This window comes from Vanacampus margaritifer, chromosome 6 (assembly GCF_051991255.1).
Source record: "Vanacampus margaritifer isolate UIUO_Vmar chromosome 6, RoL_Vmar_1.0, whole genome shotgun sequence".
Lineage (NCBI taxonomy): Eukaryota > Metazoa > Chordata > Actinopteri > Syngnathiformes > Syngnathidae > Vanacampus > Vanacampus margaritifer.
Genome location: NC_135437.1, coordinates 19,385,357 through 19,446,304, shown reverse-complemented (window position 1 = coordinate 19,446,304; position 60,948 = coordinate 19,385,357). Strand labels below are relative to the sequence as shown.

The 60,948-nt window shown below is 39.3% G+C and overlaps 3 protein-coding genes across 9 annotated transcripts; all 3 read right to left on the bottom strand.

Annotated features, from left to right (window-relative positions):
- Positions 1-2,778: 2,778 nt before the first annotated feature.
- On the bottom strand, positions 2,779-12,294 carry morf4l1 (mortality factor 4 like 1). The gene is made up of 12 exons (XM_077569287.1): positions 12,150-12,294; positions 11,589-11,635; positions 11,439-11,506; positions 11,273-11,359; positions 10,507-10,584; positions 10,399-10,424; positions 9,064-9,155; positions 8,830-8,931; positions 6,300-6,388; positions 6,037-6,209; positions 3,334-3,418; positions 2,779-3,117 (listed from the first exon to the last, which is right to left on the bottom strand). Exons 1-12 carry the CDS (start codon positions 12,187-12,189, stop codon positions 3,033-3,035), a joined length of 972 nt encoding a protein of 323 aa, XP_077425413.1. The 5' UTR covers positions 12,190-12,294; the 3' UTR covers positions 2,779-3,032.
- Positions 12,295-12,817: 523 nt separating this feature from the next.
- Positions 12,818-25,329, bottom strand: pias1b (protein inhibitor of activated STAT, 1b). 5 transcript variants are annotated; one of them, XM_077567863.1, is made up of 15 exons: positions 24,734-25,329; positions 23,033-23,210; positions 21,534-21,954; positions 21,364-21,448; positions 21,209-21,256; positions 19,657-19,747; positions 19,404-19,538; positions 19,208-19,313; positions 17,372-17,445; positions 17,120-17,280; positions 15,986-16,119; positions 15,722-15,899; positions 15,499-15,638; positions 14,639-14,676; positions 12,818-14,555 (listed from the first exon to the last, which is right to left on the bottom strand). In XM_077567863.1, the coding sequence occupies exons 3-15, from the start codon at positions 21,949-21,951 to the stop codon at positions 14,235-14,237; spliced, it is 1,929 nt and encodes a 642-aa protein (XP_077423989.1). In that variant the 5' UTR covers positions 21,952-21,954; positions 23,033-23,210; positions 24,734-25,329; the 3' UTR covers positions 12,818-14,234. The 5 variants fall into 5 exon arrangements, with proteins under 5 accessions (XP_077423989.1, XP_077423992.1, XP_077423990.1 ...); XM_077567866.1 differs by lacking the exons at positions 23,033-23,210; positions 24,734-25,329 and adding an exon at positions 23,465-23,534 and having other exon boundaries at positions 21,534-21,620; positions 21,696-21,954; XM_077567864.1 differs by lacking the exon at positions 24,734-25,329 and adding an exon at positions 23,465-23,489.
- Positions 25,330-25,391: 62 nt separating this feature from the next.
- skor1b (SKI family transcriptional corepressor 1b) lies at positions 25,392-30,569 on the bottom strand. Of its 3 annotated transcripts, XM_077567861.1 has the most exons (8): positions 30,465-30,569; positions 28,612-30,342; positions 28,383-28,473; positions 28,192-28,296; positions 28,007-28,063; positions 27,544-27,618; positions 26,009-26,083; positions 25,392-25,580 (listed from the first exon to the last, which is right to left on the bottom strand). In XM_077567861.1, exons 2-8 carry the CDS (start codon positions 30,322-30,324, stop codon positions 25,483-25,485), a joined length of 2,214 nt encoding a protein of 737 aa, XP_077423987.1. In that variant the 5' UTR covers positions 30,325-30,342; positions 30,465-30,569; the 3' UTR covers positions 25,392-25,482. The 3 variants fall into 3 exon arrangements, with proteins under 3 accessions (XP_077423987.1, XP_077423985.1, XP_077423986.1); XM_077567859.1 differs by having other exon boundaries at positions 28,612-30,562; XM_077567860.1 differs by having other exon boundaries at positions 25,392-25,577; positions 28,612-30,562.
- Positions 30,570-60,948: the final 30,379 nt, after the last annotated feature.

Sequence of the window (60,948 nt, the reverse complement as noted above, 5' to 3'; positions counted from 1 at the left end):
ATAGATAATAACAGTTTAGCTTAACCCTGGAGAACCCAAGAACCCTTTTCTTCTTTGGAAAATTATGAATTATACACTAAATGACTGCTATAAGTTCACTGAACACCAAAATGTTTTTTTCAATTTTAACCCTTTTTTTTAAACTAGCTCAGAGTTGCTAATTGATCAAAATATATATATAAAACATACTCCTAGGCATTCTGCAACATGATATGAAATAGATTAAAAAAACAACAACACAATTTTACCATCTGATGGTTTGCTGAGATGGTTTTGTTTGGATTGATTTCCAGGTCAACAAAACAGCATGTTGCCAGCCATCTTGTCACCACCACTCTGGCTCATGTAAGTGCAATATTCATCCACTAGATGGCCCCATGCAGGGGTCAGAAGTGGCACTATGGACTTTTGAAGTTAAATTTGTAAAAAAAAAAAAAAAAAAAAAAGGTCTTTGTTATTTGACTAGCAGAATTTATAGGGGCCAAATTTGACCATGTGGGTTCTCCAGGGTTAAGAGCTTATATCTTGCCATTTTGCACGGTGTAGTAGCAGTAGTATCACACATTAACAAATCGGCGTGGCAGTAATATCTGCATGTGCCCTGAGAGACAAGCAGCAGACACATGCTCATTAAGCACGCAATGTCAAAGCTAATTGGGAAAAGGCCTCGACGCATTCTGAAGCCTTTAATGAATTCGCCTCCCACCGAGCGAGAATCCCGAGCTCTAAAAGCGCTTCCACGCCGCACCGCTTGCATTGGAAACAGATGGATCAAACAGCCCTTTCCTTTATTTGGACTGCGCTGTTATTGGAAGGACTTTCGGCAAGAACTGCCAACGCTGGCCGCCGTTCAGCAAAACAAATAGACACAGATGTAGTTTTCCATTTTACAGGCTGTTTATGTTGTGCAAATTCCTTCCCCCAGAAGAGCGGGATGTGTTCTTTCATGTTTTAGTGGCTCCGACTGACCGCAGCCCTTTGTGGAGAGTGTACTTTTCCAATACTAATGACATGCAGTCACACAAAGCTCTGGCAGCCGCGCGCTAGTAAGACTCACCGCCCAATATCTAATTAGTCCACCACTAACTCCCAGTCTGGGGAAACATTCAGTACCACATTAAACGCTGGCGGTTTTTCACCTCAAAAACAGTCCAGAGCAGATGGATTTGCTGTTGAGGAATCATACCAGGCACAAATCGCCTCCATCAGTCAGTTAAAGTGACAACATTCTGGGGCTGCGGTTGTCACTGATCCCTCTCACTTGAATTGATGCAGCTTGGAGGGAGCCGAGGATTTGGATGACAGTTTTATGTGTTGCAATGACTCCATGGCGGTTTGTGTGCATGCATGTGGATCGCCACTAAAACATGATGGCAATATTTAGACGAGAGGGGAGTTCATTAGTGAAAAAGAGTTTTGGGGAAATGCTGACATCTAGTGGCTACTTCTCGTCACAACATCTCAAACATTACGACACTGATTCCAAAGAAGTCCTTTTCTACAGCACTTGGACTGGCCGCCAGGTAAAACCCAAAACACTGAGTGGGAACTGATCTCTTGCAGTCAACTTTGTGAATCAACATGACTACTAGTGCTATGAATACATTTATAAACAACAATGGTAATATGGTGTTCTTGTGGTTTTCCCTTCTGACTTGTTTTAAGCTGCAGGGTTGACATTTCAGCTCGTGTTTCCTGTGTGAATTTTGCTCGTTCTTCCGGTTTCCTGTTCGTGTTTGTGCTGGGGGTTTTCACGGCATTCCAGCTTCCTTTAACATTACACAAACATGCATGTAAGGTTCACTCAAGACTCTCAATTGCTCATGGCTGTTTGTAACAACTTGCCCAAAAATGTCTTTACGATCGTCTTTTTAGTTGACTATTTGTGACTGAAACGTCGTCTAATTAAGATTAACGCCTTAGCTGTTCATAATGGGAACTCCTGGAAGCCTCTGGACAATAGTTTTCAGACAGTATTAAGTACCAAAATTACTAGTGGTAATGGCGACTACTAAAGAGCGTGTCAACCATCCCTAACAATAAACTATTTAATACTAATATGGTAACACAATTTCTCTTCATAACAGTAAATAAAGTTAATTCTGTTTAAAAGACAAAATTGTTTAGTACATTTCTTGTGTCAAGACCAAGGTTATTTTAGTTAACTAAAACTAACGAAAAACCAAAAAACTAAAATCCCCCCCCAAAAAACTGACACTACATTTTATGTTTACAAAACTAACTTGTGGTATTAAATAAATCCCAACCATCCACTCCAACGGTGCTTTGGACCATTTTGACAGTGCAAGTGAGCCAGAGTCGATGAAACCACAAATCAGTCTTAAAAAAAACAACATTCGGCATCTCACTTTTTTTTTTTTTCATGTCAACTACGTCACTGCAGTAGAGGGGAAGGCTGGTGGTTGCCAAACATCCTATTTCTCTCTGCAGTGTCACATGCTTCTCATCATGTCTGCTGGCAGCAACGACACTCTTGTGACACGGCCAATGCAAACCGTCAGAAATCAATCCATGTCCTGTGATGATCATCACATTTGGGCCATTTCCAGTTGGAGAATTCAATTGATTGCCCGGTCAGGAGATGTTTGCGCAGTTAACCGCTTGACAGAACAAACAAAAAAACGCACGCCTTTGACATTTTGTTTTTCCGAACAACTTCCAGATCACACAAGTGTGAAACACAGTCCAGTTTCTCTCGTTCTCCTTCAAATGTTACAGCCAACAAGCCATGAAGCAAAGCAAAGACACATGAAGAAATGATGTCTTTTTTTTTTATTAGAAAATGATGACAGTACGTGAACAAAAATAAAGAACCAAAAAGGTGAAATGTTGAAGTTCCTTGTCAAAAGACGGGTCGTAGAAACTAAAAGGGTGGTATTAAAAAAACATACCAATACAGGGAGAGCGTACTTAGCAGCTTTCCAAACGAAAGAAACTTGACAAGTTGGTCCGAGACTTCCTTGATGATGCACGTAATCCTGATCCATGATCCTCCATGTTGATCACGAAGCTCAAACGGCCTTACGGTGGTACTCGGGCGGGGCCACCTCGTAGTCGCTGGCGCTGAAGAGCGTCGCAGAGTTCTTGACGAGGTACCTGCAACCAAGAGATGTGCGTCACGCGTCTGATTTGTTGTACACAGACAGCTGATGTGATGACTTGGCCAAAAAAAATATATATATATATATATATATATATATATATATATATATATATATATATATATATATATATATATATATATATATATATATATATATATATATATATATATATATATATATATATATATATATATAAATATTCACTCACTTGAGGAAGTCTTGCAGGTAGGTGAGCAGCAGTGCCAGGCTCTTCTCATCCAGGGGAGTGTAAGCCAGCATGGCTCCGATTCGCACTTGCAAGACCAAAGGGGAAGATATTACCAAGGGGCAGCGGAGCGCCAAGAGTGACCGTTCCTCCGATATCATCAAAAATACTGATGCAAATTTCATGTTCCGGCACATTCCAAAAGGTGCTCTCTTGGAATCGGTTGACTATGTAGGACAATCGAGTACAATGGACTCATTGTCGCGTTCAAGGAACCGATTGGAGAAGGTTACAGGGTAGAGATGTGTCCCCCAAAAATAAAAAAATCTATTCTCATTTAGTACGATTCAGAATCGATTTTAAATGTCCCAAAAACGATTTTATTTAAATTATTTTATACTGTCTTGCCTTTGTTTGTGTGTGTCTTTATTGGGAACGCTGTTCATATTGTACTCGATTTGGCCACTTAGTGGCAGTGTGGTTCCACACGGTCTGATACACTGTTAAGTTGTAGCCACTTTAGAGCGTAGAAGGAAAAAGTCCCGAGCAAGTTATTCCAATAAAAGTTGTTTTTTTTTGCAGCGTGGAGCCGTTCTTTCGAGTGATAAAAGTGCTACGAGTAGCGCGCTAATTAGCATTAGCTAGTCAGACTGGAGTAGATGATTACGATTCTTCGCACATTTATAAATTGAAGCAAAAATCATTGTCAATCAAATCATTTTGAATCAGAAATCATTCTCAACCAAAAATCGATTCTGAATCGGGAGACATTCAAAGATTCCCACCCCTAAATAAAAGTATATCGTATCGTATCGTATCGTATTACATGGACTTTGTAATCTCACCATGACATCATCGCTGCTAAAATGTTGATGGATGGATGGATTTTTTAAAAACCTAATTCAGTTCTAACTGTTCAGATGTTGCAGCAGAAATTGACACAAGACATTTTTCAACCTTCTTTTGTGCAATGTTCTGTGCATACCCAGTTGAAGGTTTTTTTTTTGTTTTTTTTAGGTAGTTTTATGCATATACCTCATTCTCTCAAATAACTGACACTCACTGTGTATTTTCCCTTTTGGGAAGTGTGCCACTAACCTCAGAAAAAAATGATTGCAATACATTATAGGACTTTGTAACCTTTTGAAAAGAAAATCATTCAACCAGAATATTGTAGTGAAGCCTAAATGTTTCATTCAACAACATGAGGAACATTTGATAATTCATTTGTCATTGTTATAACTACATTTCCTAGCAGAGTGTCAGAAAGAAATCACATTCCAACTGCCTTATAAGGAAAAGAACATTGTGCCAACTGTGGCTAATTCCAAAATATAAATGTGGTTTCTTGCTCTATGAAAAGAGTGTTTCTGAGGAAAAACTCACGTCATTATCAGATCATCCCAACCTTGTTTACACACCCCAATACATTTAATTGCCGTCATGTGATTGGATAACTCGATATTCCCATTACCACAAGTTGGATGGGTGTGACTAAGGAAGTGACTGGTGGGTGTACTTTAGAATCATGCACTTAAGACATGCTCTGATGTCATGGGATACCAGAAGCACATTTCTTCATCTCAGTCAATCGGTTTGCAAATTCACCTATCAGAATTTAATATAGACACCAAACATTTAATTGAACTACTGAAATGTTTTTCACGATATTCAAATCGACTGTCATGCCCCTATATACACATATGCTATGCTAGTTTGCTAGCAGGTAGGTATTAAAGTGGACGTCACTCCCAAAACATGTCTTTACAATAATATGTTGTATAAGCCCCCACTAGTCTAAATGGCATTTGAATTATTTTTTTGCGTTTGTGGAATATGAGTAAAGAGCAAAATGTACCTGTTTTTATCCATCTCAGGAGGCGGCCATTTTGTGACTTGCTGTCGATTGAAAATGACATCCGTTGCACAGGTAACAACCAATCATGGCTCAGCTTCAGAAAACAGGTGAGCTGTGATTGGTCATTACCTTGGCCCTGAGCAACTGTGATTTTCAGTCGATAGCAAGTGGCAAAATGGCCGCCCTGTGAGTTGGCTAAAAATGGGTGAACTTTGCCGTTTGACTCGCATTCCACAAAAACAATATTAATCAGAATGCCGTGTTGCTGTTTAGACATGCTGAGGGGCTTCATAGAATATATTATTATTAAGATAATTTTGGGGTTGACTTCCCCTTTAACTCATTTACTGCCATAAATTAATTTAGAAAAAAAAAAGATTATTAAAAATTAAAGGCAGGAGGTAATTACATTTTTTAATTGTAATTAATCGCATGACTTCACTAGTTAACTCATGATTAATCACAAATTTTACACATTTTAAATTTTGTTCTAAATGTACAATAAAAAAATTCTAGGTTTTAATTATCTTGTTAACAAAAGTGGGAAAAATGTTAAACTAATAGAAAGAGTTCAAATGAATTTTTGACGTTTATAGCCGCCAATGGCAGTGAATGAATAAAAAAAGTAAAAGATAAGATTATTAAGAATTTGGGGTGTCAGGCAATTACGTTTTTAATCGTAATTTTATATCTGTTCTAAATGTACAATAAAAAAAATTATAGGTTTCATACAATTGTTAACAAAAGTGGATTCTTTTTTTTTAACTAATAGAAATAGCTAAATTTTTTGACTTTTATAGCCGTCAATGGCAGTGAATGAGTTAACAGTGTTATATAAAATGCTTTACCAAAGAGCCTTAACAGGTGCGGCGCGCCGTAGATCTGCGACATGGACGTATCAGGGTGGTTGGCCAAGATGTCTGCGTACTGTGGCCTCTCAAATTTGTAGAGCAGCTGCGTGCCCAGCATCACGTTGAAATACTCCCGCACGCCGGCAACAACCTCGCTCACGGCAAACTCCCTGGAGCGAGGAATAGCAAAGAATCTTTAGCCTCCAGATTGTTCTTCGGAAAACAAGCAAATCTCTGGGACGATTACAAACAAGTGTTACTTGCTATCTGAGGTTCCTCTCGATTTCTTGTAGTTTGCGTAATCTTCCAGCACCGCGTCGACGTTCTTCTTAGCGGGCAGATGGAAAAGCTGAAGACGGACAAGAAAAAGGTCACCGCACACCAGGCGACATAACCGATTGTGGAATTGAAGTGTAAAAAAAAAATAATAACAATAATAATTGTTTGGAAGTGCGTTGGAGTCTCCTGATGGATTTTCAACATTTTTGACAAACAAATCGAACAGACAAATGGAAGCTGCAATTAATTCTGTTCTTGCACAATTACTCACCGTTTCCTTTTTGAATAGCGAGAGGTGCTTCCTGCATTTTTATCTCGTAAAGACGTTTGAAATTTTTTTTATTGTAAATTTAGAACAGATATGAAATTAATTCATCGTTAGTCAACTAGTGAAGTCATGTGATTAATTACAATTTAAAAAAAATAATCGCCTGACGGGCTTAATTTAAAAAATACATAACTCTTTTACTGTCAAAAACGTTAAATGACGTTTAGTAAAAACCTACGGAGGGCCGCCAAGGACATTAAAAGACGTTCTCCAATTTTTTTATTTGTGGGGGGGGGAAACGGGTGGAGGAAAGCCTTGGCCAGCTGTGGTGAAAGTTTCAAGCAGATCTAGTTAGCCTAATGACTATTTTTGGCCCCTAGATGGCAGCGATGACTCTTTTGGCAAGATTGGGTAGGCGTCAGTAGATGATGTGAGGCGGAGCTAGAGGGGACAATGGCTGGGGAAGGGAAGAGAACATGGCGACCGGTTGCAAGCAGCTCACGCTTGAGCATTTTTTTCAAAGACGAAAAGCAACGACCAGTGCTAAAGAGCACATTGATGACGACGATGATCATCATCGATGATGATGATGGTGACTCCGAGGTTGGAAGCGTTGACGCGGCAGTAGAAGATGTGAGGCGGAGCTAGATGGCTGAGGAAGCGAACAATGGCGACCGGTTGCAAGCAGCTCATCGACCAATGCTAAAGAGCACAGTGATGACGACGATGATGATGATGGTGGCTCCGAGGTTGACGCCGAAGTGGGAAGCGTTGACGCCGAAGTTGGAAGCGTTGACGCGGCGGCTATGACCACGTCATAAAGCCTCACCGGCTAGTGATGCTAACACTGGAAAACGAGGAGCACAACCGAGCACGCTCAGGCGGACGACGTAGAGTGCCCCGAGTCCAATGCATATTCATCGGAGGAGTGGGTACAGTCTGCTACTTGCTATTCCCCAGAAAAAAAGGCCGTCAAGAAAGTGTAATGTCTGCACGCGAAAGGGGCAATCGCAGTGAAACAAATCTGTTGTGCAAATCCTGCTCCCTCTCCCTGCACGCAGGGGAGTGTTACAAAAAGAAAAAATGTATTTGAAACATCCACATAATTGTAAATAGTACCACAGTTGCACACATTTGTAAATAGTTAGCGAAATTGTTTTGTCAAATTGTTACACTGTTGAATGGAAATAAACGTATTTTGCAAACTAAAAACACTTTTTCATTGTTGGTGGTGGTGTTTTACAGAAGTAAAGCACTATTTAGGTGTTTGTGGCATCATTCATGGACAAAAAGAAGTGTAGAATTCACTAGAGTGCATGAAATAACATCGTTTCACAAAAAGCTCTTTTTCTCCGCTTTTTGTTTCAAAACAGAGCATTTCGGTGAAACTAACCATTTTCTATTGTTGATTACTGAAGAACGGAATAAGGTAGAAACAAACTTTTTTTTCTGATGAAAGATGAGAGTTCAATCTTTCATTTGGTAGGATGTGTGTTTGGACTATGGAAACACACATAGTCCAAACACAACATTTTCTGTGGACCTTGAAAGATCAGTTAAAATGCTTAAATGGGCTGGCACTGGCGATATCCCGTTTCTGAAAACGTCTGGCAGTCAAAGAGTTAAAAATAATGGGCGTTTAATCGTAATTAAATCGCAAGATAATTTTATATATTTTAAAAATGTACAATAAAAAAAATTCTAGGTTTTCATAAAAAATGAAATGAAACGAAAAAAAAAAGTTAAATTAATAGAAATAGTTCAAATGAATTTTGGACGTCTATAGTCGTCAATGGCAGTGAATGAGTTAATATGTGTCAAATTGGACAATGTTAGCTGTTTATGTGAATCACAAAAGGTCATTAAGCTTTTCATATTTTGGGTGATAGTGCTCTCCTTTGAGCTCATGTGCCTATCCAAGTATACTTTTTTTTTTTGTATTCCCTGTGACAAGATGATACGCATATTAACACAATTGGAGCATCTATTTTTATTTTTTTTTTTAAATGACCCCCCTTCCTGAAAAAGTTTCCAGCGCTAAGTTCGCGTCAAATATGTTTAGTCATTTGTGAACCTCAAAAATAAAATACTTTCAAACCTTTGTCTCCAAGATTTGGTAAAGAGACCTACAGGCTGATCCTCTACAAACAGTACAGTAAATGTGAAGCAACATTGTTGCCCAAAAAGCAACACCAAGGGGCAGTGTTTTTCCATTGCCAGGTGCCACTGATTGTCTTACCAACCTGTTTTTGTCGCGTAATCAGATCCCAGTCATCTACAAGCCAAGGTTTAAGCTCCTCAGGGATTTTGACTTTAACTTCCACTCTGTTTATGAAGGTCTCCTCCTGCCCAAACGAGATCAAGTTTCATGATGTTAAACGAGACAGCGAACAATGGCTACCAAGCCCCCTCCCCCGCAAAGAACAAACACTGCATCATGTGATCCAACACCCTACGTAGGAGAGTGGCGAACATACACTTTCAACAGTGGGGTCAACTCGAGCCCTCTTCTTTCGTGGAGGGTGGGTGGGATCACTTCCTGAACTCGGACCTTCTCCTGGACCAGGAGCTAGAACAGACAAACACACTTAACTCTCCCTCCATAATATCAAATACAGTTTGTTGGTGGTGTTTTTCTTTTTCTCTTTTTAGTAACAATCAATCTATTTTAATAGCATTCTTTTATGTGACTTAATGAATAAAAGACCAACTGATAATATGTGCGTTGAACTAAAAGACAGACATTATGTGTTGCATTTTGAATAAAAATCCATCCATACATTTTTCCTACATGCAAAAAAAAAAAAAAAAAAATCAACAACATATTAACAAGTCAGATAGAACCAGCTTATTTTGAAAACAAAATCTGAAGCATACAGTTTATAGGTGAAAACTTATGTCAACATGTCATGGCCTTACTTTTATTATTTTTCTAAACATAATCCACAGTAAGTGACAAATATTTTAACTCATTCACTGCCATTGACGGTTATAGACGTCAAAAATTCATTTGAACTATTTCTGTTAGTTTAACATTTAATTTAGTATGTAGTAGTATGAAAACCTAGAATTTTACATTTAGAACAGATATAAAAATGTGATTAATCATGAGTTAACTATTGAAGTCATGACATTAATTACGAATAAAAAATGTAATCGCCCGATGCCCCTAATTTTTAATCATCTACTGCCGTTGACAGCTATAGACGTCCAAAATATATTTGAAATATTTCTATTAGTTTAAAATTCCCCCCCCCCACACTTTTCTTAAAAGTATGAAAACCTAGTGTTTTTTTATTGTACATTTAGAACAGATATAAAATTTGCAATTAATCAAGATTTTACTAGTGAAGTCATGCGATTAATTATGATTTTAAAAATTAATCGCTTGATGCCCCTAATTAAAAAAAAAAGAAAAGGAAAGATTATTAACTCATTTACTGCCATTGACGGCTATAGACGTCCAAAATTTATTTGAAATATTTCTATTAGTTTAAAATTTCCCCCCCCCCCCACACTTTTCTTAAAAGTATGAAAACCTAGTGTTTTTTTATTGTACATTTAGAACAGATATAAAATTTGCAATTAATCAAGATTTTACTAGTGAAGTCATGCGATTAATTATGATTAATGTGTTGAAATGAATTTTTGACGTCTATAGCCGTCAATAGCGGTGAATAAGTTAAAAACAGATGCAGTAAATAAAAATAGAGCTTTTGTAACAATTTAAAAAAAAATGTCAGTCTACAATAAAAGCGATCAACACATGACATAATTGAATCCAATATACACAGACAAAGGCACATACTCACTTTTTTGTTTGTTCTTTTTTGTTTTCCTGAAATGGAAACGTGATATTCAAAACTATGATCCAGTATTACAAAGCAGGATTTGCAATAAACACAGAATGTTGCACTCACACGTCGTTTTTCTGTGAAGTAGCGGGTATCTTCTTATTCGGTGCAGCACCCCTCATTCTTCCTTCAACATAATGGTCTCTACGGTTGGAAAAGAAGCAACAAAAAAAGTCAAAATAAACACCACAGCTATTATAGGTAACCAATTATCGGGTGCAATCTTAGATATGCAAGACTCATGTACTGTACATGTTTATGTAAAATAGGCATAAACAGTGGATATAAAAAGTCTACACACCCCAGTTTGAATGCTGCTTTTTGTGATGCAATAAAATGACCAAGAAAAATCAGTTCAAAATGTCTTCTTTTTTTTTTTACATCATTAATGTGACCTATAACCTGTACAACTCATTTTGTTTTGTTTTCAAGAGGAGAATTAAAAATAAGCAACTGAAGTGTGGTTGCCAAGATGTGCACACCCTTTAAACTGAAATGTGTGTTCAGAATGAACCAATGCCATTCAAAGTCAAGTTAAATGGGAGTCAGCCTACACCTGCTATCATTAGTCAGTTAATTCTGAACTCAGCCACATCAATGTTGCACCAAATTATTTCAATTTAATTCCTCTCAAGATTTTTTTTTTAAAATGTGTTGGCCATGTTATAGATCACATTACTGGTGGAAAAAAAGTTTTTTAATTATTCAATATTTGCCTTTTTTTTTTAATATATATAAAAACATGGCATTTGGACAGAAATGTGTTGACATTTTTGTAACCACTGTATGCTTTCTGAACGTGTTAAGCTGCAGAATCGGCAAACGGACATACTGGTTGGCCTTCTGAAGCTCTTTCTGTTTCTGCAGATTGCTGTCCACATACTTCAGCACTCTGCTCTCAGGAACCCATTCGTCCCAACTAGAAAGAAGCACAAGAACAAATAAGACAATAAAGCATTTATGCAATCCAAAATACAAATGTGAATTGACTCACTTACTTTTTATTCCACCCGCTATAATGAATGAAGTACTTGATTTGTTTCTCCTTGACGTTTATCTTAACACACTGCAAAGAAGCATTATTGGCACACTTTGAGAAGGAGATCTAAGAAGACATTCGGAAAAGAAAGCATGCTGTGCAAACTTACCTTAGCTTCGTAGAGCAATGGCCCATGAAAACACAGCACTCTTTCACCTGGAAACAACATTCATTCACATACAGGTCAGCATTAAAATAACATTTTTGGATGCTATATTACACAAGCTAAGCTGTACAAGTTGGCAAACAAATCATATTACATTCTGAGAGAGAAGCAGGCACACGGATGACGTAATGGAGAACAAACTACTCATTTATTTGCACTAACCGAGTTGTGCACACGTCAACCAACCGCGACTATTAGATGTAGCCAAGACAGGCTAACAGCTATCTCAGAAAGGACTGGGAGACGGTCTAAATATTGCAGGCAAAAACGTTTTTGAATTGATTCTGAGTTGGCTTTGAAATTATGATGATATAATTTACATTATACAACACAAATGAAGATAATACCGGGAATAAATACATGAACTCAGACAGTGTGCTCATAGCAACAACAATGAAAGCTAGCAGCGCTAGAGATGTTAGCTAATGTGTGAGCGCCATTCCATCTACTTGGACGTTAACTATCATCGCGATTCTATCACAGTACAAACAGAAAGAACGGTACCTTCTTGAAATTTAGGTTTCGGGTCCTGTTTCGGCGCCATTCACGGATTAAACGATCAAAATAGGGGAAAAATCGCCAGCTCCCATTCCAATCTGAAACGGTGCCGCTCACTTATAGACGTCATCACCGATCTGGTGACGTCACCAAACGCGACCAAGCATAGCGCGACGGTGGTTTTGTTTATGGAATGGTTACATTTTACTTCTGTTCTTATGAAAACTCTATCTTGTTCTAGTTTTTTTAATACGATTAACATAAAACGTGAATTAAAAGATAATTTTCCTATCGTAAAAGAAATGGAGAAAGGAGAAAATATACACTAGCTTTTTGTCTCAATTTACTAGCCTGTTTAACACAATACTAGTAGGAATCCATTATCAATTATCATACAGTAAACTACATCACTTTCATAATAGATGAAAATGACATACTTGAATATTTTTTGGGATCAATTAGATGAAACTGAATAATTTACGAGAGCACTCTGGATGGAAATACTGCCAGGGTTCAAGTTGTATTTAAATGCTCTGCTTAAAGACGTGCCAAACCATTTTTTTCTCAATTTGGTAAACTATAACTTTTGGAAATGTCTGTCAGTATTGCATATTACTCAGCCTGTGAATCGCAGCTTGAATAAAACCTCTAAAATAAATGCTCAACCACGCAGGCACATTTTTCTGTTTAATTCTTATAAATATCAAACAGCACAGTAGACCTCTTAACGGTTCAAAATGCTCAAAGCCTCTATTGAGTTGACATCTGATAGGTAAAACGGACAGAGAAACGGAAAATGTTACAATGTATGTCAAGCAACAATGACATTTTTAAATAGCATTAATTATATCATTACAAAAGAAATATCACATACAATGATAGCAATGCATAGCCACGACTCAAATGCTGAAAATTTATAATTATAAGCATAGGTCGAGAAAGAAAAAGAAATGCTTTCATGTTGACTTCAATAGTTGGGCTAAAATGGGTCGTGGGGATGACGTCCCAAAAAAACAACTAAATAACTTATGGCCCCTCAAAGCAAAGGAACAGCCGTTAAACAGGTGAGCTTTGAATTTCCATTTCCAAAAAACGCATAATGCTGTGTTGTCAAAGTAGTTGCTACTGGTCAATGCGTCATGTCTGTGTAGAGCCTGAAAGGAGAAAGCAAGTGCATCCAATTGTTGAATTCAATCTGAAAGGGGAGCGGAGAGTAAGTTTTCCCACTTTGCTGACATTGATCTAATGCAAAATGAATGCGGAGCAGTAAGGACGAAGAGAAAATGTAAATTTCCGTTTTCTGATTACCATGGTGATGCTTATTGTATCAAACCCATTCATTCACACACCGAGGAAGAATTTCCCTACAATACTGATTATATATACCTAGCTTCAATTCATGGTGGACAAGAATCTGCTTCATCTGACTCAAAATGGCAAGCAAAGAGGAAAGCAATAACATAGAAGGACCTGCTTTGTATTTCTAGTGGCAACAGATCAAGGCAAGGGGAATGCTTAAAAAAAACAGTATACATCCAACATAACTTACATTATAAATAAGTCCTTAAAATAATGCAACCGCAGCATGAATGTCTACAGTGATGGCAAAACACTTTCTGCTGTCAACATTTTTTTTTTTTACAGAAACTGCGATTTAGAAAAAGTTACCCTTTTTCCTTGTTTGCCGTGACTTGCCTTGCGAACACTCGCAACAATGCCCATTTTCTTTTGATGCTAAATATCATGTTCCATAAGGGCTCTCGGCTCATGAGGGTTCTGTGCACGCAATATAATAAACTAATGCCATTGACATGGAATATCGAAAACAAAACTGTAAAAACCAAGTACAAAAGGTACAATATAATCAAAGGACCACATGAAGAGGTGTGAAAAAGTCTTCAGTATTCACAGAAAATATTGAACTGAAGCGACCCACTGGACAGGAAGTGTCCTAAGTTTATATACACGATAAGTAAATTGAAAATAGATTTTCCTCTCTGTACATAGTACTGTATTCTTTCAGCTCTCTCTTCCGTATTTACAAAGATCTCGTCTCAATGTCTCCCTTGTGCATCAGTGTTCTGCGAGTATCTAATCCAAAGAGATGACGTCCGATATAGAGCCGTAAATGGCCGCCGCCGCCGCCTCCACCGAGGACCTCGACAGTCCCGAGATGGCGTGGCTGTCCCTGTCGCGCTCTCGGTCTTTGTCCCGCAGACTGCTGGAAGACACCAAACTGCTGGTGCTGCCGCTGTTGCTGCCTCCGTTGGTGGCTGCCAGCGTGCTGCTGCCCGGGGTGCCCGGCGGCTCCCGCAACATGGGGGACGAGCCGTAGGGAAGGTAGCGGCTGAGGAGCAGGTCCGAGTCTTCTGAGGCCGAGGCCGACTCGGCAGCCATCACCATGTTGTAATGCTGAAATGAGCAGAAGGGACGAGAAATGGATGTTAGGCAGAGCGGGTGTGATGATGTCCGCGTGTGGGTCATGATGGGTGTACCTGATTGTTGCCTCGGAGGAAGGAGAAGAAATTTAAATCTGTGAAAAAAAAAATTAGGAACACATTGACAATTGTGTCTAAAGAATGAAATTTTCTAATCGCAAAGGCTGCAATCGTGCAAAAAAGAAAGAAAAAAGCTCACTCAAGGTTCTTCAGCTTTAAATTTTGTGTATATCATATTTATTCATTTATATTGTGTCTAGATAAGTTCAGTGCTTAAGAAGTGCAGTCCACATGTTATCATTCATGAAAAGTTTACGAGATAAAACTAATTCCAAAGATGCGCCAGTTTCAACAAAGCCGTCAGGATATATAAATAAAATAGCTTGAATTGCTAATACACGACTGAAATAAGTTAGTCAAAAGTGAATATATTAAGTTGAATTAATTATGAGTTCATTAAACTTAAACTTAACACATTTGGAGTCACTTTGGATGAACTTAATTCATATTAAGTTCAATGAACTCAATTAACTAAACTTAATATATTCACTTTTGACTAACTTATTTCAGTCGTGTATTAGCAATTGAAGCTATTTTTTTTAAGTTGGTCAGCAATTCAATTTTTAATCTTAAATTGGTTCAACAATTCTCTTTTTAGAGTGTATATTTTATTATTTTTTATTTTTATATTTATCAATATTTTATTTACAAACAAATAAAAAATGTAAATATATATTAAAACCCTCCCTATAAATATATATAAAATAATTAAATAAAAATATTAATTTGTTATTTCCAATGGTGTAAAAAAACAAAAAAACAATCTGGCTCGGTATGACCTGAGAGGTCGTTATGTACTTGATAACACAAACACTTCCAGTGTGGCCGTTGTATTTTAAACACTGCTGCAGGCCTACCTGGCAGGTCATTAGCTGAGTGATAAAAGTGGCAGTAGTCCTGAATAAGTGGTGGCGGTGGAGGAATGTAGCTGGTCTCCAAAGGGGGCATGCTGGGAGCTCTTGTCACCGGTGACGTCTGGTTGTGAAGGTTCAGCAACCTGCGAGGACCAAACAACCGTTGCGTCATGTCATGAGTTGGAGAAAGAAACTCGATTGGTTTCAGTGGAGGTTGCCGACTGACCCCTTCGTTGGAGGCGGAGAGATGGGCGACAGTGACGGACAGGCCCTTTTAGCAGGCGGCTCATCATCCAGCTCGTCTTCCGACGAGCTGTCCAGTGTCAGGTCGATCACATCTACTTTCTTACTGGATTCATTGGCTGACCCCCGTTTATGCTCATGGCTGTCTGTTTTAGGCACATCTGCGCACGCACACACCCAGCAAAGTCACATATATTACACACAGAACGGGGTTCCTTCATCCTTGGTAGTATGTAGCGGTACTCACCGCTGTCTACTCCATAGTAGGAGCCAGACACCTCTTGCACTTCTTTTTTTGACCTCATGGGTGCCCAACTTCCGTCCTCTTTGAACTGAATTTCATCACAGTCAGAACAGCTGTTCAGGATTTCCATGAAGAGCCTGCAAAAAAAGTGTGACGCCTGAAAACAAATGCCTTTTCATCATCGCCCCCGACCAAACAACAAACAAAATGCTATTTTCCCTTCCGGGATTTGCTTTATTTCTTATTATACCAAACAAGATTTGAAACATTAACTTCCACACATCGAAAAAGAATGTTTTCTTTACAGATAAGAAAATAAGGGCTTCCGCTTGGACCAAAAGATTTATGTATAATAAATTTGATATTGTTTATTGTAATAAAAAAATAATTACAGCTTGTGCTGGTAAAAAAAACATGGGAAGAGGACCTTGAAAAAACTAACTCATTTACTGCCCTAAATTCATTAAAAAAATAAAATAAAATAAAAATTAGGGGCAAGAGGCGATTAAATGTTTTTAATTGTAATTAATCACATGACTTCACTAGTTAACTCACGATTAATCACAATGTTCTAAATGTATAATAAAAAAATTCTAGGTTTTCATTATCTTGTTAACAAAAGTGGAAAAAAATGTTAAATAGAAATAGTTCAAATAAATTTTTGACGTTTATAGCCGTCAACGGCAGTGAATGAATAAAAAGAAAGAAAGAAAATATTATTTAAAATTCGGGGCGTCAGTCGATTAAAGTTTTTTAATCGTAATTAATCGCATGACTTCACTATGTATAAAACTAATGAAAAAAATCTAGATTTTCAACAAAAGTGGGAAAAAAATGTTAAACTAATACAAATAGTTAAAATGAATTTTTGACTTTTATAGCCATCAATGGCAGTTAATGAGTTAAATTGTAACTTCAATATCAAAATAAAATTATTTTTTCAAAATCATTCAGCCCTAGTGCATCATGGTAGCGGCGACAAATCGAAAATACGAAAGCCACAAAAAAAAAAGCATCACAAATAAGCTTGAAGTAATCAATAATTGCTTAAGCCCACCACTGGTTCAAACGTAATCGAAACGTACAGTCCAAGAGGTAACAGCAGTGCAACTCAACAGCTGCGAACAACGTGCTCACCCATCAATAATGAGGTGCTCGTACGGTGCCTTCTTGTCACACACTGGACACACCCATGTCGGCTTCTTCTCATTCATTTGGATATAAAGCGTAGCATCAAAGCACTGGAGGTGGGAGCACGTCAACGCTCGGCACGCGATTGTCAGCCTCATCTTTCCGAGCTTTAAGAAATAAATAAATAAAGCATGACGTGAAGTGCTTCACATTGATACGTGTATTTGTCAGACTCTAGATAAAAATGGTCAAACGCACAGGACACAGAAGAGACACTCGCAGACTGGTGGTGGCAATCTCGCTCTCCGGGTCAGCTGTCAATTTCTCTTTGACTGCGAAGAAACCAGAAAAGCACAAAGTTAAATAAATGCATTTTCTCAAATATTGGGTGTTTATTTGCTCGACTGTAGAGAGTACGAGGTATTACTACAAAGGCGCTTTCATTCTATGAAGGTATCCTTAATAACATTTTAAAATCATTTTAAAACAAATATTATCAATGTATTTGATTCCACATAGGATTATAATTAGCTTTTTATACGAGTATAATTTGATTATAATGTTTCAGTATCATGACATATATTTGTACAAATGGCTCACAAAAGAATCAGATATCATCAAGTCTCAATGTCTTTTTGAAATGAGTTGTTTAAGCGTACGATGAGCCGGGCGTTGATTATAACATAAGGCACTAATAGAGGACATACATTTGTCAATCTTTTCAAATCAGCTCTTGTATTCACGATAAAATTTCAATGAGCTCCCTGTGTGCTCTGATTTGCTCAATCTGGCAAAGGAGCTTTTTAAAAGCAATAAATACTTTTTGACTTGTCACAGACCTATGTTTGCCTTTCCGTACTTTTTAACAAATGGTGTGCAACACAAAACGGGATCATGAAACAAAACCTGGACTGAAGAGTCCTGGACTGAAGAAGATGAATAATTAGCAAGTAGGCCATGTGGTTTGGGTGGAAGCAGTAAAGAATGTTTATATATTCACTGGCACACATAACGGGGATGAATATTTTTTCAAGGAGGGAGGACATTTTCAGAGGCTGGTGTGTGTGCAAGTGCTGGATTATTGTGGTAGAAGTGAAACAAACAGCACACTTGGATAAATAAACGTGTTTTCAGCTGGGCAGCAGAAACTTCCTGCTTTCATTTTGACAATGGAACAAGCGATGATATGATTTTCAATGCATTACAAACTTGTCACAAAATACTGTACTTATTATTATAGAAGTGGTCAGATAACAACATGGACAGTTTAATAAAGCAGCCGGCCATGCAATAAATCTTCAATTCACCAAGATCATAGTGTTCCATTTAAAGAAATGAATTGAAAGAAATGGAAAATATGTCGAGAAACAACAAAAGAGTTAGCGGTAAGGGCCTCGTAGTTTTGAAGAGTGCTTTACAAAATCATAGAATCCTAAAAATACCAATACGTTGTGATAAACATGTTATTTGAATAAGTTAGCAAACGTGTCAAAGTTTATTGATGCCGAAAAACTCATGAATGTGGCCTATAACCTAACCTGTGGAACTCCATTGAAAAAGGAACATCTGAATAATGTGTGCATAAGTGTGTACACCCTCCTATAACTGGGATGTAGCCCTTCAGAATTAACCACGTTGCGTTCAAACTCATGTTAAAAGGGAGTCAACAGCCACCTGCCACTATTTAAAGTTGCCAATAAATCTGACATGTTCAAGCAGGCTTTTCCAGACATTTGTTTTGCATGGCTGACTGACTCCCATTCTACACGTTTTGGAATGTGACTGGTTAATTAATTCTAAACACAACCTGGTCCTACTTATAAGAGGGTGTGTACACTTGTGCAACAACCCCTATCAAAAAATGTTTTTTTTTTTAGTTTGAGTTTTACAAGTTAAAGGTCACATTGCAAACTGGTGCTAAAAAAGAAAAGAAAAGTTCTTAGGCTGTTATTTTATTGCATAGGAATGTAATAAAATGCTTAATTTGATATGCTGCCAAATATATTTTGATGGATCAATTTAGAATGCGAAGATACAGAAATCCTGACTGCGACATGAATCCATTTCTTGAGTTGTTCAAGCAAATAAACTTACTCAGAGCTCTGGAGTGGTCAGGGTTCCTGATTCCTCTGGCCCGTAGTCTTTGCAACAACACTGCGGACGACTGCTGCATTACCAAATAAACAGCCATGGAAAAACTCTGTCAAGAGACGCGAAAAAGGGGTCATGTTGAGGTGACTCACTTTCTCCTCAAAACATCTGTTTTCGCAAAGACTTTCCGAGTTCTTACCCTCCCAATTTCCGAAGTCCATGATACGACAATTGTGTTGGGGACTGTAGTGGACAGTCGCACAAGGGAGGTTATGTTTATGGGGCGGCTGGGTCTTTTTGGTTCGACTCCATTTTTGGTGGGAGGAAGATATCCCTGGCAAGTGAAAAAAAATAAAAATAAAAAATCAGCACATTTCTATTATTCCACACCCTTCGCGGTGGCCAGCACTTGAATAAACAACATAGTCTGTGGATGGCGAGGCTGAACTCACGGGGAGATTGCAGGGCTTTCCATTCACCTTCACACATAAATTTGGAGGGAAATGATCTTCCTGGGGACAGCTCGTCTCTGATAGACAAAACCTGGAAGACAAAATCAGACGCTACGGAGCGATGCTATTGATTTTATTTCTTTTTCTTCAAAAGGGTGACCTACTTGCTCGTGGCCATTAATGGTCTTAGAGAAGAAATGAGATGGTCTTATAGCCTTTAGCATTAACATGCTTTATTTTCTTTCTAACCTCCTTCAACAATTCTTCGTTGTGGTCAATGTTTAGTGTGGTACGCACCATTTCACCAAACAGCACTGCTTGTCACCCTTTATAGATATTAGCATCTCAAGTGTTTTTTGTGGAAGAAGAAAAATATTTCGCATCCCCTCAACTCTCCGCCGCGACTATAAATAGTAACATTTGTTTATAAAATTGTTGTAAGTATAACTTTGCAGAGGAGCTAATACTTCTTGACACCTATTGTATTCGATGCGCAATTACACTTTATTCTAGTAAGGCAGTCAAATTATTTTCCATCTTTTCTACGGGCATCGTCGGTTTTGCTGAAACCTGTCATGAGTTTGTGTTTAACCACTATTTAAAAACACAGTAAGGTCAACCAGTTCAACAAGCTTGTCAATCTTATCCGGACACTGTCACTCAACACGGATTGATTGACTGATGCATGCATTATAGATCAGTGGTCACTGACAGAAGTTGTGCTCATTGATACTTTGCTGTCTTATGGTGTGCATTAACTCAAATGTTAGTTTGTTTTCACTGGTTTACGGCTCAAACCTATTTACAATGTGTTTGATTAATAAGAGAAGAAAGTGATCTCAAGTGGTTTGCATTTTGGTTCGCTGGGACCTTTTCGCTGTCTCTAAAGACACAGACCAAGTTTACAAATAATGATTGGGAGCAGAGGAGGCAAATTATCGGCCTCATACCAAGCAATGCGACAAAACATGACTGAAGAAGAGTGACAAAATAACGACAGTTGACGATTTGCACCCGCACACTAAGCGACTGCGCATCGCACATCTAGAGACACTGCAATGGAAAAACTGCGACCCTGTATCGGGTGAGTGAGGCTCCACATACAGGAAACTGCAGTCCTACTTTTGTATTGAACCATAAAAACATGTCATGATTATCAAGGCAGAAGCAGATTGCCACAGGGACAAGTAAGTATAAAGGAGATTGTGGATTTCTTGGAGAGGCTGTTGGCAAATGCCTGCCTGCACCTGTGTATTTTGGCAAAAAAAGACTCCCCATGTTTTACATTCTAGCCGCCATATTATTATAGCTCATGTGTATTTTGGATTGGCTGTCAGACCTGGATGTCTCGAACCCGCTCACTGGTGGTTCAAATTTTGAATTGTAGCAAAACTAGTGGCCGAAACCCACCACGTGGCTCAATAGGCAGGCCTACATATAACATGCTATTTTCACTACCACACTCCTTGTTTCCTAAAATAGATCTTCCTGGTTGTGATATATATTTTTTTTTTTTACAAAAAAATACCGTACTCCACTAGCTGGTTTGTACCTTAATTGGACCTGAACAGCAAAGTCACCTTTGGTCCCCGATATATCCCTTAAAAAAAGAGAGAAAATAAAACAGATGTTAAGAGTTTCCTTCTGTTCCGCCCTCATTGCATCTCTTTGCTCATTGACAGTATTAACAAGAGCTGTGTCGTTTACATGGAGCTGCTGATCTGTAGAACTTGTAGCGGCGTTAAAGCGAAGTCATAACAAGCTTCCTGGAACCGCTGACAGCTGTCGGAGCCTACAATAAACAAAGGAGACAGTAGTCAGCGCAGGGGAAACCTACAGGCATCTCTGAGCACAAACGTGACAAATCAAAAGCTCACTCAGACTGGTGGGCTTAATGAGCTCGTCCAGGACGTCGTAGAATGGCAATCTTTGCAGTTTGACGTCGGGGTGAACAGGGTGCAGGGCTGAGGGCAGGTGAGGCAGACTGAGGTCATGCTTGGGCCTAAGCAATGAAACAGGCAAACGCGGCGAGGGGGAACCATGGCTGTCGAAGAGGCCCGCGGGAAGGCTGGAGCCGGAATGGACGCCGGGCAGCGCGAGGTCCACCGGCGAAACCATTTTGGTGGGGAATCTACGTCTGTACAGCTCTTTAATCTTCATATCCATAGCAGGGCTGCAACCAGCCTTTACTAAGTGCAGCGCTTTGGTCAGAAGTTCGTGTTTGCGCCCGTGCTTATTCCGTCCGGCAAAACCCAACAAGACTTGCAGCTCAGAAACTCGAAGGCTCATTACCATTTGCTGGGGGGGAAAGAAAGTCAAGTTAAGGGACACACTTTCCAACAAGAATGCACTACTACATTAAAATCCATAATTTTGCATTGCAGTCACCCACCTTAACATCGAAATTGAAGAAAGAAAATAAACATGTTTTGATTTTTATTTGACTATCACTGTGAACGCCTTGTTTCGCAGCCTTTTAAATATTCACACCAACACAGCACTTTGAATAGAGCCAAAACTAGAGGCAGATGGGTTTTTTTTGAAAGAGGGAATTGACTTTTGCAAAAGCATCACCACATAAAAACAAAAAACAAGAACACACTTGATTGTGATTACAAGAAAAGCTGGGACACGTTTGTTCAAACAAAATGTGTACATAGTATAAAAGCCGAACATCTGACATTTGTTTTATAGTTAGGCCGAGGTGACAACATTAGTTTGTTTATTTTCTATTGTTTACATTTTATGTTACTAAAAAAGAACTTATTAGTATATTAACAAGATAGAAGTATTAGAGAATAGGTCTAGATACGTTTTTGTACTTCCTACCCCCTTTGAACATGTAAATTACGATATTATTGACGAATTGTATTTTATAATAGTAATGTGTGTATGTTTATATATTCAATAAACCAAACCAAATCAAACCAAATTTAGGCCACGGATCTGTGCGTTATCATAAGAACCAAATGTCTGAAGTAAAGTGAAAACAATTGCTCAGCGGTTTGTGGATTTAAATGGGCACTGATTATTTGCAGTTTCAGTACATGTAGTCACAATACTTATCTGAAAATATGGCGTGGAAGCGAGCTGTCAAAATTACAACATATATTGATACATTAAACATATAGCGAGGAGTTTTAAAAAGTAAGAATATCCAGCTATTAACAGTAAATAGGCAGGAGACGACGTTTATTACACACACACATGCTAGCTAAGCTAACTAGCCGACTGATGGCGGGGAAATGAAAAAATAGTCATCTTTTCAACTTCGTTTTAAATTAAACGCCCACATATATTACTGCTGATCAACATAGTTTGGATGGTGATCAGTTCCTGTCATGATTTCACAAAAATTACATAGAAACAACGCTACCTATAGCGACGTGAAACTGCCTTCCAGGGAATAGACCCAGCCCGTTTTATAAGATACGGCGGTCTGGCTGCTTATCTTCGAGTAATGTCAGTGGGAGCTGGCTGGCGTGGGTCTGTTTTCAAGGCGTTGACGTTATTGTAGTCTCGTTTTAAAATCCGAGGCGGGATCGTCTTGTAATCTGCAGGAGAACAGCACAGCACAAGGCAAGCTGACTAACGAATCGTCGGCAACAATAACAAAGCTAAGGCTAGCAGGCTAGCCAGCCAGCTAACAGTTTGTGTGGTGCCTGTCACCCTTCCTGTGGCCGCACGTGGATTGATAAAAGCGTTGTTCGCTATTTGATTGTCGAGAGATGGTGTTTCCGTTATTTGAAATTCAAACGTGACAGTGCTAAGCGCCGATTTGTCAACCTAGTGGAGGGGCTCGCTTTACCTTCAGTTCCGTACTCTCCGCCATCTTGTGACATTGTGTACGCATGCGCAACAGCGATCCTCGGGGGACCTGTCGCTTCCTCATATCAGACGAGAGGGGGCGGAGTTGCTCTATTCAAACTATATACGGCTCTGATTCAAACCAACTATGTTGTATTAAATTGGTGACGTTTTAGCACTAAGCTTTTTTTTCAAATCAGAATTTGTAGATTTGGACAATAAAATTACATTGTCTATCATGTTATAAAAAAAATCTAGATGAACTGAATTGATTTGAATTGATTTGCTTTTATTTGTTTGTTAACGCAAAATAAAACTAAATTTCCGGCCCGGTAAATGACACAACACAGATTAACCTGTTAAAAAACACACACTCATTGGCCTATTTAGGTAAGTAAATATTTGTAATGTCATTATTTACTAAACCGAAATCCGAAATTATCTTCTGAATACTCAAAGTGTAATGAGTTTTAACATAATGTTCAAGGTAGTTTAATGGGGACTCAAACGGCACCGATTTACAAGTCCTCCAAGTCGAATTACATATGCGTAACCTCTTATCCACATCACGCGTGCATTTCTTTTTTGTTTGTATTTGTTGTGTATTTAGGGGCTTCCTCGGTTTTTGAATGTGTATGTCGCGCTCAAAATTATTGAAGATATCTATTTGAAAACAAAAATGTACATGAAAAAAGTACATGTGCCTAATAGTAACTTTCCGCATGACGACGTATTCGCAGTTGCAAAAACTAGTTCGCTACCTAAAAAATGTAGTCATATATGTCGTTACCAATAAGGCTCCATCCATACATACTCCTCAAAAGGGTCCTTATTTATAAATGCAGTCGACGTCATCATAAAATAGGGTTTGTGAAACAACCATTCGTAAAATTGTGTGTGTGTGTGTGGGGGGGGGGGTGTACTCTTGTGTGTACTCTTGCCAAAAGGCTAATCATCCACACGTCTTTTAATAAAATGATTTATTCACGGAGGATGTAAACAAATACCACATGAACCAACAATTTAATAGAATATGTGCTTAAGAGAAAGCGATGGGGGCCTACAACTCGTCTGCAAGTGTTTTGTGAAATTCTCAGGTTCGGAAGGATAGGCGAACAAGATTTCTTTAATTACAATGATTTGTTTTTATTAATATGAACCCACAGCAAGCAGTAGATATCGCTAGATCACAGTGTCAATATGCAAATCCCTACGATAAACTACCCTAACACACAATGCCGACGCGTAGTTAACATTCAGTTTCTCTTACCGTCGACACGGGCGGAGAGCCAAACACCCCGGCAGATCAGCGTCAGCAGGCTGGGCGTCGTGCACAACCCTCAGCAGACTATGCCAGGGTGTGGGAAAACCCCAGCTCTTATTACTATCCCATCGTGTGATATCAAGGAGGGCCAGTCCCTGCTTCCAGACGATGAGTTCCCTAACAATGATCATACAGCTTTTTTTGATCCCTTGGTGCGTCAAAGCGCACCACGTCCCTAGCCGCTCTTATCCTATGGTTATACAGTTTTCAAGGGAACATATGAGTAACATAGCAACTCATATAAGTGTCCTGATTTGCCCTGGGTCACCACTGGGTCACCAGTAAAATTCCACTCACAGCAAGTCTTCAAAATTCACATCGTCCGCAACAAATAATTTTATTAGTGTTGTCATGGTTTCACTCATTAAAGTGCATGATGTTCAAAAATGAAGTCAGCGACTGGCCTGCGTGATGAGAAGAACACGGCAAATGTATAAATTAAAAATAAAATAAAATCAAAACACCAGACTTAAAGAATAAGCAGAAATAACAACCTCTATCTATTACAACTTAGATACATACATTGTCATTGCACGTTGCCACAAATAATAAATATCAATGGTTTCCGTCGGAATCAAACGAGAGGGTCACATAAATGCTGGACAGTACCCCCCCCCCCCCTCCCCAAATAAATATCACAACAACAAATGAGTCTATTCCTCGTAGCGTGGAGTGAAGATTCCACGGTGAGTGCGTCACGGTGGGAGCAGAGGAGACTTGAAGGTGCACGACCCCGTGCAGTGGCGAGGAGTTAACATCTTGCAGGAGAAATGGTGCAAGGCGTCGTGAGCTTCTGAGAGGAACGACAAGCCAACAATTAAAGGTGGCCGCAAATATTCGGAAACGTGCGTGGATTTTTAAATCAGAGCGTAAAAAAACGTAGGCCTATATGAACGGCTATAAACTCAATCAATGCAAGCAAATCGATAATTAGCTTTAGGATTGGGTCCTCGGTTTACGACTGAGTTGTGTTCTTTGCAGTGAGGGCAACTTCCCCAATATTTTACGTAAGTCGGGGCGCATCGACAAGGCAGTAGCCATAATGGCAATAAATAATTGTATTGTGAATTACTTCAAGGCCACAATAAATAAACAAAAAACTGCAAACAAATAAATAAGAAGTAGATGGTAAGGTGCAGCAAAAGAGATCATTGCTCGCCGTTCGCAACCATATGGACCGTCGTGCACGAATGGAAGACTGGATTATTTTATTTTTCTCACCTCTGACGATGTGCAGCTGCTGGACCATCTCCTCCCTGTAGGACAGTTCCCTTTTCATTTGATCCTGGAAGTTATCTGAAGATGTCGGGGGGGGGGGGGGGGGGGTGGTTGCATATTTATTTACAGCCCAAAGGGGACGGTGTTTGCAAGAAACAGCAAGAGATAACGTCTCGTATTCATGCACGAATGTTCCATCAAACAGCGGCCACGCATTTATTGATTTATTTTTTTTACTTATTGAATTGGGATGGGAGTCATCTTGTATTCTTAGTAAATACATTTTGAAGGATGTTACACTGAGTTTAAGGATAACAAATTGAAGAAAAAATGGAAAAGACACATATTTTCTTCTCCAAATATAACATAAAACCATCTTTAGTACTGTGCAGGGACGTCGTTTACAAATTGCATTAAGTCTCCTACTTAGATCCATTTAAGGACAGTTTACTTCTGCAGGTGCTGCTGTTTTGGTTAGCAACAGAGTTCGGACAGGCTGAGCTAATAACGATTGTGTCCAAACAGTTACGAGGAAGGCTTGTTTTAAGTCAGACTATATACTTGAAGATATAAGGTAAATCTTAACTACATTCCACGAGATGGCGACGAAAGAGTACGTTTTTAACAATGCATTGTTAACATGTATAGCCTATGGCGCCAAAGCTATTTGTTGTTAGAACTGCTCATACATAAACTATACTTGCAATAAAAAGGGAAGTCAAACAGTTCTGTTTTGATGGACGTAAATTGCTGTGAAGGTCATGCAGGAACTTCAAGTGAATAGTGCATGTGCATAATGTCGTGTTCAGACATGAATGCTAATGTGTCCATTTTCGCAGCTGCACAAAAGTGAGCCGTTTAAAAAGCTTAACATGCACCGGCAAAAACATCCACGATCAACCAAACGACACGATGCGCCGCTCCTGGGTCACTGCAGGTTTGAGAGGTCTATAGAGTTGTTCAAATCCCCCATGGATACAATTGTGCCCCTCTGAACTACTAATTCCTCAGTCCAAATATACAGTACACTCTTAAAGAGTGAAAAGAAGCGATAGACATTTGAGTGCAACGACGTCACTGGAGTTACTCAAGGCTATGAAGCAGATATTGACACCTGCAAATGGTGCTCATGGAAACACTTAATTTTAGTTTGCTATACTGGAAACTGAACAGTTTGAGAACCAATATAATAACTGCTTCAAAACAACAAACAACAACAACAACAATAATAATAATAATAATAATAATAATAATAATAATAATAATAATAACAATAACAATAACAATAACAATAACAATAACAATAATAATAATAATAATAATAATAATAATAATAATAAATTATCTGAACCCAATAATAACAATAATAAGCATTAACACATAATAATACTAATAATATTCATAATAATAATAATAATAAACGTGTTACTGCATCATACTGACAGCAGTTTCTAATATTATGACTCTCATCCAAAAGAGACCCAAAATATCCAAGATTTTTTTTTTGTACGCCCATGTGCCACGTTTTGGTGGCTCACCTTTTAAATGTTGAAATTCACGTTCCAGCTTTTTCCTCAGCTCGACCTGCTCTAATAGTTGCTTCTGTAGTTCCTCTAAAAAGAAACAAAAATACAGAAATTGTTCAGATGAGCTTTAAATTGAGCTTCTGTAAATATTTAAAGAACGTGACAAAAGAAGACACTCTTAGCATAAACATCCATCGAAAACAAAATATCCAATAGCTGCAAATTGCAGACTATATAACACAAACATGCTCATTCCTTTCTTGCCTCAAAGCCATGAAAAATATTTGAGATAATAAACACAATAAAAGTAGAGCTGGATATGTTAAATTAATTGAATGAAACCTCTATACCAACTTGCATCACAATCATAAAAATGTGTTTAAAAATATTGATAAATGCATGCTAAAATAAATGCAATAAATGTGGGCTTATTAATTAATATATTATTAAAAAGATATAATAATAATATTCCTACCTTTTGCAAGTGTCCTCATGCCTCTTTGTGCGTGCAAAGCTCGTACTGAATCTTCGTCTGGATAAACACACGCACAAAAACACATTTTAATTAACCGTACCAGGGAAAACAACGTATTTGCATAAATAAAAAAAAGTAAAATCAAATTATCTTAATAATTAAAATGATTCTCTCTACTCGTGTACCTTCATCGTGCTCTCGCTGGTTTTCGTCGCTGCTTTGTTCCAGTAAACATTTGCTTTCCACCTCCTCCACCGTGGAAGACGGCTCCTCTTTGCTTGTGCTCTCGTCTTGTAGGAAAAAACATGCATTTGAAATGACGATTTATTACATTTATTTATTATAATTAAACATATTGATTAGGATGATGTCTGACCATGTGTTGCAAGCCCTGCGGGTTGGTAACTTGCAGGTCTAAAATGATAGGGACTCCTTGGTTGCAACTCGCTTCGCTCCTGTGTGTAAACCTACAATTAAAAAAATGAATAAAAATGCAATTAATTAAAAGTGTAAAAAAATATTGTTTATCCTATTAATTGCAGTAAAAAAAAAAGTTTTTTTTTTATTTAATTTTTTTGTTTTGTTTTTTTAATTGTGTCACTCACTTGACTAAACGGTGCGGCAGAAGCAACGTGCGCGTCTGCTAACTGTTTGCTCTGCACTTCTCTGTCACAAGACTGCGGGGCCACGCGTGGGCCCACTTTCTGGGACTCGAGCGTGTCTACCTCCAGCGGTGCCCCCTTGGACTCCGACTCGCTCGGGGACACGCTGTCATGGGTGAGCCCCGGAGGGCTTCGAGGACACATCAAGGACAGCGGCCTGCAGGGGTCCTCGTCCTCGGGTGTTTTGCTGGTCTCCACGTCCACGTCCGCCTCACCGTCGCTGTCCACGCACGGAGACACGGAGCGGTAGCTGGAACTCTCGCTTAAAAAGTCAGGTGATAAGTAGCCGGTTCGGGTGTAGGCTCCTCTGCTGCCGTACAACTTGGCGATGCAGTCGGCGTCCTTCACCACGGGCCGGAAGGCGGACACGTAGTTGGCCTTGCGCGGGGTCAGGGTGGGCCCCTCCAGCGGCCTCCCCTCATCCCCGGACTTGTCGTCGTCGTTCCGCGTGGACTGGGTGCTGGAGCAGCGCTCGTTGTCGGCCAAGCTGTCTTTGGACGTGTCGGTGGACTCGGAAATGTCCACGTCGGCGTGTCTGTGGAGAGGTAGCATCTCGGGGGGAGGTTTGTGTTGGGAGTAGGGAGGAAGGGGGAGGGCGCCCGCTGCGGGCCAGAAGACTGGGAAGGACGGGTAGGCGCTGTCCTTGGTACCAGGCCACAGCACCCCCGGGAGGCCCGCTTTGCTTTGCTCGCCCATGATGCTGTCGTCTTTTTTCGGGCACAGGCCGAACGCCGGGAAGCCGTACGGGTGCGGGAAGAGCGGCGGCGGGATCTTTTGCAGCATCCCGAAGCCTTTACTGGGCACCGGGATGACCGGGTAGCTGCGCGGGCCCATGCTGACCCGGTTGTCCTCACAAGTGAGAATCTTGGCGGGTATGTCGGGGGACTGCCGGTGGAGATTCGGACCGTGGGACTTGAGAGGCGAGCCGGAGTCCGACCCGCAACCTGGCAGCGTCCTCTTGCGACTGCCCCCGTTGAACATAGCCTTCACGTCCTCCCACGCGTGTAACACATCCATCTGGCTGCTTTTATCGGTTAATTTGAGATGTCGCCTCCACGAGTTGAAATTCGCCGCGTCCGGCTGCGTGTACTTGGACTCCGGCGTGCGGTGCGAATGGAATATGAATTTATTCGGGGAGAAATACATGTTGCAGTAGGAGCATTTGATGCACTTGGCCCTGGAGCTGTTGTACCTGGCCGGGATGAAGCTGCCGCGGCTGCCCCACGCGCACTCGTGGCACACGTCGAAGGCGAAATTTTCCGGCAGTTTGGGAGGCGAGTGAGCCCCCAGAAAGGACTTGCACAGTCTCTCGGCCTCGCGTTTGGTGATCATGCCGCATCTCCGGGACGAGATGGGCATGGCGCCGGCCCTGCGGAGGATCTCAAGCTGGACGGGGGTGCACTGCACGCAGGTGATGCCCAGCGCCACGCGCCGGTTGTGGATCTCGTTGTAGCTGTAGTTCTTCAACAAGGTGTTGGAGATCTGCGCCAGGCACAGCCTTTCCTGGCAGTCGATCACCAGGGACACGATGGGTATTCCGTACAGCACCGTCTCGCCCACCTGGTTGGTCTTCAGGTTGTTGGAGGACGGGTAGGAAAGTTCTTGCTTGGAGCCCGGCGAGGAGCTGGAGTCGCGGCCCGCTGGAATTGGTTCCATGTTGCGGGAGAGTGGAAGCTGCGGGATTTGTTGGGGTACGTTTGTTTTAAATACTTCTAATGACAAAAGCATGCTTTTCCTACTAATTTGACCTGAGTGACATTTGACTTTAATTTCCTGAAAGTCAAGCGAAAACTCACCTTTAGTGCCGGCGCAGCGCCTCTCTCGTCGCGTGCGTGGTGGAGAGAAAAAGGAGAAGTGTGTCGGATGCTGCCGGGGCGTTTGCTTTAGTGATAGTGGGACTGCGTGCACCGCCTCCCCTCCCTCACTACACTTCACTCGCCGCCTCCCTCCCACCGTGGCTGCATGTGCGCGTCTGGTTTAAGTGACACCACAAGTGTGTTAAACTGCGAGACGCACGCACGCGCACATGCACCTGAGTTGCAGCAAATATTGGACGGAATTATCCAAGTGCGCGCAAGTTACCAGAACTTGAACTATGTTATTATTTACAAAAAAAAATAAGATTACTCTATTGTTAAAAAAGCTTTTAAATTTTGAGATATTTATGTAACAAAAACATTAGTTCATTATCAATAGTAACACACACACACATAGCATATAGGCTATAGCCTATTAGCGATAGACCAATTATTGGTTGAGCCGGTTATATTTTGGCACATATTGGCATCAGCCATTAAAAAAAATCCAACAGCCAAGCGATCAATTAAAAAAAAAAAAGGTTATTTCAAAATGTTACTTTCTCTGTTAGCAACTATGCTGGTCAGCAGATGTGTTGAGGGTACACTTTTTTTAATGTAGTTTTTTTTTAAACTTAAAATCATGATAATAATGAGTGATAAGTGACAGATTGAAATTTCAGTTTTTTAAAAAACTTTATTTGCTGCACAAAACCTTCAGGATTTGTCGACATTCCTTTAATGTAGGTTTTGCATATTTCCGTTCAGTTGATATATGATCAGCTCACCAGCAAGCGCTGCTTAAGCCTGATAGCGATCCTGCTGATTGGAATCATCTGGCGTTGGTAGAGGGAAACCTCCAAAACCGGCCCTTGAGGACCGCAGTTTGACACCTATGCTTTAATGTTACTGTTTTTAACCTGCAAGCTCCTTTCACTTTAAAGGTGTCTATTTTCTAAGATTGAAAAAAAAATAGCACATTGCAAATCTGAAAAGCTGGTTGATAAACATGTGCTTAAAGGCTTGTAAATAAAGTTAAGTGCTGGGAGCTTGTATTGGCCTGCTTAAAATTCTGACATCAAAATTGTCATTTTTACCGTAAATGAATATCGGCTTAAAATCAAAATAGGCCTATCGGGTTATGGCCTTCTCCATTAATAATCCATGTCTGTATCGGCCTTGAAAAAAAAAAGGATATATTGCAAACAAACTGCATTGTGTCAGGCCCCCGTCACGTGCAGCGTTCCCACGGAGTCACAGCGTACGCACGCCCGGCAGCGACAAGCAGCTGCTCTTAACATCACAAGCTGAAAGAAAGCGTGCGACTACAATGCAAAAAAAGGCACCGTCCATTTAACAGTCAATTCAATGAAGGTCCGGGTTAATCGTTTACATTTGGTCACCATGATGAGTAATATCGATGAAAAGTAGCAACAAGACTCGTCGCTACAGGTCATGCAGTGGGTCCGAGATCTGTGGCAATACGTCTATTTGAGTCTTAACGTTAACACAACAATAATGCGATAAATTGACATGATAAAGTGTCAGTTTTATGAATGCTATTTTACATTTCAACTAAAATGAGTATTTGCTCTAAAAATGTCAAAAATTCATCTGACATAGACTTCTTTTTTTTTTAGACAAAAAAAAAGCCAAAAAGGATGCCATCTTTCATTATTGATCAGTCAATGGTACAATAAAGCCATTCACCAAACCTCTTCATTCAATTCCAACAATCTGCTGGGTTAAAAAGTCTTATTGACGCTTGGTGAAATGAACTTGAATTCCCCCCCCCCCCCCCACATCCTCCCATTCTTTGTTGGTGAATTCAAAAATGATTACTGTCACCCTTACAGAAACACACAAATACAAGTAGCAGGTGTTGTCATAGCATTCGCGCTGGGCAGTGAGATGAGCAAAGTCAGCAAGGTCATTATCTGGTTTGTTCTGCCTTTTTTTTTTTGTGTGCAAGAGAGAGCAGCTCATTTAAAAGCGTGTCTGCATTAATCACAGTGTTGCATCAAAGTATGATAATCACCTGAACACTCTATTAAAATAAAAGTGGCAGCCCGGGGGAAATCTTACCTTACGCTTTAATTGTTTTGAGGCTTTGATAGGCTTTTTTAATCTAAGATTAATTTATGCATCCTTAAATAACTCTACATATGATTAATAAGCTTGAGACTGAAGCAATTATAACAAGTGGTTGGTCATCACCTCATTAGATTGTGTTAGAAAGATGCAGTTTGTAAGCGCGTGTTTGCCTGAGTGGGTAGCACAAAAATTAACAGTCGACGGCGAGCAGAGATGACAATTAAAGGGCTGTTGGCTAATAATTGTGAACGTGCGCTCTGTCCTGCAGTTACCATTTTATGAGTGATGGATGAGTCATTGTAGTTGACCTTCAGTTGTCGCGGCCACAATCCAAATTTATTCAGCGTTGACCAGGGACGTAGAGATGGTTTTTTTTTTTTGCTTTTGTGCACTATTTTATAGTCTACTACTATTACTATCTTATGCATTGATTTGCTAGCTAACAACCAATCAAAAATAATCAGTGGTCACAGACTGATGGGGAAATCAAACCCCCCCGCCCCAGCCCCCCCAAAATTTATTGACAATAATATCTTCTATCTAGGCCCACTATTCTAAATACAGCATTCTCAATACCAGAAGGCGGCCATTTTGCAACTCCCTGTCGAGTAAAAATGACATCACAGTTGCTCAGGTCTCAGGTAACCAATCGCGCAAAAGCACACATTCACGCGAGCACACACACACACTTATCTTTGTATCATCGTGAGGACATCTCATTGACATGATGCATTTCTTAGCCCCTCCCCCTAACCCAAACCATCAAAAATGATTGCCTACCCCCACTCCTTACACTAATCTCAACCATAACCCAATTCAAACCTAAACTCTAAAACCAAGTCTTGACCCTCAAAAAAGTGCCAAAGTGTCCCCACAATAGTAGTTAAACACACACACACACACAGGCCTGTTCACTCAATCCCAACCATCCTTGCTTGTTTTTGGTGAAAGTCTGGGTAATTGGCAACCACAAACAAATTATTAAAAAAAAGGAAAGATAATTAGCTCTCTAGCGCCACCTGGTGGATTATGGCAAAATAACAATCTTAATTCACATTTTTTATTTTCTGCCCCTAGTTGAGGTCCCACTGAAGGGATAAATTGGGTAGTCATGGGAAAAGCACCATAACACATTAAGTGTACGGTGCAACAAAAAACACGAAAAATTAGCATTTATAATAGGAGTCAAAAGAGCCAAGTCTTGGTCAAATGAACTCAAGTGCACTATAAAAAATTATATATATATATATATATATAAAAAAAAATCGATTCGGCAATATATTGCGTTATTACAGCGCGCAATTTTCGTATCAATTCAACATGCAGCCAAATCGATTTTTAAAGATCAATTTTTGATGGAAATATTCAACAAAATGTCTTAATTAGAGTTAGGGTTCACACTTTGAACATGGAAGAATGTTATATTAATGGAGCCATTAAGCCTTAAAATTTTGTGTTTGTTAAATACGGTGGAGCTCAGTTTATAAGCCTGAAGTACATTTTCATACAAATCTTAGTGTACATGTACAAGTTTATTGATTGGTATTTTCTAAATTTGAGTAAGAAAAAAAAAATCACAATAATTGACCTATAGATTCGTATCGGGATTAATCGATATCGAATCGAATCGAGACCTATGAATCGTGATACAGATCGAATCGCAAGCTACTAGGCAAATCACACCCCCAATATACAGTATATATATATATATATATATATATATATATATATGACAATAAAAATGTTGAAATGATGGATGGTGTCTTTTGAACTTCAACATGTTGGGCCAATCCGGGTGAAATCCATAAGTGCATTTTTGATATTCTTTATCTATGAAAATATTAATCAGCAAAAATAGCCAAGGTTTGGCCTAAAAGGGCACAAGGGTTTAAGGTTGACTTCCCCTCTATACAAAGTTATTTTTTTTAAGTATTGGACTATGACGTGTTCTTTTGGAAAAGCGCAAGATGCAATTCGATTTAAACAGCATTTGCTAATGTCAACAAGAACTGCAAATGGAGATTTTGTGTCGGGGTTTTACGGGGGGTAATAGTATCATTTGAAAATGGCAGGGAAGTCACAAGTAAAAAAAAAAAAAATATATATATATATATATATATCTCCCAAGATGTGGGGGTGGCCAGCGAGTGACCAGAGGTGGCCACGGCCACCACTTAGCTCCGCTCCTGGTGTTGATTTGTGTGAGGAGCAACAAAAAACAAGGGCGGCTGCGAGGCCGCCAGAGACTTGCTAAATGTCTGCTAATGTGTAAACAAGACATCACTCCTCTGCTGCTCTCATGTTTGTTTTCCTCCTAAAAGCCCACCCATGGGTCCTGAACCCCAGCCCCACCCCCCCGTGCCCGCAACCCCCTCTGTTACTAAACGGAATGCTTCTTCTCAGAAAGTGTGCGGCACACGTGTGTGTGTGTGATCAAGAGAATGAGTGTGTGTGATAGTGGCTGAGTGAGGGGGGGGGGTTCATCACTGCATTAAATGAGGTTGAGCGAGGGGACCCTTTTGTCACAGAGTGGGACTCATCTGCCAGTGGTGAGCTGTGAGGTCCTGGGGGAGAGAGCGGAACAAAGGTGCTAAAAGGCTGTGTGACAATGAGGGGAACCTTCAAGTGTGGGACACAGGCTGCACGGGACAAGCTGTGCCAATCACGCTGCAATTACTGTTTTGTGCAAGGCAGACGCCTCGCGTGGGCTTTGGCGGAGACGTGCAAGGACACGGGATTCAGCCGCCTCGCCTTTGTACGGCTGACCTGAACCGCATCGTGTCATATAGATGCATACATAACCTGCATGGGCTTTGTTGTCACAATGTGCACAAATGTGCTATGATGAGCGGGAAAAAAACTTGTGGAGCGCACATTAAACTTGTGTAAACAATACACAATAACAAATGTTTAGGGCTAATTTGACTGTTTCAGTGGAATACATATAGTATATAAAAATACTTTGCTCCAACCTTGATTGACGACAAATACATTTAAATCATATGGTTTAAAGGAGGGATGTCCGATACCACATTTTTTTCCCAAACTGATACTAGTATGAGTACTCAACTCTTGAGTAGTCACGCGGATTCTGATACCAAGTATCAATAACACTAGAACTTTTGAGACATAAAAAAGGCAGATAATTTTAATGAAAGACATATATATATATATATATATATATATATATATATATATATATATAGCATTTTCCTTAACATGATTAATATTTTTTAAATGAAATAAATGGCAATTTTCTATTGTCTTTTTTTCATTTTTTCCCATAAAATACATATTTTACATAGGACACACAATACAATGAATTTACATAAATAAACATACAAATAAATAAAAAATAACCAAACAAAAAACTAATAATGCAGTGGCCAGAAAAAGCCCCAATCAAAACATGTGCTTGTACATCTTAATGGGCATCTGTCTGACAGCTAAATGACACCATCGTGGCCTGATATCGATACCTGGTATCGGTACTCGCCCATCCTTAGTTTGAAGTGCTGCATATTTGCAGCTGTTGTTGAAAAACGGTTAACCTCAAACACCTCAAAGTATGTGCCATTTTTGAATGATTTCCTATTAAAAAATCTGATGTAATAAGGGGACTCCAAATTTGACAAGTGTGTATTCAAGATTTAAAAAATTGTCTTTACGAATGATATAACTTAAAGGTGATGATGATGAATAAGAGCCAATAAAGATCTTTATAAAAGAAGTGACGTGGATATTCAAGAGTTAAAAATCAGTCTTCACAAATAATACATCAAAAAAATTATGCAACGGTCACAGACTACAATAAAGACCTATGAAGTCTAATAAGATCCATTAAAGAGTAAATGAATAAGCAGAACTCTGAATAATAAATTCTGTACATTGGGAAATAACATCTCCCTGACGGTGTCAATGAAAAGAGAGCATCACAGAATTGTCTTTGTAAAGATGAAGCTGCAAATGTTTTGCATAGAATGGTATTCAAATGCACAGATGTGCCTGACGTTCTTACCAGGGGTTGCAGTACATTTAGAAAGTAACATCTGTCTCAGGTTGAAGGTGAAATATTCATGGCCAGGACCAAGATCGCTTTCTTTGGAGCCTAAAAAAGACAAAACACACAGAAATACATTTTTTGATGATTGAAAGATTGTGGTTGGTAACCCGGTGCTGGATTTCACTTTCCTTTCTTTGATCCTTCCTCGGGTCTCCTGACAACCCCACGACTCTAGCTGGATTCTGAAGTATTCGGTTTTGGTGAACGGTATGGGATTTTTAATAGGTTTTAGGTGAATTAATGAGTACACACTCACACACACCCCCGCACATGCGCATACAAAAAAAAAAAAAAAAAATATATATATATTTTTTAGGTAAAAGGATAGTACCAAAAATTCTGTAAAAAATAAAACAAACGCAGAAAGCTTTGCGCATGGTCACCGGATGCGCAGAATAAACAAAGACAGAGGAATTTGTCTCTATCCAAGCCCGGGTACTGTAATGAGGAGTCAAGTGAGAATGGGAATTATCGTAATGATAACAAAGGTCTGTGCGCCATATAGCTCGGGGCTGTATTGCAGGACATTACCATAAAGATGTGATGTGCTTGTATTGCAGGGGTTTTTGAGAGAGAGCAGCCCAAAGAGATAATAACTATTAGTAGACGACGGTGCTTTGTGGGATTCCAGCTGTGGAGCCCAAATTTCCATACAGATAGAATGGCTCTGGGTGGATGATATGCATACATGGGGTTCGGGTGGGGGGTGGGGCGCCACGTCTGGGCACTCGACCACTCAGACGGGGTCTGGAGGTGGCGAGTCTCAATGAGTTCTCGGTGTCCCCTCGGTTGGATTTGAAGGCGAAGAAATAGATTCTGCTTTGAACACTCTGCAAGTCCCTGGAGGGAAACTCACCAGAGAACTGAACTAACTTGCTGTCACGTCACCCAGGAGAGATAAAGACATGCTTGGCTCAACAAAGCTGAAATGTGTCGGTTTTAGAGATGAGAGGATTCTTCCTGATTTCAGCGCTGTAATAAATTAAATACATTAAGTGTATTTTAAAATGGCTTCAGTTGCTTACATATCTAATAATATCACAAGGGTCAGATTGGATTTGCTCATGAATGTACACTGTAAATACTTGAAAAACCTAGTAAAGTTGTTTCACTCAGAAAGAAAAAGTAAATTTTAGAAGGAGCGTTTTGAGTACATTTTACCAGTTTGATTTCTAAAGAGTATAAGAGATCAACCAGGACCATGTTGCAAAAAAAAAGAAGCTCTTTTAGATAGTGTTTTGAACAGCTCTGTGAATAACAATGAAACTTAGCTATATTCTAATGCTAATTGCTGCAAAACGGAAACTGATACAAATGTACTTTTTTTCCTGATGAAAGAAGAGACAAATATTTATTTTGGTATGTTCCATGCTTTTACAGCCATAGAACACAATATTCTGTCAATAATAATCTGTCAAAATGCAGTAAAACAGCCAGGAGCGAAGGGGGTTGCTTCAGTGAAAATGGCTGGGAGTGAATGAGTTAAAAAAAAAAAATAATAATAAAAATAATAAACTGGTCAAATGTACTCAAAACAGGTTTTGAACAGGTTTGTGAATAATAATGAAACTTAGCTATATTCTATTGCTAATTGCTGCAAAACGGAAACTGATACAAATGTACTTTTTTCCTGATGAAAGAAGAGACAAATATTTATTTTGGTATGTTCCATGCTTTTACAGCCATAGAACACAATATTCTGTCAATAATAATCTGTCAAAATGCAGTAAAACAGCCAGGAGCGAAGGGGGTTGCTTCAGTGAAAATGGCTGGGAGTGAATGAGTTAATAAAAATAAAAATAAAAATAAATAAACTGGTCAAATGTACTCAAAACAGGTTTTGAACAGGTTTGTGAATAATAATGAAACTTAGCTATATTCTAATGCTAATTGCTGCAAAACGGAAACTGATACAAATGTACTTTTTTCCTGATGAAAGAAGAGACAAATATTTATTTTGGTATGTTCCATGCTTTTACAGCCATAGAACACAATATTCCGTCAATAATAATCAGTCAAAATGCAGTAAAACAGCCAGGAGCGAAGGGGGTTGCTTCAGTGAAAATAGCTGGGAGTGAATGAGTTAAAAAAAATTTTTTTTAAAAAAGGTCAAATGTGCTCAAAACTCTTCTTAAAATTGACTGAAAAAAACTTTACTAGGTATTTGCAAGTAAATATTACTCTGTCATGACCCACAAAGGATGTGATGATATATTCAGGGCTAGGAAGACAAGACAGGTGTGACGACTTACTCATGAGAGAAGGTTAGGTTAATTATAGCAAGGGGTGGTGCAATCATCTGCTCTTTATTAAAATAAAATCCATCTGTAAAGTAAGCAGCAATTTTTGTGTCAACAAACTCGGCCTCAGGCTTTAAACAGACGAGAGGGAAGACGTCCAGCTCCAGACATGTGGTGTGAATTTACGTAAGATGTAAACCTAACACGGCGGAGACAAAGATAGTGAGAGCAGGGAGCGTGAGGACACCAATCACCCTGTAATTGTCCCCCCGATGTGCAAACTGCCCAACTGGCTGTCCTTTATAGATTCTCCTGACCCATTAACACAACACGGACCACAGTGGGCTGGAGGAGGGAGGACGACAGAAGACGACTCCGCCGCGGATCAGCCCGAGCAAGACCAAACAACTGGGGAGGGGGGTTCCGCTATGAAATTAAAGAACTGAGAAAGTGAGCCAATCCTGTTACAGCGCCTCCATTAATAGCCTGGCAGCTTCACATGTGAGGTGATGCGCCATTCAATTTCATTTGGTATTAAAGAAACACCCCTTGGCATCTCTCTCTCTCTCTCTGGCTCTTGCACTCGTTTCCTCAGCCTTTCAAGACGCTCTTTTACCTCAGAGTGATGTATTAAGCCATTTAAATTAACAATGGAATGACTTATTCTAATACACGGCTGTGTGGCTTCCTCGGATGCTTTCCGGAATGGGACTTGAGCTTAGCATGCGACAACCTGAGGCTGGGCAGCGAGGCATGCAGTCAGCCCAAACATGGCATGCATTCATATAAGGTCATTACAATGGAGGGAGGGGCAAATAACATGGCTGAGGCCTATTAGTGGACAGCTATACAAAGTGCAACTGCATGAGTTCGATACATGCTGTTATATTAGGGAACCAGCAAATATTATATATTGATGCTCAATAAACAACACTCTAAAAACAGTTGGGTCAAAAGTAACCCAATTATGGATCAAAAATGGACCCATCTTCTTTATGGGTCAATTTGACCCAACTTTCTGGGTTGTTTCAGAGAAAAAGCTCACAAACTTACGAGAAATAAATGTGCAAATTTGCGAGAAAAAAACTCGTAAATTTACGAGAAATGAATTGGCAAATTTGTGATATTATAAAGTGGCAAATTTGTGAGAAAAAAAATCGTAAATTTACGAGAAATCAATTGGCAAATTTGTGATATTATTAAGTGGCAAATTTGTGGGAAAGAAATCGTAAATATACTAGAAATAAACTGGCAAATTTGCGACATTATAAAGTGGCAAATTTACGAAATAAATATATTTTTAATTTACTAGAAATAAACTTGAAGATTTGCAAGAAAAAAAAACGTAGCTCAGCTATAGTCTGGATGAGGTTCTGGCTTTTGAATCAAATCGGTCCACTTTCAAATCGATCCGTCTTATTGAATCGTTTCACGCCCTACACTCAATTGGGTTACTTTTGACCCAACTGTGGATCAAAAATGGACCCATCTTCTTTATGGGTCAATTTGGCCTAACTTTCTGGGTTATTTTATACAAAATGACCCCATTTTTTGACCCAAGTAAAGGATCTAACCAATATTTTATTAATAATATTCAAAGTTGGGTCAAATCGATCCAAGTAGAGGATCGGTCCATTTTTGACCCATAGATGGGTTATTTTTGACCCAACTGTTTTTAGAGTGAACAAACACAAATCAGAGCACCACCAGGGACATACAGTTAGGGCAGGCAGGAGAGACAGAACTCCGTGGAGTTATGGGAAAAAAATAGGGGTGTGCATTTTTCCATAAAAGACAATTCAATACGGTTTTCTAACTCTTTGACTGCCAGACGTTTTCAGAAAAGGGATGCCGTGGGTGCCAGCTGATTTTAAGCATTTTGACTGATCTTTCAAGGTCCATAGAAAATTATGTGTTTGGACTATGGAAACACACATACTACCAAATGAAAGACTGGTCTCTCATCTTTCATCAGAAAAAAAAGTTTGTTTCTACCTTATTCCGTTTTTCAGTAATCAACAATAGAAAATAGTTAGTTTCACCTCTGTTTTGAAACAAACGTCTTTTAACGTCTTTGGCACTCCTCCATAGGATTTTACTAAACGTTATTTAACGTTTTTGGCAGTCAAAGAGCTAAAAACAGTTAGGTCAAAAATAACCCGACTATGGGTAAAAAATGGACCGATCCTCTACTTGGGTTGATTTGACCCAACTTTGAGTCAAGAAATTGGTCTTTCAGCATAAAACAACTCATAAATAATGGTCAGATCCTTTACTTGGGTCCAAAAAATTGGATCATTTTGTATAAAGCAACCCAGAAAGTTGGGTCAAATTGACCCATAAAAAAGATGGGTCCATTTTTGATCTACAATTGGGTTACTTTTGACCCAACTGTTTTTAGAGTGTAGGGCGTGAAACGATTCAATAAGACGGATCGATTTGAAAGTGGAACGATTTGATTCAAAAGCCAGAACCTCATCCAGACTATAGCTGAGCTACGTTTTTTTCTAGTAAATTAAAAAAATAATTATTTCGTAAATTTGACACTTTATAATGTCGCAAATTTGCCAGTTTATCTCTCGTAAATTCACAAGGGTTTTTTTTCTAGTAAATTTGCCTCTTTATTATGTCTCAAAATTGCCAGTTCATTTATAGTATATTTACGATTTTTTTCCCCACAAATTTGCACATTTATTTCTCGTAAATTTGTGAGCTTTTTCTCTGATTAACCCCCCCCCCTCTAAAAAAAAATATACATATGTACACGTGACCCTAATACGCCATCCTAATTTTGTCTGGAATGACAACAAGAAAAAAAATGGTGCCATATTTTCGTTTGCATGTTTGTATCATAGACAGCGCCACGAAAAACTTTCCAAGATGTGAAGACAAAACCATAGCATTTAGCGCCAAAAATCCAAATCCTGGCAAGTAACAAAAACATACGGCAATGAAAATAATAGCTTTCCGCTTGGCGGAAGTACAAAGTGGCTTTTGTTTCGAGCTCTAGGCCTTGTTATGAACTTCAGCGGTAGCTTGTAAATCTCATATTAGTGCCCCTCATGCGCTCTGTGTGTGATGCAGAGCGCTAAATCATTCACACGGAGGCCTTGGTCAGCTGAATACAAATGAGGATACAGTGGGTGCTCCGTCAGTCCCTCGGGGGGTGTACAGGAATAGATGTGAGAAAAGCACAGTTTGATTGATGCGGCTACACTCTGAGTAATGACTGGTTCAGAGGTCAAACTACTTCAGCGGCATGCATTATATCATTAATTACAGACATCAATAAACAATAGGACACAGCGCATATGTTTTAAGAGTGTCTATCCAGCTGCATCATTTCACAATTAGTCACCGCTACGCCTCGGATTGAAGCATATAAGAAAAAAAAAAAGAAAAAAAAAAAGGAGGCGACAGTCTGCTCCGGAGTGCTGTTGATCGCATCAGGATATCGCTCTTGAAAACTGTGGCGTAGTAATTACACGTGATAATAGCAGCACATTTGGATTTCACAGTTACATATGCAATTAAAATATTATTCATTACCTCTTAAATAAAAGCGTGGTTCTCAAATCCCATTAAATTTGGGATAATTGTGTGTGTTTAATTATAAGCAGCGAGGCAGGAGGGAAGTTTGGTATGAAGTGAGGCAGAATGTGCTGTGACCTAGATTGCGCAAAGAGACTTTTTTTTTTTTTTTTGAAAAAGTGACCTTGCAGGGAAACCTCGGCTCAGAATAGCTCAGCTTACTTTTTTTTTTGCAGCGCTCACTTCAGGGCCTGCTTAAATGGAGCCCGGAGCCATGGAGAGCGTTCCAAAATGTCGAACATTTCTACTGCCAAAGTTATTACGCAATTTAACGCGCTGTAAAAAACGAAAGCAATCGTGGAGTGCAAAGCAAATAATCATAATAATACAAATAAAAACAACTACAGATGCTGGCTTTTATTTGATGCGGTCGTACATTTACTGATACAGTTTGGTAAAAAATAATTCTACTCGCAGAAATGTTGGTCATGGTGTTTGGCCATTTAGCGATATTGAATACATTTTTCCCTCCATCAGATTGTGGATGCTTAGCAGTTAGTTGTATTCCGACGTATATCCAGAAGGTCCAAACAGTCGGTATCTAAAATTGGCCAGTGAATTAAACGCGGTGAATAAACGGTAATGGTTCCACTTTTTAAGCAAACTGTTTTAGCAAGCTTGCTGACCTGAACTATAAATGTGCAATGTCAACAATTTTTTAAGGGAAGTTACAATAAATTAAAGTCAGTTGAACTAACTCAGACAAGCTTAAGTAAAATAAAGCACTTTCAAAAATATATAAGTTACTTTCATATACTGATAAAATGTCTTTACCCATCTCGAAATGGGAGACAGACTTGTCTATAGCACCGGAACCTGACTTTTGGATTCAAGTTTGTGAAAACGCATTTAAAATGACAAAACACACAAATTTACAACTTATCCAATATAAAATTATTCACAGAACATACATTACTCAATATATGATGAGGAAAATGGGACTCTCAGACTCCGACATTTGTCTCCAATGCTTACAAAACACTACAGACACTTATGTTCATGCTTTATGGTTATGTACTCCGGTTATGTATTTCTGGACTAAAGTCTTAGAAAAACTTTCCGCTATTTTGGACTGTAGGATACCTTTATCTCCAAACTTGTGTTTGCTAGGTGACCTAGCAACAACTGACTTACCACATAAACAATTTCAATCTACACTTGTAGCCCTTACTATCGCTAAAAAAACAATTCTTGTGAACTGGAAAAATAAACAAACTCTGAATATCGACCAATGGTCTAACCTCCTCATAAATCACATTTTAATGGAAAAAATATCTGCCTCAAATAAAAACCAAATATCAAAATTTATAGAAACATGGTCTACGTATATAGAATTTTTTAACCTAATTCTGGTTACTTAATTCTGTCTGTTAGCGAGAGCCACTACATCGTGATAACTTACATTGATGTTTCTGCATCTGGCAATTTATTATTATATTATATTATTAGTATGGGATTTTTTTTTAATGGGCTTTAGGTGAACTGATGAATACACACACGCTCGCACGCACGCATGCACACACACACACACACACACACACGCACATACACATACTCACCCACATACAAAAAAAAGGGTATATATATATATATATATATATATATATATATATATGTGTGTGTATGTGTGTATATATATATATATGTATATGTATTTAAAAAAAAAAAAAACATTTATTAATTTTTTTTAAATTGATTTGTTGGATTTAAAAAAAAAAAAAAAAAAAAGGAGAGCAATGATGATGTCAAATCGAATGAACAATACTGAGCTCTCCTGTAAAATAAATAAATAAATAAATAAATAAAATAAAGCAAGCTTTTATTTTAGTTTGGTAACATAATAGCAATTTGAAGCTCTGAAACTCAACTTTAGAAAATGTCATTCCCGTTGCAAAATGGACACTTGTAGCAAGAAATTTTGAGTTTGAGAATCTTTATGGTCATCACGCTGGTACAATTTCTGCTCTCTCTGTTTCTCGAAACAGAATCTGTTCTTGACAAATCGTGCAGTGGAAGATCTGCTACTGCCGCTAATTATGTACATCACGAACTCCCGGAGCAGGCGCTCCTGCAAAGCCAAAGAAAAGGGACAGAAAAAAAAAACTTCTTGCCAGGCAACATTTTGATATGCTTATAAAAATTGCCAAGCTTAAGCTCCTTAATGCTGATATCTTCACATTTATTTCAGTGCTACCTGAAATTAAATAGAGAAAAAACAAAGTGTGTGGTGTGTTCCTTGTAGTGCTGTGACTATCTAATATTTTTTTTAGAATTAATTAATTAATTAATTAATCTGATTCATTTTATGTTTCGCATTAAAGTGTATTACAAAAGCACTTTTTTCCCGTTGTTACTGTTTATTGATTGTTGGTTATTCCGTACTTTGTATTCGTATAGTGATTACAAAAAAAGGGGGTGAAGGGGGGTGGGGGGGGGGGTTGATGTTGCACTATGTTACTGGTTCTGTCATTGTTTTCCAAAGTAAAAACAGATGTTTGCAAATGTCTTATTTTGATTAAACACAGAAGATAATCAGTCTACAGAAATCAGTGAACAATTACCGTTGATATGCTGAAATGAGAGGATTTGGACAATTTAAAAAAAAAAAAATGGCTCCAAACCATTACTCGATTACTAAAATAATTGATTATTGCTAATTTTGATAATCGATTACTTGTCGATTAATCAAATAATTTTGACAGCTCTGGTTCCTTGTCATCCTGCTCCAAGGATCATTTAGCTGATTAATGGATTTTTCCTGGTTTTAAAATCAACATTGGATAAATTATTTTAAAAATCTGAATCTGTCCTTACACCAAAACTAGATTTATGAATTTTTAGCCATAGTTTTGCAGCTGTCTGCCTGTAAGATATAAGCTGTTGGCCTACTCTAACATCCCCAACCCCCCCCCCCCCCCCGCGGACTCTTTGAGAGCAGCTTGGTTGGGGCCGCTGGTTCCAACCTGCAGGCAGTCATAGGACAGGCCAAGCGGAGCTGTCTGCCACTCCTGTGCTTCATTAGGAAACAAAATATAAGGTTTCCACTCCATTAGGAATGACTTTAGGAGTGAAAGCACATAAGACGCCGACTCACCTCATCAACAATGCATTGCAATAACGGCGGAGGATGAATGAGTGTAAGCGGAGAGGGAGCGAGCGAATGGCATTAGCTTGTGTACAACGTCTTTACAGCAGAGTGGAAAAAGGAGAAAAAAAATCATTAATGCAATAAAATGTGGTCAGATTAATCAAATGCCTCCAACTCTTATGAAAATATTACAGGGGGGGAGAGTTTTCTATTACATCTAATGGTATCTAATCTAACCGTGGCAGTTAGAAGCTTGGGCATCTATTTATTGTGGGGCACAATTTCGGAAGTTTAAAGGGAAGCACTGAAGCATGAGTGCAACATAGCCGACAGGAACGCGGCCAGACATCTTGTGCTGCTATTTTCCCTTCTCATAAAAGCTTACCATTAAGAGTGCAGGTCAGGGGAGAAAACAGAAAACAGAGAAGAGAGGCGGCACATAATTAGCGTGTCATAATCAAAATGACCCACTCGGACACTTTATGATCAGCCAGACCAAATCACCGCGCCACCGGTGGCAATCTGTGGGCCGTGTTTTAACGCCATTAACATAATGGAAATACAAACAAATGTTAATAGCCCACCTCTTCGCGCACAGACGAGGAGATGAAGCACAATGTTAATTTCACAGCGCGGTTTCGCTAACCTCTGCCGAGGAAAACGCTGTAAACCCCCCTCCCCCCCCAACTCAATGTAGAGAGAACAAAAAAAAAAAGTATCCTTGTTTCCTCAAACAATCTGTGAAAAGCATCGTTCCCATGCTGCACATCTCCACTGAGAGTCTCCGTGAAGGATCTCATTTTCAATTAAAATCTCATTTGCTTGCAAGCTGAAGTGAAATCATGTTGTGAATTAGCACATGAATTTACATACTGGGAAGCGTGCCAAGTTTGCTCTAATTTACTTGGATCCTTCCAAAAATAAACAACAACAACAAAAAAAAGATATATATATACAATAGGCATTGATGGCGTGAGAGCAATGATGCATAAGTGAAATGTAGACGAGAGAAAACATTTACCAACATCCAGCTGCAATGAACAACTGGATCGTGAACTGGTGAGGGAAAACTACAATTTGTTTCTACTCATGCGGAGAGGAAACAAATGAGTTTCTGCAAAGTTTCAAATAACACAAAACAACAAAAAGGTCACAAAAGTGTTTCAACCTTTGCAGACAAACATTAAGATTGCTGGTGCATCAAACAAAATCTAGGACTTACTGATTTACAAGTTCCTTTCAGAAGTATTGGAACAGTATTTTTTCTGTTTTTTAATGTTTCGGGCCCCCCACCCCCAACTCTGTATATAAAGTTTTCGTAAGTACACCTCTGACCTTTGCAGAGGAGCTAATACTCCTTATGCACTCTCTGACAATAGTCAGGTTTCCATCCAGCCATTTTTATTTGACTTTTCAAGAAATGCGAAAATAACACTGAAAGGAAACGCTAGAAATTTTCAAAAAAAAAGGGTCAAAAATTTTCAAAAAAAAGTTTTGGGATTTTGAAGTGTATCAAAAAATGGAAAATGCAAGTTTTGGCTATGGAAACAGGTCGCCGACAAGACCGGATAAACGTTGTACGTTTTGACTGGATATTACGTCACACGCTACGGTTGATCAAGAATTACAAAAGCAAACTCTTTTTTCTTTCTTCTTCTTTGATAATTACTGGTGGGGATCACATCTCTATGGTGTATACTGCCACCTACAGCAGTGGAGTCCCCCCTCAATATTCGCAAAAAAGAACAGATGGAAATGGGCATAAATCGCATTTTTTAGTAAATTTGCTTAAATTCCAAACAATTGGATGAAAACTTGACTAATGAGAACGACACTGCCACCTACTGTAGTGGATGTTTAAGAGGTTAAATTTATTCCTCTTTTGCGTGTTCCAAAAATATGAAGACAGATTTCTTGTAAGAAAAAACACCTTTGCAAAAATGATTTATTAAAAACAGAGATCTCTGGACATCGTGACAGACTCCGAACATCATGTAACAGGTGGAATTTTCAGAGTGCCGAATGTGCCCCCTCCTTTGCGGAAGAGGCTTCTTATAGTATCGAGCTTGGAAAGTGAAAATGCCTTTTTAAAACACGTTATACAACAGATAACAGACAAAATATACTTCTCCGGGTACTTTTTCTCACAACATCTCATAAACAAATTGAATCAGATTTAAAGTGGCCATGAGCGATGATGCCAACAGAGTCAGTGTGTGTGTGTGTGTTTGAAGCAGATTCTGTTCTCAAGGACCAAATGTGTTTTCGCACAGAACACTGAGAAGGAATTTTTTTAGACCAGGTCAACACTATTTCACCTACTCTACATCTATAAAACATTTGTTACATGGTTAATATATGAAATAAAGAATTAAAATGTTAATAATATCTAACAATGTGCAACTACACTTTTTTCTGGTTGTACAATTATTGTAGTACGGAATCACACCCTATTTTAGAGGGACTGATGTAGACTGAAAAAAATGGGCTTGAAATCAAAAGACTAAGATTAGACACAAGATCTAAACCTCTTAAGTTCAACTTTTGTCTATTTCATAATTTTTCACAAATCTATAATAATAGTCAGTCCTCACATTGGTCTGTTTTTTTTTTTTTAAATGACAAATTGACCAATCTAGTGTTGAAAAAGACTTGTTTTCTTTGAGGAACGGTAATGTTTAAAAAAAAAAAAAAAAAAATTTAAAAATATATACAGTATATGCTTTGTATGTATAAACTTTAAACTTTTCGCATACAGTACTGTTTGCTTCAGGAATTGTGTTCCATATTGGGATGTGGTGGCCATTTTGTGCTTCTATGGTGGCCATTTTGTGCTAGCGGAATCCATGGTAAACAAAAATAAGGCTGTGTAAAAATGTAAGAGGAAAACATGAAATTGTTAAGTCTAGCTAGCGGTATCCTCAGGAAGCTCTCGTACCCGGGAAGAATTTAAGTTAATGTTTGCTGAGTGGGACTTGTGCCTCCTTCCACTTGGCTCTTTATTTTTGTGTTTTCTCTATGGTCTACAGGTTCACTCTTTGCGTATGAGGCGCTTCTACACTGCAGAAGTTTTGGAATTCCACAATTGCTAACGTTTCATTTATTTTGGTGGCTAATTTACAGCAAACAAAACAAAAAACAAAGATACCTGTGAATGTGTGATGCTCAGAGCCAATGGTGACACACACAAAAAAAAAAAAGCACAACAAAATACTACCCGTAAAAGGTCATTTATTGAGGACCATTTTGAGTGCAATCCTGGTGTAAAACTGGAAAGTCCAAGCTAGGCCTTTTCTCAACTGAGGTTATACTAGACTGTCATTTTACAAGCTTTTATTTCTTTTCATGTTGGAACCTCGGTTTACAAACTAAGTTTTTTAGAAATAGATTTTTTTCAAAAAAAAAAAAAAACATTTATTAAATTTTTTTTAATTGATTTGTTGGATTTTTTATTTTTTTAAAAAAAAAGGAGAGCAATGATGATGTCAAATCGAATGAACAATACTGAGCTCTCCAGTGAAAAAAAAATAAAAATACTACCCGTAAATCCATTTTTTTCCTTTTTTTTTTTTTATTAGAAAAAAATCTATTTCTAAAAAACTTAGTTTGTAAACCGAGGTTCCAACATGAAAAGAAATAAAAGCTTGTAAAATGACAGTCTAGTATAACCTCAGTTGAGAAAAGGCCCAGCTTGGACTTTCCAGTTTTACACCAGGATTGCACTCAAAATGGTCCTCAATAAATGACTTGCTCATTTCACAATTAAGGCCTTCTGACAAAGTGCCACAGCCGTTATTGATCCATTCTTTCAATTAAATACCGCTTTGCACTGCCCTCTTTGTAAATATCCAGACACTCCCTATGCAACATAATAACCTATTCTTTGTGCACTGCTAACATTATCAGTCTGCACGCAAAATTAATTCCCCCGCCATTGCTGAAACAACTATAATTGCAAACTACAGAGAGAAAGAAATTGGAAAGGTTTAATATACATTTCCAGGTGTATTTTCCATTTGTTCGAGTCAATAACATTTTTCATTAACATTCGTAATAAAAAAGCCATGTCCCCTGCTCATTTCCTTTTTTTAATTCAGAAATGAAATCAGCGCACTTTGCAAAATACCTATGTGGTGCACTTTTTCCATTTAATTTGGTTTAAGGCATCCAAATGAGATTAATGTTGGCTATCAACAATAAAACATTTTAATTTACATATTTATCAGTTGAATGAGCCATGACTCACAATAGGTAAGATCTATTAACATGATTGCATGTTGATACAACACTTCAATATAATAGAAAATTGATATATGGATGGATATGAATACAAACTTTCATAGTGGGTAGCTTCTCATTTTTGATAGTTATCACTTTTATAGACTTGGTATTTGGACGCATGTCTATTAAATGACTTGGTGCGTGGGTACATGAGGTGTGCTGCTTTTGTGCGTCACTAAAGAAATTCAGGGGGATTGTCAGCATGCAAATAGATATATGATTAGAATTTTCATAATGTGCTAATTGCAGATCGTGTATGCTTGGCATTCTGATTGGGGGCTGAGCAATCTTAACTCATTCACTGCCATTGACGGCCATTGACGTCAAAAATTCATTTGAACTATTTCTATTAGTGTAACATTTTTTCCACTTTGTTAACAAGAGTATGAAAAACTAGAAAAAAAATATTGTACGTTTAGAACAGATATAAAATTGATGATTAATCGTGAGTTAACAATTGAACTTTACTTTTTCTTCTATGCCTTTTTTATGTAAATCTCTGACATTTTTGGCAATTTTCATAAACATTTTATGCAAATTTTCTGATTTTCCTCTTCCTTTTTGGACATTTTTAGGTATTTTTAAAAAACTTTTTCATCTACTTTTCGTCTCTCTTTCTCTGACAACCTAAAAGAACACACCACTAATAACTCATCTTCCAGTATTGGATTAGGCATTGTGTATAAAAAATAAAAGTGCAAATATCTCTGGCAACTTATTCCCTGAATTAAAAAAACAAACAAAAAACGATTAAGTACCAAAATAAGAACATACCGTGGGCAACGCCATTATCCTGCTCACGTGATCGTGATGAAGTATCTGGTGCGTAAACGACAACCGCCTTCGTTCATTTGAATTAAAGTCTTCTATCCCAAATACTGAAATAATACAAAAACCTAGATTTTTTTTATTGTACATTTAGAACAGATGTAAAATTTGTGATTAATCGTGAGTTAACTAGTGAAGTCATGCGATTAATTACAATTAAAAATTTTAATCGCTTGAACGCGATTAAAAAAAAAGATTATTAAAAATTAGGAGCGTCAGGCGATTATTGTAATTAATTGCATGACTTCACGAGTTAACTCACGATTAATCACAAATTTTATATATGTTCTAAATGTACAATAAAACATTCTAGGTTTTCATACTCTTGTTAACTAAAGTGGAAAAAAATGTTAAACCAATAGAAATAGTTCAAATGAATATTTGACGTCTATAACCGTCAATGGCAGTGAATTTGTTAAAAGTGAGCTGTAAAAACGACCCCAGTCTCCACAGAGGCCAAGAAGAAAGAAGGACGAGATGGCCGCCTCTCTATTGGCCATCATTGTTATCCCACAGACCTTCCTGCAGGCATGCCGAAATCAGCGTGTCCTGCCCCTGAGCTGTACCGAGGTTAGCGCTGCGCTCGTCTGTGCTGGAATTATCGCTTGGCCTTACGCCGGCAGCGCACAGATTTAGCTGTGACCCTGAATGTGGCCTCCCCAAGAGCTTGATACATTTTATCACCACATTTTCCCAACTTTGCTCCAAAAGGCAATCTCGGCCCACAAGTAGCTCACGTCTCATCTCAGACATAATGGAAAACATAAATGCTTTTAAATCCAGGTAAAAACTATCCAAACTTTCCCCATACCGATGATTAAGGTCTTTCAAAGTATTATTAAAATCATGTTTTTATAAATCTTAAATAAATAACGACGGACGCGTACGCGGCGGATTTTGAAATCTTTCCACTTTAGGGCCTGGTTTCGAAAGTGATCGGTTTCAAGCTCCGAAACCGCGCCATCGTGTGGACGAACGGCCTGAACGGTAAGAAACTTGTGAGGATACATTGAAACTGGCTTTCATGTGGACGGGGGCTAAATACAAGCCAACTAACGAGACAACGAGAGACACTTGGACAAGACACAAGTGGGTGGGGAAGACGATTGGATGACCCAAGGGAACAGGATGACGAGTTGCAAACAAAGAGCAAGACATAACGCAAAGCCAAAACAACAAACCTAAGCATCATATACACAAATCATAACACCAAATGGGTTGCAGACCCCTGCCCTGGGTACTGGTCCATATTTCAACTATGTACAAAAAAAAGTTAATTTCCTATTAACTCATTCACTGCCATTGACGGCTATAAACGTCAAAAATTCATTTGAACTATTTCTATTAGTTAATTTTTTTTTCCACTTTCGTTAACAGTTGTATGAAACCTATCATTTTTTTTATTGTACATTTAGAACAGATATGAAATTTGTGATTAATCGCGAGTTAACTCGTGAAGTCATGCAATTAATTACGATTAAAAACTTTAATCGCCTGACGCCCGGAATTTTTATTAATATTTTCTTTTCTTTTCTTTTTTTTATTCTTCACTGCCATTGAGGGCTATAAATGTCAAAAATGAATTTGAACTATTTCTATTAGTTTAACATTCCCCCCCCCCCCCACTTTTGTTAACAAGAGTATGAAAACCTAGATTTTTTTTATTGTACATTTAGAACAGATGTAAAATTTGTGATTAATCGTGAGTTAACTAGTGAAGTTAATTACAATTAAAAATTTTAATCGCCTCTTGCCTTTCATTTTTAATAATCTTTTTTTTTTTTTTTTTATAAATTAATGGCAATTAATGAGTTAAGATCTCTGTATAAAACCCATGCCCCCCACCTGCCCCCCCCCCCCCAAAAAAAAAGAGAGAGAGAGTGTTAGTCACAGGATTTTACAGGAGATTAATGTACATTTGAATGCTCTGTTGGAGTATCACTGTACACGTACATAGCAGCAATCGCGTCTGAACTCAATCCAAGTCAAAGATGAGGAGGAATGAACAAACATGAAGGACACAATGAATCAGAAAGCTCTTTGCTAGCGGCTGCATGTAACATTATCTTGAAGAGCTTCAGAGCAAAGCGCCGCGCAAAACCTCCATTACATCCTGACACACCATGCAAATGAATCACAACATGGGGTAAGATGGAATTAAAGACCCTTCTCTAATCAATGACAAGCCACAATGAAAGCCCCTCTTCCGCTCAAAGCTGCACATGTGCACATGAACACATGGTGCATGAACTCTTTGGATCTTTTCTGGCATTCCCCCCATCTTTTATTGTGACGCGTTCACCTTTTTTTTCTATCTTTTTTTTTTTGAGAGCTCAGTATTGTTCATTCGGTAATTTTACCGATTTGACATGTCATCATCATTGCTCTCTTTTTTTTTTTTGGGGGGGGGGGTAATGTGGGTGAGTAGGTGCGTGTGTGCGTGTATTCATTAGTTCACCTAAAACCTATTAAAAAATCCCATACCGTTCACCTAAACCGAACACTTCCAGCCAGAGTCGTGAGGCCGTCAGGAGACCCGAGGAAGGATCAAAGAAAGGAAAGTGAAATCCAGCACTGACCAGACACCACCCACCAGGCGCGTTCAACTTAACTTGCCCCTATTTCTACATTCCGCCGTGTTTCCGAAATCGCACCTGGCCGCATCAGCTGGATGCGGCGCGGGTTCCGTAGAGGTGACGCGAAGCAACGTCGCCACTACTTCCGACAGCTGCGCGGGCCCAGCGTAAATGACAGGCTTGAGCCCGAGGATGTCTGCTGGCTGCCGAGCGGGGCCTGCCCCACGCGGCCCCGCTACAGCCCGCAGGTGAAGCGTCTGCGGCGCCATACGGAGCGGGGAAAATTAACAACGAGAGGAAATTCTCCGCAGCAGCGGGAGGTCTCGCTAGTCTCTCCTCCAAACAAAATTTAAAGACGGAGGGAAACGAGAGAGGGGGAGTGATAAAATTAATGGGGTTCAACGTTTTAACACAACACCGACGGCAATGTTTGCACAGAAAAAACAAGAATTCCCTTTACAGTTTAGTCACATTGCACTCCTGCATTATAAATCAGTGCCTTGCTTAAGTAGTTTGACCTGTTCTATAAATGTATATTAACCCTGCTGGCGGTGCCGGCGCTCCGGTTGCAGCCGAGTGCAGGTGAGTTGCCTCCGTCCCCGGTGGCCTCTTGCCGCCATCATTGTGGCGCCGTGCCCCCCCCCTTCCCACCCCCCCATGGAGGCCCTCTCTTGGTTTGGGTCATTGATTATAAAGAGCCTCCTGGTTTTGTCTGACAGATGTGAATCCATGCTATTTAATTTGCAGAGTTACCCTCAAAGGGACCACCATTAGCTATCCAATCTGACCGCAAATAGTGTTCCATTAAGCAAAGAGTTTGAGAAGCTCTGCTGCTGTGTCTCCTTTTTTTTTTTTTTTGAGAGCTCAGTATTATTCATTCGGTAATTTTACCGATTTGACATGTCATCATCATTGCTCTCCTTTTTTTTTTTTATTATTATTATTTTTTTCATAATCATTATAATTTTTTTTATTATTTAAAAAAAAATATATATATATTTTTTTGTATGTGGGTGAGTATGTGTATGTGAGTGCGTGCGTGCGAGTGTGTGTGTGTGTGCGTGCTGCTGTGTCTCCTGACAGCATGGAGGACGCCTCGGCACATTACGTTGAATGTTAAATGCTCGGTTGTTTAAACAAAAGGGAGATCTTACTTTAAAGAAGGTCTTTGTTTTAGGGATACATAAAGAGTCGCCTCAGCGGGATTCTTCAGGCATATTAGAGCTGAAACTGTCCTTGTTTAGTGTCTAAAGAGGGTGGGGTTGGTAGTTAAAATGTTAATAAGTGCAATTCAGTTTTAATTTAACAGCCTTCTGCATTCCTAATTACTCCACTAGCTGTGAATAAATGAGGACGAGAGCTCATCCCCTGCCCTCTGCTTTCAAAACAAAACATTCTTTCCATTTCCGATATGGGGACCCAAATCATAGTCTCCTCACGAACGCCAAAGCAGCGTGCGCGCTTGGAGATTTCGGGGCGATTACTTTCTCAGTAGGCAGAGGTCTTCAAATCATTGGGAGAGCGTTTGCTCCGAAAGTACGGCGGCAAGTTTTTAAAAAGTGCAGATGCGGCATTTTGAAAGGCAAATAAAAGGAATTTGATGTTCATGGAATATTACGATTTCTCTGTGTAGCCACGGATAAATAGAAGTGCGCATAAATTACTTTATGTAATCATACAATGTTGATTAGCATGATAATGGCGGGTGTTAATGGATGGCGGGAAGCGGGGAGTGACAGCACTCTCAAACGAGACATGCTCGGGGCAGCGGGCTCAAACGCGCACGCACACACGCAACGTTGGGGAATAGTGACAAATGTGAGTGACGGGGAGGAAGCCACATCTCCCCAACAGCCTGAGGACTCATCCAGTATTTCCACAAACCCGGAGGCCCCAGTCCTCTTGGGGACCTCTATTAATTGTGAGCAAAAAGGTCCGCCATTTGATCTCTGGTGAAAGCAAAAATGCGTACGCAACCGCCAGGGCCGGATTCTGAAGGCTGCGATCTAAGATTAGCGCTAAAAAAAAACACCACCCACAATTCTGCGTTGAATTTAAACGCCAGACTGAATTTCATCGCAAACTTGGGACACCAGATGAGTTCCACGAGAGGCGAGTAATCAAAGTGATGGGGATTAAATCAAAACGCACCCTCAATTGTGATCAATGAGATTTACGAGACCTCCTCAAGTGGGCCGCCAGTTTAATCTCGCATGCTGGGAAGCTGAGACAAAAAATGCAACCTGCATTGAAGACTTTGATGGGAATTTCAATCAACACTGCAGCCATTAGTAAATCAGGCTAGATTTAACCCCCCCCTATGGAGACAAAAGGCGGCGGACAATAAGATTTAAGGAAAAGTCAACAACACCCCCTTGAACATTGTGGGCACTCGCCCCCTGAAATATAACAAGTCATCGTCCTTTCATCTGCCAAAGCCCTTCTAAGCCTTGCGGGGTGCGAAGAGGAAACAGAAGGAGCCGCCGATTTACAAAGCGCGCGGGTATGACCACTCCGGCGGATTAATCCGAATCGGGCTGGCTTTGTGCCCGGCAGCAAATTGATCAGCCCTGATCCGGATAATCCACAGGTCCCTCAGATTTGTATGCATGCGCCGCCAGTGAGAGCGCCACTTAACTCTTCTCAGTGGACCGTCGTGTTACTTCAGGAAGTCAGCAAAAAGTTTCGGATGAGCACAAGGTGATGTCGTGATCATGTTTTGGTGGAATTATTTAAAGGTGTATTCAAGGATTATTTATTTTATTTCTTTTAAAGTAGAAGCCAAACGTCTGTTTTCTATGCGGAAGACCATCCTACAAGCTCGTCCGGGGAAAAGGCCTTTCAAATGTCGCTAACCATCAAGCTCATCTTCATCATCATCTTCATCAGTCCCTGCAGCAAATTACTGCCACCTGAAGGACTGGAGTGAAAGAGAATTGTCCAGCACTATGCGCTATAGGAATGTGTGAGTGTCGATACCAGGCCTTATTTCAAGGTATTGATACTCACGACAGCGGCCAATACTGTGGCCGTTTTGCAATCAGGAACTAGAAGTAATAAGAATAGCAAAATTGCTGTTAATTTCATGCAATTTTAAGGACAATTGTTATATTGGGACACAGTATATATAGGTAGGTCTTACTTTAATATTATTTAAAAAAAAATTGTGGGGTTAAATTTCATGTATCAAAAGTACCAGTGGTATCGACACTTGGTATCGGTATTTTCTCAAGAGGAAGAGTACTTAAAAAAGCTTATTTTCTTTTTTTTTTATCAAAAGATTGTTTGGCCTTGGATTAGGTCAACACTCTACTTTTATCTTTATTATTATTATTATTAATATATATTATTATTATTATATTATATTATATATTGCGTTGAGAGGAACCAGTTGAGGTGGCTCGGGCATCTGGTTCGGATTGCCTCCTGGACGCCTCCCTGGAGAGGTGTTGCGGGCATGTCCCACCGGCGGGAGGCCCCGGGGACGACCCAGGACTATGTCTCTCGGCTGGCCCGGCAACGCCTTAGGATCCCGTCGGAGGAGCTGGCTGAAGTGGCTGGGGAGAGGGAAATCTGGGCTGCCCCCGCGACCCGATGATAAAAGATGATGGACGGATGGATTATATATTATAATATAGTATCTATTCATTCTACTTTTATTTGCTGTTTGTTTTGGTTACCAGATTATAAGAGAATATTTGACGTAATGAACTACTATACTATAATGCATCCCAGAATGAACGAAAACAGGACCTCTCAATACACATGCACATTCTTATTCAGGTCTAGCAAAGGTAGTTCCCGTCCAGGGACCGAGCTCTCGTGACCCTCTGACAGTCAGGACCGAGTACCGAGCTGAATTCATGAGTAAATCTTAAGGGTCAACATTGCCACACAAGGACTCAGAGGAAAGCGGAGAAAATTAATTAAAAACGTTCCGTGTGCAGTGAATGACGGCTGGCTTTTGTTGGTCCTCGACACTGGCGGCGGAGGCAGGACCGTCCTAGTGCCGGCGAACCCCCAGCGGCCTCGGCAATTGTCTCGCTGCCAAGCGCCCGCATATCAATGAAGCCGTTGTCTTATTTGTGCAAATGGTAATTACAAAATGTCCGTGTATTAAAACAATATCAGTAAGGGAGATTAGACCGCAATATTTCAACAGACATGCGCCACGGTAAACAAAAACGGGATCTCATCTCATCTCCGCACAACCAAATCGGCAGGTCAAACAACAATCTACATTTTCCCGGAGTCTTGTCTTTCCACGTTTATGCCACGGAAAAAAAAAAAGAAAAAAGATTTGGAGTGTAAAAGCATTAAAGCGGGGATGAAGCTCAGAGTTTAATGTGTTCCATCAATCCCATTCTCACCGGGTTGCAGCCCGTGAGACCATCAGAGTAGTTTAGTGGCATGTTGCAGATTAAAGGTGCAACAGAAGAGTCAGGTAACAAGGGACAAAATAGTCTTGCCAACTCTCAGTTTTAACTACCCGCGTTCCCTTTGGCCCGCACTCATTAAATGCAAAATGCATTTGTCCTTGTAAGCTTTTACACGCGTTTCACGCACGCTCACTCAGATGCACTGTTTGTTCACAACTGGCCACATCCAAAGGCCATTAGGTGGAAATGGATGGTGTTATGCCAAAGTCTCAGCTGAGCGCGGGTTACGGGGGGCAAAGCAAATAAAGGCCGCCATTAAAGTCTATCTTGACAACAAAGTGCCTCGCAAAAATGACTACTTTAGTGAAATGTGTGAGAGTCAATATATCTCTGCATTAATACATTAGTGCAGTAGTGAATACAAAACCTTTGAAAAGGGAGTGGAAGGCTATCATTTAATATTACTTAGTATGAATTAGTAATCAAAAAAAAGGGTAGAGGAAAGTGACTAACTTCAACCGGTGAATTATTTAGCAAGTATCACCATCAGGCACAAAGTGTCCGAGACAACACTGATACTTAAAACCTGGTTTCTGCCAAGCAATTCCTTTCGGTACGTTTATATGATTAAAAGTTGCAAAAGGAATTGAGTAAGTAATCTGTACTTGTATTCAAAAACAAGTCACAGCAAAAAAATATTTGAGAGAAGACTATATTTAAATACAATCTACTGAATTGTGCTCGTGTGAAATAATGAAATAAAATTGTATCACGCATTATTCTCAAAATGCTTGTAATGTTATTTGTGGACTAAAGCAGTGGCTCTCAACCTTTTTTCAGTGATTTCCCCTTTGTGAATTTTTTTTTTTCCAGCCAAGTACTGTATAACCCCCCACCAACCAGCGCAAAGCATTTTTAGTTGACAAACAGAAATGACTTAACATAGTGTTGCCTGATAATTATTAAACATTAGAATTTCATTTGTTTAGTGGTCTCTCTTGAACTGTATTTGGAAATAAAAGATATAAATACACTTAAGAAATAAATATTTTAAATTATTACTATCACTTTACTAAAGGGTCAAATTTTCTCCTAGACAGCAGAACACTCTTTATTAGGGCTGGGTTTTAAAAAATCTAATAATCGATATTGAATCGATTTTCGATTTTTCAAGCCTGCTATCGATTCATTAAACCATGAATCGATTATTTTATATCTCTTTTCTCCATGAATTCATAAGAATATAGAATTTTAAAGGCCAATTTTGTTTCGTATTGGACTGTTTTCTTGAAATTTACTGTTGACATTCATTTAAAAGTATCTTCTTACATTTATGAAAACCCTGTCACCTGACTTTTTGCACTTTAAAACAATTCAGAATTTTTATTCATTTATATGATCAATTATTGAATTTGACTTGCTGGTGTCAATGTTTGTGTAACACTTAAAAAAGTGATTATAACACGTTACTTTCATTAATAAAGTAAACCAATGTGGTTTAACCACTTACTGCCTCCGCGGAATTGAATTTTGAATTTGGAATTTGGAATTGAAATTGGAATTGAAATTGAATTTTGAATTGAATTTGTAATTGAATTTGGAATTGAATTTGGAATTGAATTTGTTTGTGGAGTTTTTAGCATATCCTTGATATTTAAGAAGAATTGATGTTCCATAATTAATCAATATTGAATTGAACTGAATCGAATCAGGGGAAAAAAATCAAAATCGAATCAAACTGCACTCTTGTGAATCGAAATCAAATCGATTGAGGAAATTTGAATCCATACCAAGCCCTACTATTTATGTAGATCTCTGACTTTGGGAAATTCCAGTCTACCAATCTCATGTAGGACACAAAAGCCAAATTGAACCATACCTCTCAGTTAACAGAGGTACTGTATGGTTTGTTTGTTTTTTCTTAACTTGTCTTACACGGTTCTGTTTTGCTTGGAAATAGTTTAACCTGTTATTTTTAAGCTATTGAACATCAACATTTGGAAATCAGAAACAAATTCTATTATAAAAACGTTAATAGTGAAACACTGACAGAAAAAAAAAAATCTACTTTATAAGATAATTTGTCCTTTGAATGGCTAGATAAAGACAACTTTGTCCTGTTGTATCGAGCAGGTTGGGGGTCAAACGAATAAAGCTGCACAGCCACAGTCAAGTGGCTCAATTACCACGTTTGCTCTTTGTGTTGACCTCTCAATTAGTGTGGAACTGTAACAATCTGCCCAACAAATACAGTCATTCATCACCGACTGCCCAAACCACCGAGCTTGCTTCACTGAGCCACCTCGCACAGGAGAAGGGCAGGCGGAGGTCAAATTAAAGTCTGGCCTTTGTAACTACCTTCCTTAATATCTGCTGTCGGACAGGATAAGCTCTGATAGGCTCGCAGTCATTACACATGCATTGCATCAAGCCGCGCAACGCCGGGCTTTCGAGGCTGCTCGCAAAATGCACTTGAGTTCATGAATCAAGGAATGGAACTTGCTGTCAAGAGTTCGGGGGATTCGATACCATTCACCGTCTAATGGCTTGGACAAGCGCTCGAATGCGGCCGTCCTTTTCAAATGTTCCGTTCCGTCTTCAATTCCGCTTATCCGGGGTCGGGTCGCGGGGGCAGCAGCTTTAGCAGGGAAGCCCAGACTTCCCTCTCCCCAGCCACTTCACTCAGCTCCTCCGACGGGATCCCAAGGCGTTCCCAGGCCAGCCGAGAGACGTAGTCTCTCCAGCGTGTCCTGGGTCGTCCCCGGGGCCTCCCGCCGGTAGGACATGCCCGGAACACCTCCCCAGGGAGGCGTCCAGGAGGCATCCGAACCAAATGCCCGAGCCACCTCAACTGGTTCCTCTCAACGTGGAGGAGTAGCTTTTCAAATGTGACTCGTTTAAAAATGTAAGCAAGGGCGCTGAAGGAGTAACTAAGAAGATGAAGTAAACGTAAGATCTAATCAGGTGATGGGCGGCTCTTGTTGCTGCTGCGAGAATTAAGTCGAGCTGAAAATTTTTTTTTTAGTCACGGGCCGGCAGAGTCGAGGCCACGTCGCCGCTCTCCCGCTGCGGTTTGAGTTGCAGGTGCGGTAAAAGTGAAACGGTGATGATTTAATTATGACATTGGTTCATTCAGTCACAGAGGTTCGGTTTCCAGTCAAGGGTGAACTGATATGAGCCAAGTTCGGTTTACCTTTACTGAAGCGCAGGTTGGAGTCCGAACGGCTAACATTTAATCTCCCCGGAAGGGCAGCCAGAGGATGCGGGGTCTCCGAGGGGAACGTCCTGTCCCGGCATCCAACTCGAGCACGTCTGACGCGAGGCCTAGTTTATTTATGATGGAT

What these genes read in the sequence shown, in the direction of transcription:
- morf4l1 (XM_077569287.1), bottom strand. Translation starts at nt 12,189, where the DNA reads ATGGCGCCGAAACAGGACCCGAAACCTAAATTTCAAGAAG. An exon ending in TGATTACGCGACAAAAACAG is followed by an intron (nt 6,389 to 8,829) that starts GTTGGTAAGACA and finishes GTCCGTCTTCAG; the next exon opens with CTTTTCCATCTGCCCGCTAA. An exon ending in TACCTGCAAGACTTCCTCAA is followed by an intron (nt 3,118 to 3,333) that starts GTGAGTGAATAT and finishes TCTTGGTTGCAG; the next exon opens with GTACCTCGTCAAGAACTCTG.
- pias1b (XM_077567862.1), bottom strand. Translation starts at nt 23,509, where the DNA reads ATGCGTACACAATGTCACAAGATGGCGGAGAGTACGGAACTGAAG. An exon ending in TGACCACTCCAGAGCTCTGA is followed by an intron (nt 17,446 to 19,207) that starts GTAAGTTTATTT and finishes GTTTCTTCGCAG; the next exon opens with TCAAAGAGAAATTGACAGCT. An exon ending in CTCAGCTAATGACCTGCCAG is followed by an intron (nt 14,677 to 15,498) that starts GTAGGCCTGCAG and finishes TTTTTTTCACAG; the next exon opens with ATTTAAATTTCTTCTCCTTC.
- skor1b (XM_077567859.1), bottom strand. Translation starts at nt 30,396, where the DNA reads ATGCTTTTGTCATTAGAAGTATTTAAAACAAACGTACCCCAACAAATC. An exon ending in CGCAGGGCTTGCAACACATG is followed by an intron (nt 28,297 to 28,382) that starts GTCAGACATCAT and finishes TTTTCCTACAAG; the next exon opens with ACGAGAGCACAAGCAAAGAG. An exon ending in TGAATTTCAACATTTAAAAG is followed by an intron (nt 26,084 to 27,543) that starts GTGAGCCACCAA and finishes CGACATCTTCAG; the next exon opens with ATAACTTCCAGGATCAAATG.